At 41.7% G+C, this 62,755-nt stretch overlaps 2 protein-coding genes across 2 annotated transcripts; both read left to right on the top strand.

Annotated features, from left to right (window-relative positions):
• Positions 1–4,626: 4,626 nt before the first annotated feature.
• On the top strand, positions 4,627–5,534 carry LOC117536947. The gene has a single exon (XM_034202056.1). It carries the CDS (start codon positions 4,627–4,629, stop codon positions 5,269–5,271), a length of 645 nt encoding a protein of 214 aa, XP_034057947.1. The 3' UTR covers positions 5,272–5,534.
• A 4,870-nt stretch (positions 5,535–10,404) lies between these two features.
• Positions 10,405–53,089, top strand: ephb4a (eph receptor B4a). The gene is made up of 17 exons (XM_034200569.1): positions 10,405–11,338; positions 27,500–27,570; positions 29,352–29,633; positions 31,195–31,585; positions 38,004–38,156; positions 40,029–40,364; positions 40,442–40,566; positions 41,456–41,621; positions 41,857–41,956; positions 43,674–43,738; positions 43,887–44,000; positions 44,387–44,634; positions 45,522–45,737; positions 47,695–47,844; positions 49,585–49,778; positions 50,230–50,388; positions 50,930–53,089. The coding sequence occupies exons 1-17, from the start codon at positions 11,260–11,262 to the stop codon at positions 51,036–51,038; spliced, it is 2,958 nt and encodes a 985-aa protein (XP_034056460.1). The 5' UTR covers positions 10,405–11,259; the 3' UTR covers positions 51,039–53,089.
• The last annotated feature ends 9,666 nt before the right edge of the window (positions 53,090–62,755 follow it).

Here is a 62,755-nt window from a genome sequence, read left to right on the forward strand (position 1 = left end):
GATAGTCGGACATGACAACCTGTGCAGCCCATGTATTGATTCTATCTGATAGCTGCTATAATACAAAACAAAACGTCTGCCTGCTCTCCACAATGATCAATAACAGCGAACGGATGGTCAAAGTAAGGTACAAATAAACAGAATCACACTAAGCCTGGTTAGTGTTGCCTGACTTTATAAAGTGTGTTTTTTTTGGGTGCTTGAAACTAACCGGATTCCGGAGCTTAGGTCGGCTCCGCTGCGGTGTAAACAGGATAAACCTTTTCAGGCTCTAGCTCTGAACCGGCCCTGGAACCGCGTTGGTGTGAAAGCCCCATAAGTGGTTGACATGTCATATCAGAGCCGGCCAGCTAACCAATCAGAGGAGACTGGGCTCTGGTTTCAGACAGAGGGTGAAAATAGGCGCTGCAGCACAGGCAATATGAGAAAAATAAAGAGCTTTGTTGACATGAAAGCATGTACACATTTCACAGTAGAGACACATAATACAAATATGAACCTGTAAATGAACATGATAGGGCCCTTTTTTTTTTTTTAAAGATCCAGGAGCCATGTCTGTACAAGCTTTTAGATATTTCACTGGATAAGTGAACATTTCGACATGCTGGTGGAAATAAAAAAAGACAGTCAATCACCAGAGTAAAATGCATAAAACTGAGATGACAGTCAGGCATTTGATAACACAGCCTAAAAAGAAGCATTGTCTGCACAACCAGCTGACAAATAAGCTTGTTTCTTCACATTGGAACGTCACTCTGATCCCAAGAAGAGTTTAACCCCAGGAGACATCTCTCAGTCCCTTGTGTTTCCGAATATTTCCTGGTAAAGCTCCCACTTCAGCATGTCCGAGCTGGAAGTGAGAGCCTGATTAAATATTATAAAGAAGAATTTCATGCACTGCATACAGTTAATGTGACAGCTTTAGTGAGTAAAATACCCCTTAGCGTCCCCCTTATGCTTGCTGTTTTGAGTTTGTATCCACTTGTATAACACACTTATGTATTAACAACGATGAAAGATAGAAAAGGCAGTACAGTTGTTGCAGAAGTGAGCAACAAGAGTCAAGGACAAGTTCTAGCTGTACTATTTATATTATTTGATTTTCTATTAATCTAAATTCTTAGAAATGTACAGATACTGATGACAAGCAAAGCAGCAACATAGGAAAAATATGTGTCTTTTGCCATATAGTTCTCATCATAGCCTGCTGTTTGTATGTCAACAGATTCCTTCTTCCTGCCTGGGGCTATGTCAATAAGATGGATACATTTAATGCAATTCAGACAATTATTCTGCTCTACAGACATTAGAAAAATGTTGACAACACAAGTTGAACCAAGAGAACAAGAAACACACGCCCTGCCTTGCAAAAATCAAACACTGGTATGGCCTTGTTAGTGAGCTTGAATTGCTAATGGATTATTTACATTTAGTCATTTAGACTCTAGAATCTGCATTTTCTCTTATTTATGCAGAGCTGTCTCTCCCAGACCGTCTTCAAAAAGTGCTTCCATTCTGTTCCCCATGAGGAAAACCCTCATTAATTAAATAGGAAAATAGGCTGTGCTGCGACACTGATGTAATGAATCGGTAATGTTATGGTTCTCGTTAAATAATGCAGTATTCAGATGGTTCATTGAGAAAGATGTCATTAAAACATACATGTTTTCAATGATCGGTGAGGTGGCACAAATGCTCGATAGCTCAGTTCTAATGCTAGCCAAGCTAATTATGCAACATCTATATTTTTTCAGGACACTGCAAGAAAACAAGTTTTATCTGCGGAAGGCACCTTATGAGTCATGAGCAATTTGTGAGCATCATGAGTCAGGTGACTGGGGTATATCTGCATTTCACAGACTTCATTTTATTTGACCTCAACTTGAGACAACATGTGTTCAACTCCAGAAGTTATCAGCCCTGCAGAGGTGTACTTGATTAAACCAAACACATTTCAGTAAAGACGTTCTTCATTTTGATCAGCATAACGAATGAGTACACCATCTGATTGTTCTTATCCCCGTCCTCAACTGGGCATGAATCGGGCCAACTTCGGGCTAGAATCATGCCAACATCGGGATATTGAACCAGACTGAGTGTCTGGGCTAACTGTTCCACCACCTACCTCAGTGGTTCTCAAAGTGGGGGGAGCAGAGGCATGCCAGGGGGGGCGCGAGGGACCAGGAGGAAAAAATGGTTATAACATTTTAAAAAAAGATTAAAAAATAAATAAAATCATAATTTGAAAAATTGATTCGAAAATAATATGATGCAGTACAGTACTATTACGTCTGTGTTTCATTAAAGCTCGGCTCTGTGTGTGTGGAACGAGCCATTTTGTGTGCGCGAGGAGAGAGAGAGAGAGAGAGAGAGAGAGGAGAGAGAGAGAGAGAGGGAGAGAGAGAGAGAGAGAGAGAGAGGAGAGAGAGAGGAAGAGAGAGGAGAGAGAGAGAGAGGAGAGAGAGAGAGAGAGAGGAGAGAGAGAGGAGAGAGAGATGAGAGAGGAGAGAGAGAGAGAGAGCGCGCCGGCCCTTCCCACTGGCGAACTAGGCGGTCGCCTAGGGCGCCAGATCTGGAGGGGCGCTGCGCCTTAATAATAAAAAAGTTTTTTTGTTTAAAAAAAAAAAAAAGTTTTATTCTGCCTAATTTTATGCCCTTGATGTAATACGTTTACATTAATAATTGAATAAAGTAAACACCCTTTGCACCCCGGGCCGGCGGCAACATTTACAATTTGCCCTGTACGATGGGCGCTGTAACTGTAAGTGATGAAAGGGGGGGATGGTCGCTTATCTGGCACCCACGAGCCGCGACTCACAGCCAAAGTGACGCGGCAGCTCCAGCTGAAAGTGTCAGAGATTGCAACGATGCAACAGCAAGAGGCAAACAATTAGCATTATGAAAAGGTCCAAGCCTTCAGGGGCAACGGGAAGGAAACGGAAAAAAGAACAGGAGGAATCGAAAGTCAAAGACAGAGGTACGTCGGCTTGTGTGAAAAAGAAAAAAGTCAGTATGTACTGTACCGTTAGACATTTGATTTTAAGCTAGCTAGCTAGCTAAGGAGGTAGCCTGCCCATGATACAGCTTTGATGCCATGCTAGCCGCGAGCCTCTGATACAGAATGATAAATACAAATGATTTAAAGTTTTTATTTATGTGTTATTATTCTTATATAATCTTTTTGTAAATAATATACTACTTTTCTATTGTGATAGCTGTAAATTGATCCTCCAATAGTGTTTAATTTGTCAGATAGTTTATTTTCACGGTCAACTTGTGTGTAGGCCTATATATATATATATATATATATATATATATATATATTTATTTTTCTGTTTATTTTCTATTATATTTTAGAATTTGTTTATGTTCTGCTCTTTTTAATGTCTAATCATTGTGCAATGCTTTGTTTTATATGCTTCTGTAACGAAATAATGTGAATATTAGCCAGAAGAAAGCTATCTGGATAACTGCTCCTTTGTATAAAGTGAGGCTGACCAACCAATATGGGCATGTGTTATTATTTACATTACATGTCATTTGTTAGACGCTTTTATCCAAAGCGACTTACATACATTCAGTACTGTGGACAATCCCCACAGGAGCAATTTGGGGTGAAGTGTCTTGCCCAGGGACACAACGACATGCTGACTGCAGTGGGACTCGAACTTGCTACCCCCTGATTCAAAGTCCAGACCTAACTTTTATATAGGCCAGTTGTGAACTTGCATACAGCTGAGGCAGATTGCAGCAGTTATTTTGGCCTGACTGTATATACATGTTTTTGCTTGTAATGTGCTAATATCTACCCTATAATTTTCCAGCTGCACTTGAGAAATACTTCAAAAAGCCCCCAGTTGCTGGAGAAGGAACATCTGATCTCCCATGTACATCACACTCTGAAGAATGTAAGTGTTGCCAAACATTTATGGTCTCTGTGTAATCGTTAATACACTACTTTTTGTCATTATTATTATTGTTATTATTATGATAAATAATGAAAACTGAAGCATGAATAACTTCTTTGCATGTTTGGATTGCCTGCCTGCAGGTGAAGGAATAACGAGCACAGTATGTGAGTCCACCATTGCAGCCCCCTCAGATCCTGCTGACTGCCCAGGCCCATCTGAGTCCACCATTGCAGTCCCCTCAGATCCTGCTGACTGCCCAGGCCCATCTGAGTCCAACATTGCAGTCCCCTCAGATCCTGCTGACTGGCCAGCACTGAGTGATACAGTGAGAAAAGCCATGTGAACATCACATTGAAATCATGGTCTGATACCAGATGGGAGAGTCGGATCAACAGCATAGAGGCTGTAAGGTATCAGGCTGCAGAAGTCAGAGATGCACTTCTAGAGGTGAGGGATAAAGCTACAGATGGAGTTGTAAAAATTGAGGCACAATCTTTGGCTGAAGAGGTTGGATCATACCGCTTTGCAATATGCACTGTGGTATGGTATGACACCCTGACCAACATCAAAAATGTCAGCAAAATGTTGCAATCAGTGTCAATGCAGCTGGATATTGCTGTTGACCTCCTGAGAAAAACAGAAGTTTCTTTGGTCAGCTACAGAAGCAATGGATTTGCTTCTGCCCAAGCATCTGCCAAAATACATCTGTGGCCAAATGAATGTGGAAGCTGTTCTCAAGCAGAAGAGGCTGAGAACAACCAAGAGACAGTTCTCCTATGAGTCCCCGGAGGAGCAAGTGAGTGATGCACTAAAGAAACTCGAAGTTTCTTTTTTCAATATGGTGGTGGATGTTTCCATTGCATCACTGCAGGAGAGATTCAAGGCCTTAGGTGAAGTAGAGGAAAGGTTTGGGGTGCTACTCAACTTCCCTGACCTGCCAAAGGAAGATCTGACAAAGCAGTGTGAAACACTCAGCAACACCCTGAGCTGGGGTGGACAGTCAGACCTGGATAAGAGGGAACTTGCACTGGAGATGCAGAATTTCCCAGCTTTGCCAAAAGCCAACATGACCACCCTGGAACTTCTGACTTTCCTACAGGAGAAGAAAATGAACGAAGTGTATCCAAATATGTGGGTAGCCCTCAGGATCGCTGTCACTATTCCAGTGACAGTTGCTGCTGGGGAGAGGAGCTTCTCAAAATTGAAGCTCATTAAAACATACCTGAGGTCGTCAATGGCTCAAGAACGCCTCAATGGATTAGCTTTAATAAGCATCAATCGCAAGGTTTCGGGGCAAATATCATTTGACGATACAATAAATGAATTTGCAGCAAGGAAGTCCAGACGTGTCCGACTTTAAGGATGTGGACTAATTAAAGGACACAATAACATAGCAGAGACGTGTTGTTCTGATTGCCTGTTTCATTTGATTCATAGTGTGTGTAATGTTGTTCATTATCTTAATTTATTTGCAATAACCTCAGTTGTAAGAGCTCCGTTGGCTATATTTGTGTCCACGTTTGCACTTTCTTTTCTTAAAGTTTTAAGAGAAGCTACTTTTGTTTGAGTGATTTTCATTTAATAACTACAATATTAATAATAAGGATAAAATAAATAAATATTTTACATTTAACATGTCTAGGGCCGGCCCTGGGCATGGCCGTATCCACCGGACCTCGGTAATTTTTTTCGAGCTGTGTATATAACTAAACTTGTGAAATAATTGCACTAAACGGGGTTCTTTGTAGTACTTCCATTTACTGACGATGGGGGCGCTGCATAAGTACATAGCCTCGGTTAAAGCAAACAGAAGAAGACGACATGTATCAACACACCACCGCAGACCGGACTTGTACCGGAGCAGCGAAGGAGTGATGAGGTATCTAGAGATCTGAGTCTAGCGGGCTGCTTGTGTTTCTGCTCATCAGGACATCATATGAGCAGCAGATCCTGTGTGAACGCTCTACGTTAGTCAGTGGACGTCCGACAACATGCACACTAACTTATATTGCAGCTTTAGGCTATACTTTGGTTTAAATTGCGTGAATAAACTAGTTAGAGAGCTGAAGTTAATTACATTCATCCAATGTCAGAAGGATGACCTTTTAACACACGTTGTAATGCTTTTCTTTCATTTCAATTTGAGTAAAACATTGGAGATATAACATTGTGTTGTTTTCTTTTTACACTGACTCAGATATAATGAAAATACTACGTCAGTCGAAGCTCAGCTTTGGTAAGGAAGAGACAGGACAGACAGAGAGAAAGAGAGAGAGAGAAAGTGATGGAAGTCAGGGAGGAACTGCAGGTTGCACACTGCACACAAAAATAATGTAGGCTTAATAACCCCATCTATCCATCTATAACAATAGTCTTCATTTACAATATAGACAATAGGCATAATTGTAAAACAACATACATCTATTGCAGTTATGATGTCAAAATAACATACAATTGTATAAAACACAATTTGCTTACATCTTTGTTCTCTTTTGAGAATCAAACAAAACAGATTTTAAAAAAAAGAATGCAAACAAACAAGTGAAATGAACTAAATGTCTGAATTGCTTTTAATTCACTGGCAGGAGCAACAAGTGAACAACGAGGGAGAGGTTGAACAAAGAGAAAGAGTAGAGGACAGAGAGAGTAATGAACAGGAAGAAGACAGAGAGACTAAAGAAGATGGAAGAGAGGGGGCAGGTTATGGAAAGGAGAGAGACATGGAAAATGAATGTTGACAATGTTTTGTGATCATTTTAGCCTCTTCTGCGTGTCCAGATCATTAATAGTAATCAACTGATTCTTATGCATTACACTTTCAAAAATAATTGATGCTGACATTGTCAGCCCACTGACATGGTTTGAAATCAATATATTATCCAATGTGTGACCCTCCACAGGACTTAAAAAGCACCTAAGTAGATCATGAAAATCCCAAAAATCTCGGGGGGGGGTATCCCCCGAACCCCCCTAACATATTTGGACCTCGGTATTTAGGAAATCCTGGATACGGCCCTGGGTACCGGAGATCGTTGTTGTTAGCTTCTGGTGCTAGCGAGCTACGCTAACGGATATAAGGAGTTTTTCTAACAACAAAGTGGAGGAGAGTCCTCTCCTGTCAGACTTAGAGGCTCAGTGAACTAACGGCCCGTCCACACAGCAGCGTGCGTTGACGCTTGGAGGTGGGCGTATCTGAAGCTTGGGGATTTTTTGCGAGCAACGCGACCAACAACCAATCACATGAATCTCCCGCCCCCGACATACAAAGCAATAGCAATGTTAAAACGAAGTAAACAGGATATACAATCCCCAAACAGGCGAAAACCTACCAGTTTCACCCACTGTCTCTGCCACCTCCCTTCATGCCTCGCTCCTCCGGTTTGTATCCCGGTAGATGAACAGAGACTGATCATACAGCACCGGGTGATTCACTACCGCTATAATGAATTTTCCCTCAATTTTTTGGAATATGAGGAAATGACCTGCGTAGTCTCTCCCAGCATACACGCGGTTTGATTGGCTAGCACTTGTACTGGCAGATTTGCATAAACAGGATTTCATTGGCTGACGCTTCTGCCGAGGCGCCAAAAGTTGAACATTGCTCAACTTTTGAAGCGAGCAACGCCAGCAACGCTCCACGTCGCTTCCCAAATTGCAGTTCGGCTAAAAGTGACGTCACCCCATTCAAAGTGAATGGGCAGAAGCGTTGGAAGCTTCAACCCACGCCGCTGTGTGGACGGGCCGTAAAGGACTCTCTGAGTGTTATCTCAGTGGGTCTCAAACGTTTTGGTCACCATTAATGTAAACAATTATTTCCGAGGCACACATTTATATGATCATTATAGTTTAAAAAAAATAAGAGAATAAATGAAAAACAGCTATGAAATACTATATGACAGTAAAACAAGAATAAAGTTTAAAAGGGGAGTGATTTGTAAAATATCTATAAAGAAATAGAACATCTGCTTCCAGTTGTGTTTCATATGGGTGTTGAGAGGTATCTAGATCTCTTCATTTTTCTCTCAAAGTGCACCAGATTAATGCTTCAAGATTGAAAAAAATATATCTTCCCGGGGGAGCTTACCCCCGGATCCCCCTATGTTATGTCCACACACCACCTAGGAAAATAGCACTTTAGCCGTGAGCTGATTATCGAGCCTTCATTGTAACAGTCGCGGGTACACTGTGTATTTGTGTGGGGAGTGTTGCAGTAGAAAATTAAACTGTAGCGACCGGTACATTAATGGGAAACCCTAAATGTTTGAGCACCCTCTATGAAACGTCAAGCTACCCCACAGCACCCCCAAAATAAATCTCTGGCGCCGCCATTGAGCCTGACTATTTGTGTTGGGGGGGCCCTTTTTTTCTCCAAAGGGGGGGCCTGACAGAAAAAGTTTGAGAACCACTGACCTACCTGAACGTTTCATCCACAGAGGACAGTTTACAGCATGCCAGTCACTTGTGGTAGGACGGACCTAATTGTTGTTTTGCAATCAAAACACTCCGGAAAACCGGAAGTCGTGAACATCTGTTGTCAAAATAAAGGCTTAGAGCCAACCTGAATGGTGCGTGTGGAAAGAAACATGAGACAGTTGAGTCGGTTGCCACCTGAATTTGAGACAGAGAGAAGGAATAGACAGGGCTGGCTTGGTTTAGTGAAATTGCACCAAAACTATTCCAGAGTGCCAGAGTACCAGTTTACCTAAATGTAAAAACACCTTGCTGGTGTAAACTGAAAACAGGTTACAAGAAAAATTGCTATACATAGGTCCTAGCATGAACAAAATCCGAAGCAGGAGCTCACATTTAAATACAACTAGAATTTGTGTGCAACAGTCAGCATCAGCATGAACAAGCACCTTATATATTTATACATATATACAGTCTACACAATATGGGCGGAAAAAGAAAGTGTCAACAGAGTTACAGTTCCAACCTAAGCTGTGTTCCAACGTAGGAGCTGTTTATATGATGTTTACATAAGGTGTTTGCTTGTGTAAAGCAGTGACGTGCGGTGAGGTTCATGGCTGGTGAGGCACTGACTCTTTCAGAGTCAGATTTACAAATATCATATTTTGACCATAATCGACATATTCGGTTATTTTCAAAAGCTTTTTTAGTCTGATGCTTCGATTCATTTTAAACAGACCGTTCAACAAAAGGATACCCAAAATCGAAATATTGGATTGTTCTTTCTTAGTATGATCCCATTTTCATTACAATTGGGGTCTTACCTTGACTTGAAGATGAAGTCCATGCTTTCCTTCTGGACAACAATCTCTATTACTTTTTTGTAAAAGTCCTCCTTATCTTCCTCTAGTTTCAAAAGTCTAGTTTGTTGTTCGCGTCGCGTCTACCGCCATGGTCTACCCCGTCCCTGCGTAGAATAACAGTAGCAACAAGAACCTGTGGGCTCACTTGCGCCCCCTTCAGTGCGGCAGAGGTTATGGCTGCCTCCCCTGGTGCTTTTTTCATTGCCGTTGTATGATGAGACCAGCGAGCCTAAATATCATATATACGTGAAATAAGTTATTTAGAGACTATGGATGGCGAGGATAAATGTAATAAAGGGATCTACAAACATTACATTGGTGACATACAGTGAGATGGTGCAGGCATGCGCTTAGGGCCCGCTTTCCAGCCAGTTTATGTGGGGTGACGCATTTTGAGGTGAGGCAGATCTCATCTGTGCCTCACCTCACCACACAGTAACTGGCTTGAGCGCGCTCACAAAATAAGTGCCCGCGTTAAATTAGTGCCCGCGCTCCAGCCAGTTACTGTGGGCTTACGTGAGGCAGAGCTCGTCCCTGCCTCACTTCTCATCGCTACCCGTAGTTGTAGCGGAGGAGCTCTGAAAATTTGCTGATTTTGACTATAAAAAGCGATTGGAATCATACATAAATCACATTTACAAGTTACAACACAGATCAGTGGAGACATTTTATTATTATTACTATTTAGTTTTTCTTTAGTTGTTTTTCCGTTACATTGGAGTATGACAGGTGAGGCTCTGCCTCCCCTGACTGCACGTCGCTCGCTGGTGTAAAGTATATAGTATTGAAAGTATCCGATGGTCTACACATATTATTGGTGTTCTCCTGAGCAATACGGCAAACTCCCAAGCACTCAGGATGAGATTTATTAACAGGAACATTTTCACGTACAAGGGGATTTGCCTTAGTGTTTTGATATAGAAAGAAACAAAGACAAATGAATGAAAAGTTAAGAACATAAATAGCAAATAAAAAAACAATACAATTATGAAAAAGATAATGTAAAAGAATAGCAAACCTATCGGACCTGTAGACATATTGTTAGTATGTATAGCCAACAGTCATAATCTTGGATTAGGAAAACAACATCTTTAAATTATTTAATATTTTATTCAAATAATTTTTTTCAATGGATTTTATTTTGAAGCAGCCCTCCGGAAACCCTGTATCTTATCGCGTTCGCATGACTGCTGCTATGGAAACGGTAGTGGGCGGAGCTTGCTGGTGCCACTGGACTCCGGGTTTGATGCGGAGATGAAGTCCTCAGTGACCAGAAGACAGTAGTCAACCCGACACGCTACTTTAGCGCACAACTTTTAGTGTCCGCTGCTCTTCCAGCCTGCTGTCATACCCGGCGAAAACACTAGACATTTTGCTCTACTTTCAGTCATTTTTTGCCTTTTTATCTGGGCCAGGCTAGACGTGTCGTGCGGTATCCCCAATACCTTTCGTGGATTTCCCCACCCGCAGCCCAAATACGGTGGTGCTTTGACGGGAAAAAACCTACTTTGGTGGATTGTTTCCTTACCATGAAGAGGACATGTGGAAGAAGGTACGAACCGACTGAAGAGGAGTATTTCTGCGCCTAACACAGATGCAGTGAAGGTGCCCTGGTTGCGGTTCAGCCTGCTCGGTCATCGTGCATTTTTGGGAGAAGTCGTGTGGAGCACACAAAGCTTTTTAAAGCCGAGGACACAACAAGTTTGGACCATGCACCCGCTGTGCTGACAGAAGACTGAGCTGAAACACTGACGCTTGTTTCTAACTGTTGTTTTCACCACAACACAAAGTTGGACAATCCACAGAAGTTTTCAGGCTGTCCGCTTGCTATTTGCAGAGCTGTACACGGGGAAAACGTGCTTTATACTCACATTAGTCTGAAACCGCTCTTAGCCAAAGTGTATTTTTACTGCAGTGATTTGACCACCGTGTGAGAGGCTCCTGAACTGAGGTCCACTTTAAATGCGGACTGGTTTGCGGTCGGTGAGAGCACCGCCGAGCTGCCAGTGCCGCTTGATTTTTAATCCAAGGCTAAACAGAAGTCGCTTATTGTTTTACTACTTAGCACCAACACTATGGAGCTGACATACACGAGTATTGTCCTGCTGGGGTGCTTCTTCCTGGACTGGTTTCTCCTGGCTTCTGCAGAGGAAGGTGAGTCTCCAGTTTCTCTTTTTAAATGCTGCCTGGACTTGTTTTCTGTGGTTACATGGCTGAGAGACATGTCCAATTGGTATTACATCCTGAACCTCACTTTAATGGAGTGCAGGAAAACCACAAAAATGTACAGTAGTGTATTCCATGCAAGGGTACGCAGGAACATTACCTAAATCTCAGGGGGGTAATCATAGACATATCATGGCAGGATGTGGCTGCAACCTCACTGATTAAAAGTACCTAATTTTACAGGCATAGTTAATCCCAATAGTAATGTCATCATGCAAGTGTTTATGATTGTTTTCCATGTATTCTTCTTCTGGATGTTGGCTTGTTTTTTTGAGTTTCTTCCACCCTGTTGCCAACAAATTGCTGCTATCTTCGGGAATTGGATTGTTAGACGTATAGTCACTATTAGATTTCCCTTTAGAGTCATCAAAGGATTACACACTCACCCTTAATGAATACAACATTCAGTGCATTTGGCTTGATGTGATTGTCTGTGGTTTGATGTAGAGATCTATGTGACACATTTAGCTTTTAGAAAAAAAACAAAAAACATCAGACACTTTGTATCAAATACACAATCTAGATCCTGATTTAATGTGTATTATTTTCTGGCAGCAGGCTTGACATTCACAGGTAATTTGTCCCGGATCAGCTTTGTGATCCCTGAAGGGGGAAAATAAAACAGTCTGAAATTAGCTGTCATAATGTTAAAGAAAATGCTGCTTTTACAGGCAAATAGCTCGACATCATCAGCATAACAACAAGGCCGGTGTCTGGATGATTGGCTTAATGCAGCGGGGGAAGAATGAGTCCCAGTGACAAGTATCAACTAGAAGGCCTGGGTGTTTATTTTATTTGAATCTACTGTCACATCTTTTGCTTTTCGCAACATTAATGGGAACATGTCAGTACTGGAGTGAACTAATTTTGCGTAGTTAAGAATACTGCTGACAGAGACAACTTTCTGTAAATCCAGTGACAGAAAATGGCCTTTGGAAATAATAGGCCATTGTTTTACTGTGGATCAAAGGACCACAATTGGGTTTCTTGAAGAGCTGTTGAACAGTAGGCTTTGCAAAAGCACCTTACTGCTGTGTAGGCCTGATGCTATTGTGTTCCTGTTAAGTCTACTCTATTCTCCATCATGCTATTCTTGGTCCCCACTGTTTGAGGCTTACCCACAGTTGCTAAAGGTGATATTGTAGGACTTTTTTTTGTTGTGATCATTATCCCTCAGTTGTTAGCACCTCATTGTAAAAAAAAAAGAAGGGAATTAACACATACACTTATTTTGACTCACATTGATAGAAAAGCCATTTCTCTGGCTACTGTCCAACTTGTAGGTATTCTGTGACTAGAAAAATTAATTCCCCAAGAAAACATTGGGCTCTTTAACAATGAGACTATTCCCCCAGTATGTTCATACCAATCAATAGTTGCTGTAAACAGGAACACCATGAACATGCATGGTTTCACATACTCTGTGGCAGGAACGTGAATCTGTCAACTGCTCCTGGCTTGAGTCTGAACGTCATGTATCCGCTGGTACTAAATGCCTCTTCTTTGAGGGTGTTGGGGATGTTAAGTTACCGCAGCTACTGAGAGTCTGAATTCTTGCGGGAAGAACCTTGTTGACTCTGTATTTCAAGAGAGAAGTTTGGGATTTTCCCAGACTTTAAACATTTAGTCTAACTTCTCAGGGAGCCAGGGATCAGACCATTAAAGGAACTGAAGCTTCTTCTTCATCTGGGGCTGCAGGATCCACAGCAGGGGCCCTACATCTGACCCAGCTCTGAGTTTATCTCCTTGGGACAAAAGAGATGCTTAGCCTTAGATTTAAGTGTGTGAAGCAAACAAATTAGCCGGTTTTTGGTGGCCGAATCATCAAACATGTCCCCTTTCTTTAGAATCAAGAGAAACCTCAGTTAAGATGGCTCCCATTCCGTTTTTTCTGAAGATGCTTGCTCCAAACCTGTGCAGCACACGCTCCATGTCGAGGACAGACATGTAGACGGGGGCTGAGGGGGTCGTATACGGTTTCGGAGACAGACTCCAGAACATCAGTGTGAACAAGATGTCTGGTTTCCATGTCTTGAGTAATGGCCCGCTCCACTGCCAGCACGCTCCGGATCATCCTCTCCCTTATTCTCCACCTAGTAGGGAATTCAGTAATGAGCTGATGGGAGGGTAGATGAAGCTTACAGCTACCAAATCTCTCCTCCTTTCCCAACTAAAGGATAACTGACTCACTTACACACACCACTTGCTCGTTCAGCCCTTGGATCTCTTATCCTTCTGTCTCCGTGAAGATTAAAACACAGACCTCCTTGATCAGATAATTACTTTGGCTGGAAATTAATAACAGGCTTTGGGTGGAAATTAGAAATGAGGATGCACACACGTCTTCGCCGCACACACAGGAAAAACAAACACTTTTTCGCCCCGGAATTAGAAAATGTAGACCTATCATGAACCAATGCTTTAATCTGGAAAAAGGCATACGCTTTTATCCAGTATTAAATCCCACTCATATAGTCCAATTGCGATTTTGAAAACACATTTTCTGACATTACAGATGTAAGCTATAAATGTTTCTTATCCTCCCACACGCAGGCTCAACCTGTAAAATACCCATTTTGTTTTCCTTCCGGCCCCTCGTTATTCCTAGCACATCCAGTTTTGCTCTCTTACCGATGGCACAATGCAGTCAGTGACAAAAGCACTGCAGTCTTTACCTGCTCAGTCCAGAGCCTAAATGATATTAACATAATTTTCTGTAGTGATGCTAAACTTGTTGGCTCTCATCTAAACTTAGAGGACAATTTTCCACCCTGGTGGGCGACGTACTCTCTCCTCTCCTGTCTAATGTCCACCACCCAAAGACATTTTATAAAAGCTAGTGCTACTGAATAACCTGTGTGATCATCTGAAGTCAAACAGCTTTGTAGACAGACACTCCTAACATATATGTTTAGATTTTTATCCGAATGTAGCCCAAATGTCCACCTTGAATACATATACCCTGAAAGTGATAATTATAATTAATGTACATTTTCATCCACTTCTGTATATCAAATAATAGATGACTGCATCAAAATAAACACTTATCATTGCGAGAAAATTATTTTTGAAACAAGACGCAGCAAAACACAGAATGTTGCATCATCAGTCTAAGCTTAGACAACAGAAACAGGTTTTAGGAAGCTTACAGTCTCCTAATGGCTCCAAAACCGATCTGATGTTTTCGTCTGCCGCCATTTCCGTATAACTTCGATTCAGCTGAAGCTTCTGTGACGAATAAGTCAAACATTTTCTATATGTCATGATTCAATATGTAAGTCTGTTTCCATTGCAGTTGGTTGCATTCTGTTTTTATTGAAACACCAATTCCAACATCTCAAACAAGCATACAAACTTTTCTGGCAATATTTCGATTTTCTTTATATCCCGTATTCCACTCTGTATTTTTCTTAGTGGAAATTGCTAAAAAGCACGTAAATTGAAATGCACCTTGTCTACATGTGTTTGATTCAACATGACTCATCAGTTGTATTGGATAAGTATCTTGATGTATGAGTGTCTGCTGAACATCGCTGTCATGTAAAGGCGCTGTCTCTTTAGCTAAATTGATTGTTTTTGGCCTGGAGGCTTGTACTGAGTGCTGTTTTTACAGCGTTGTAAATTCATCTTTCTATATATTGGAAATCTCCTGCTACTGCAATATGTTACTGCAGCTGTTACCTCCCTCCATTTACAAATCATCTTTTCAAATAGCATGCAACAAGAGAGTGCAGCTGCCAGTGTGATTTGTTTAGCAGAACCCTGACTCGTTGATAGGGTGAAAAACACAGAGCACTTTTTAGCCTCTGATGACGGATAGAGGGGTGTCGTACTGTCTGAGGCAAAGTTTTACACACAGTAGGGGTTTGTCCCATTTCACCTTCTCCCAATCCGAAGCAAACCTAAAAAAAAAGAATTGACATTTACATATTTTGTTCTGCTGCCTTCGTCCTGAGCTCTAAGCTCACTCAGTAGATCTGCCAGCGGCCAAGTGGGAGTAATGAGATAACGGAGTAATACATTCACACTTCCATTAGAGTTGCATGCTTTAAAACATATTATAAATTAAAAACAATATCTCCATACATATTTGATGCGGAGAAAGAATCATAAAGAATCATAAAAGCAGATGAATTTCCCTTCTGCAATGTCAGTGGGTTGACAATGCACATTTCCCCACTAGCACAGGCTCACCGACATTTTCGTCAAGTGCTGGTGATTGGTCGGGTGGAAGCAGTGAGGAAAGCCAATCTGCAAAAAAGACTGCAACACTCACAGTATAGCATGCTTGTTTACGTGGAATTTAAACATTGAAGGCTCATATTTACGTAACCGCTCTTATGTGGAAGGAAAGATCGACATCAACCCACTAAAAACAAAAATAATCTTGCACTTCCTTCACAATCTGTTTATTCTTTCGCCTCCTAAGCCCTCCGTGACATAACTAGCATGATGAATAGCATAATGCTTCTCAATCTAACTTAAAACTCAAATGCAGAAAGGATGTTTTTATCTGAGAGGCCTTCCGTGAGCCTCAATCCCTTCTTTCAGAGACATGTAGCCTTTTCTTTTGCTACTCTTTCCACGTCCTCTGTCTCCTTGATGTTTGACTGGTGCTATGCTGTTTTCTCTTGCTGACTGTCTCCCCTGCCGTGGAAATGTGGACCGTTTCCCAGAAATCCTTTTAAACGGAACCGATTTTTATAAGAAAGGGATTTGCATTTAAAGCAACCTCCCCCCTCTCTGAAAGCCTGTAGCCCATCATCCTCAGTACCTCAATCCCATGATTAGCTTCCTCAAGAGTTAAACAGGCATCCAAGTGCCACAAGTACCCTCAGTCCGTGTCTTTTTTCCCCTCACCCCCCCTCTATCGCTGTGAAGGATGCATATGGCACCCGGGAATTGCAGGTGGATGATATTTTAGCTCGGTGAGAGGATTCAACCCGAGCCCATACATCCATGTCAGGCTTTCACTTTGGAGAGCCAGTCTGTCCTCCACCCACACGCTCCTCTCTGAGAGTGGGACACAATGGGGACAGGCTACAGCAGAGAGGGAATGAGGCCACAGCCTATCAGCCATAAGCACCAAGGAGAATGGCACTTTCAGAGGGATGGGGGCTCTCTTTGAAGTGAGTCAAGGAGAGATGGGGAGACCGGCGTGAGTCGACGAAATAGAATGAGCAAGTGCCGAGAGAGCAAGGAGGGTGCAAGTATGTGCACGCCTGCACACTGCATAATGAGAACAGTATGTATAGTGCCTATTTGCATTCAGTAATCAGACACACCTGGGGCCAGATATGCAAGATTTATGCGATGGGATGAATATGGGATTATAAAAAAGGGATTAAAAAGGCGTTTAATTAGGAGACAACAAATGAGAAGGAGCTATTTATCGCCGGTCCATCTTTCTCATTTATCTCGCACGCCAATCACAGAGGAACACTGGGCATTGTGCGGCAAAACATCTTTAGTGAAGCGCCATTGTTGTCTTGTGCCGGTTTTTGCCGTTACATTCAAAAATAGAATGAAATCTTCAAGGGGAGTAAAAGCAACACGGGGCCCAGTGACGAACCGTCAGAGGCTGGATGTGCAAGAATTGATTAGAAAAAAAGCAACCTTAATGTAAAATAAATCTCCGTTTGAAGCATGCGACATCAGTGGGCTTGATTCGATTTTTTGCGTCTGGGACATTTTCATCCCTGCATCACAGGTTGACCTACATCTGGTGTTTGATATGCCCGTTTTAAGTTCAAATTCAATTCACTTGGTTTCGACATCAACCGCAAGACCCTCGTGACTATTTTGCTTCCACCTTTATTCTGAATGTCTCCCAGGGCCTGCTTTCATATACCAGAGGCAGAGACATTCCTGTGCGCTAGCTGCCCTCCTACTGCCTGCACACAGCTCAGAGCTTTAAGGGGAGTCATGCTCCAAATAGGAGTGGGTCAGTTCACATAAAGAAGCATTAAACACCTTTTATTTGGCAGCTTGGTATCTTTATATATAAGTGGTGTTGCTCACACAATCTTCTTTCTGTCATGTTTTACCATTTCTTCAATGATTACTGATTGCTTTCTCTGCTCGACTCCATCCAATCATTTGAAGTACAGTCTTTGTATAGTTGACTTCGGTCAATCTCTCAGAGACTGGACTAAAGTGTGGTTTTGAAATTCAGTGTCAGTGTGACCTACTGAATTCCCCTCCTTGCTTAAAACATAATGTAGCTTGCGGATGGAGGAAAATGATGCTCTATCACTGCTGTAGAGATGAATTCCTCTTTATTTGATATATATATTGGTCACACAAACACCCAGTCGCAGGATATGGAGGAGCTATGCACAGACTGATGAAGAGAATTAGCTCTCAGTGCGCCTGTTCATGTTTGAATATGTAAAAGCGCGTCAGAACACAAGTGCAAATTCTCGATGAGATTCTGTTTTCTTGTATCTCTACTTAGATGTGTCAATCTTTAGATGGTTTATTTAGCTGGAGTCTGCACTGTTAGCTTCAAGCTGTCCACCACCCACTGCAGATTAGTCACTGAACGCTGTGTGTGTGCGTTTTCTGCTGAAAGATTTCCTTTCCCCCCCCCATTTGTATTATAGATTCTGCTTCAGTAAAGGCTTTGATAACACTGTTATAAGTACAGCAGTAGATATTTTTGGGGCTCATTGAGAGTTGTTAAATGTGTCGCAGTGATAGAGCTGTGTGGGTATTTCATCAAGCCGGTATTGAAATAAGATAGTTCACCTATCATATATAAGTTAATAAAATGTCTAGCTTTTCTGCTCTAATGGGAGTCAATTTTACTGCTGCAACTCTATACCATATAATTCCAGCCCTGTATGTAAACACACTACTACGTATTGGAACTGATCCCAGTCCTTTCTGTTCATGATGAAGTGACACAAGACGTGCTAATAATTTATCTTTACGTGTCGTTTTCTAACTGGCAAACTATTTGGTGTGATGATTGGAAGACACAGTAAACACGGGGGTGGCAGAGTTCCCCGCTGCTAGGAAGATCATCCCAGATTTCACCGCTGCGTGTTTCAGAAGTGTCCGCCCTGCAGGGGTGCCAGTCTTTGACTCCCCCTGACCTCAGGCCCCCTCAGTGGACCGGAGAAAATAGGACGATGAATATATTCCTGAAGGATTGAGAAAGTGTTAGAAAACAAGCACATAACCTGCACTTTGTCATGGTGCTTGTGCTGCGGTGACACGGTTCTGCTCTCCGGCTTCACACACCATCAGCTTCCTTCAAGACTTCTTTAGAAGGGATGCAACTTGAGGCTAGTTGGTTTGTAGAGTGAGGGCAGGGCAGAGTGCAGCGAGATGATGTATGATAGCTCCCAGGCATGGAGCAGCGAAGAGTCTGAAGAAAGCTCTCAGACCTGCGTTTTGTTCAAGAGGGCAAACAAAACATATCGACAGCTTTCTATGTACGTTTTCTATCTTAGTTCGATGGTATTTCCCTTCCACTTAATATGTATTTCACTGAATGAGTTGCCTGATTTAGAGATATTTTTTAATTAGATGTATTTTAGTTTTGAGTTGCCTTATTTTCTCCTCAACTCTGTCAGCCTTTGACGGCATCTAAGAAAGTAAAGCATTTTACCAAAAGCATCAGCACAGAAATCCTCTTTTGAAATACTGAAAGTAGGGCTGCTCAATTAATCGTATTTGAATCGCAATTACGATTTTGGCTTGCAACGATTACGAAAACAACGTAATCGAAATAAAAATTATACTTAAAGTTCAGGGTAATCAACTGTTAAAAATATACTGTTAATTTTTTTTTCAATAAATGGATGTTTTCAAAGTATTTCATAATCGTGATATCAATTATTGACCCAAATAATCGAGATTATGATTTTTGCCATAATCGAGCAGTCCTAACTGAAAGGCTACAATGTGTCTGTCCAATAAAGCACTTGCCTATCCATCTTGTAAAATCAATGTTTCTCTAAAGAAATAATCCGTTTTTCAAGCTCATATGTTTTTATAATGATATATTCCCTTAGACTCAGACTCCAGCAGATGCATTTCTTTGTAGCTACATAATGATGAATATAGTGTCTGGTACTCCAATGTGACCCACTTTTCTCCTCCTACGGAGCTACGGCGGCAGGTAAGAGAACTAGATGCATTAACACAAAAACATGTTGAATAAGGATTAAGGATAAGCAAAAGGATTGTTATAATTATCTAAAGAAAAATATATATATGGAGGGCAGAGGAAAATAATTGTTTTAAAAGACAGAAGAATGTACGGAGCCCCCCTGGTGACATTGGTGAGAAAAATATTAATACGTGGCCACGTATTAATAATGCGTGGCCACGAATTAGTTATTACGTTCTCACACATTAGTAATTCGTGGGAACACAATCATTATTACGCAATAACTAAATCCAGATAGTCTATAGAAACTGATGACTGAGTGACAACAAGTCGAGTAAAGTTGGAACGATATTGGCAGATTCAGATTTCACGGATCAATAACTCATGAACAAAACGTTGTTCAGACACAAATGACGTCTCCTAAGTACCGTGGTAAGGTTGACAACGAACTACAATCACATTTTGATCAAAAAAAGCCAATACGTGCTGTCCTCCAAACTGGAGACATTACATTGGTCTCTATCTGCAGCCGGAGAAGAAATGAGTGCTCAGGGACCGTCTGCAAAGTGCAACTCCGAAAAAAGAGAATACAATAATATTCAATCACTTCACTATTATACAGTATATTTGCAGACGGTCCCTGAGCACTCGTTTCTTCTCCGGCTGCAGATAGAGACCAATGTAATGTCTCCAGTTTGGAGGACAGCACGTATTGGCTTGATGATCCATGCTTCGCGATAATAGCCGTAGCCTACGGTACAGAGTTTAGCTAGTGTTGTCTATGGTTGTCACTCAGTCATCAGTTTCTATAGACTATCTGGATTTAGTTATTGCGTAATAATTATTGTGTTCCCACGAATTACTAATGCGTGGGAACGTAATAACTAATTCGTGGCCACGCATTATTAATACGTGGCCACGTAGGCCTATTAATATTTTTCTCACCAATGTCACCAGGGGGGCTCCGCAAGAATGAGACATGTAGGAGAGAGAATTTTAAAAGATACAACAAGTCGTGGATAGATATGCTACAATTAGTCGACGAATAAATCAGTAAATAACAGAAAACACCTCGTGGTTTCGGCCTCCCAAATTTGAGGATATAATCGCACACAATAGTAAATAAGATTGTGTTTAGGCTTCTTGGTCTGCATTATTTCCTGTGTAGGCTACTATATTTTGATATCCTTTATTTAAAGACGGCATATCTTGGGGAAAAGCAGAGGTCTTAAAAAGTGCGGTATACCCTGCTTAAAAATACACTGAGTTGATCAAAAGTCTTTTAAACTTTCCCTTTGTAATTCATTCCTCCTCCCCCTCCTTATAGGATTCTGTATCAGGAAGCCACCAGGGAGTTGGTGTAGCCTGCAACAATGTTCTCAAGAAGCCTTTCACTTTTTCACAGAGTCGGGTTATTTTTTAAGGGAGATTGAGAAAGTGGTGCCCGTAATTGGAAGTAGCGGGAGGTGAATTCACTCAGTGGCAGATCGATATTCCAAAGTAGCTGAAATGTGCTGTCAAGCAAGGCAAATGAATCAATCGCGCTGTATGAGATATCCACCGAATGATGTGTTTAAGGCTCGGAGTTCTTAGAGGCGTCTACTTAGAACTGAATGATTAACAATTTAACAGGAATACGTTTTTGTCCTTCTTCCTGTTGTTAAATAAATAGTCAAATATATTGCTTTCACTTCTTCTTGCCAATATTCGTTAGTTCCTGCTGAGCAGATGTCCAACAGAAAACACTTTCTATAATTACACGCTCATCTATTTTCAACCAGTCATAGATGTCACCTCCCTGAATATAATGTTCATTTTTCATCCGCTGCAGTCTCTTTGGGAGTATCTGTGGCCTCTGAGATATGTTGTGGATTTTGTTTGTCCGAGGGAGGGAAGCAGTCCAAGATGCACACAATGTTCAGCAGCTGACACTGTGGGTCAAACCTCATTACTCCTAGGCAGTGATATAAAAAGCCACAGCACCAAGTCTTTGTCTCATATGCTCTTAACCTTCGTACCTCATTTTGTGCAAGGGTAAAAACTTTTAATACCAGGGTGTTTAAAGTAAATATTCGATTTGAACTTGTGCCACTTCAATAATGCGACCGTTTTCCCCTCCACTTTACCGCATTTAATCAAAAGGGAATGGCAATGAATCGTGGATGTACCTTTGGGTACTTGCCTGCTTTAATCAACATTTGTTTTGTGTTCCAACACCGGAGAGAAGCTTGTTTTGAAATCCTTACCTCTGTTGTGATTCACAGATGTATTCATATTTAACACTGAGCTACAATTATAAAAGGTGATTAGCCGAGGGATCAGAACATATGTTCGGCTTGAAAACGACTAACTCAAAAGAGTCTCAGTGCTGTAGTGAATTAATTATGAAGAGCTCTGCGACGGATTGGGGAAATCTGTGTCCAGTGAGTCTGTGATGAGTTGTGCTTAATCCTGAGTGCTTTGGGTCAGTCGGTTTCAGTCTCAGCAGCGTCACATCTTTGATTATTTCTGTCCAAATTGAAACTCCCTCCCTAACTGGGTCACATCCTGTCCTGGGACAGAGACCAACCACAAAACGTATTGATATACGTCCCTTCAGACAAGAAAGAAAACAGTGTCAAACATTAACACCTTTTCTTCGTCTCACTCTCACTCCTTTCATCTCACGTACTTCATGACAAGCAGTTAAAGTCGCTGAGCTCATCAGCAGGTCAGCAGGAGGCTTTTGTTATGCAGGAAACAAGGGGTTAAACAGTGTGCATGGGAGTGATGTGCTTATTGGCGGCCGTCCCCCAACCAGAACAGGAGACGGGAAGGGGACAGGAACTACAGGAAGCCGAGGTCTAATCTCAGTAGACACAACTCTGTCAAAGACACACAAACGGAGCATAAGTTGTTATGTTCACGTGCAAACACCAAACCAACGCTGAAAAGATCGTGCTATTTAGTAGATAACCTGAGTGCCAAGGACGTCCGAAATTAGCCTTTTTATAGATTAACCGGCGTTATTCTTTGTTACGTGTGCTCAATAATACCTGGAGGACGATCACTCCTATCATATAATTAATGTGATAATCTTCAGGGAGGAGTGTTTGAATACTCCAACAAACCAAAGAAACACCACTGACTTTTCTAGCAGCTGTAATCGATCAAACTAATGTCAATACAGACAACCTCATTAATGATACCTAAAGTTAGCCATGTGTGAATATTAACATATGTTAATATGAAGAGAAAGGGACCAAAATGAAAGATTTTTATAAGAAATAGTTATTTATTTGTCCCCAAGATGGAGAATCCTGTTTGTGTGATGAATATCAAGTTACCACAAACAGGCAGTTAGCTTAGCATGTAAGAAAGACACTAACAAACCTAAGCTAACGGTCTTTCGATGCTATAATTAGCTAACAGTACAGAAAAGGGAGAAGTATTGATATTCTCATCACTCTTGGCATGAGGCAAATGAGCACAATTCCCAACTTGTTGAACTACTCCTTTAATAAAATGGCGTATAACATGTGAGTATTAAATTGCCCGAGGCATCAGAACATCCAATAAGCATGTCAAATGTGAGGGTATTGACTTTGGAAATGTTCAAGCAGAACATATGAGGTTCTGAGCTTTACCTGGAGGACATTACGTTTCCTCACGTTGTGACATATGAAGCGGCTTCAAGTCCCAAACCTCCAAACAAACGCACGCAGATGCTTTGCTAATCAATTCAGTAATACATTAAAATACTTTACATCCAAATATACCAGGCTAATTTACTGATAAGAAAACAATGTCAGTGTTGTTTAGGTTGAAATAAATAAGCCGAACATGTGGTTCATATAAATGGTTTCTTTGTATAGAAGCGTACAGAAATGCACACCATGTTTTTATCATGGCTTCATGTTAGCTGAGATTGAGTAGATAGCTGTAATATTGGCAAACACACTCGTTTTTTTATACATTTGTAAATCCTTTTAACATATTTTCCCTTTTCACATCCCCCTTTTTCATTATCCCAGTTCTTCCCCTCTGTCTCCATTTCTCTCTGTGTATGAGGGTAATTGGCACTCTGTTTCTTTAATTAAAATGAGGTCTAATTGTAGCCGAAGCAGGGCAAACGTTCATAGGCCTGTAATTTCCCTATCTCACTCCAAAGCCACAGTGAAAGTGTAACAAGGGGCATATAGGGATGGAAATTAACACAGAAGTGTAAAATGGGTTTCAGTGAAAATGGGTCCTGATCTCAAATTGGATGTCGGTTTTCTAGACCCTGAAGACAGCTCTAAAGAAAATAAAGGTGTCATATTTGTCATATAGTCACTCTTTGTAAAAAACACAGGGTCAGGTTTTACATTTCAAAGAAAAACCCTCCATTGTTGTCTGCCTTTCATACAGAAAACGCAATACCTTCCCATGGCGGTGTGTTTCTGACACGGTTAAATGATTTAAATAAAAACTAAACCAGGCTCATTTAAATCTTCGTTAGACATGTCTTTTTTGTGCTTCTACCGTGGTAAAACAAGTCTTACAGTGTCTATAACAAAATTATGTTTCAAATATTCCATAATTGTAAATCCACGGATCAGTCCTAGTCTTCCTGCCAGCGCCAGTATCAGTTCAGACGTGTCCACTGTCTCCTAATGTGGATGACTGTACTGTAATTACTGTACAATTGTTTGTTTTGGGTGTTAAATAAGGTTCATGACGAATTCTCATTGTTCCTTTGGGCAATTTTCCGGCGGTGGGTGGCCGCCGCCGCTGCTGTAAGAATGTAGGGGAAAAGCCAGCTTCCTCCAGCAGGGCTTAAAGTCTGCACCTTCAGCAGGGGAAGGCAAGGCCGTGCACGCACATAATGCACACACATAATGCACACACTCGCCATCTCATCGAAACACTCACACATCCTGCCTCATAAACCCTAATGATAGAGCTGTGATTATCAAGCCTGGGGCGGTGGCGTTCCTCTTCCACTGCTTCAAAACGAAAAAGAAAAAAAATCAGCATATGAAACAGAGGCAGGTGTGCATGTGATAGGTGGAGACAGGGCGGCCTGCGTATTATGAAGGTGTTTCTTTTAATTATGCTGGAGTGAACTCGAGGTAGACTAAATTGTGGGGAAAGCACCGGCCTGAACTTTGTCATCCAATTATCCTCCTCAGCCACCTCTCTCCTTTCTTCCACTTTATCGCCTCCGATTGTTGTTGGAAAGCTGCTGGGCTCCTGTGGATTTTTGAAGTAGTAGAGGGAGAAATGGTATATATGCGTGTGTGTGTGTTTCTTTACGAGGAGTTTGCACACAGAGAGCGTGAAATGAGTAGATTGTAAAATAGAAACGGGTAATAGGTAATTGAGTGAAGAGACATGTATCTCTCGGTGTAATTTCATGACAACCCTGCTGCATATGCAACCCCTAATAGTAAGAGGTGTCAAGGCACACTGGAGGAGACCAATAGAAAGATTTAAATAATGGGGCCGTTCGGCAGTGAGAGTGGGAAGGGAAGGAAGGGAGGAATTGTGCGTGTGTGTGTGTGTGTGTGGGTTGTTCACTGTGGAAATATATTAAATTAACAGGGGCTATGTGAGCAGCAGTGGGCGTGATCGAGTGATCATTGAAATCATTATGAGAAAACGAGGATATGAAGAGGCAGATATTTATAGATGACACCGGACACTCGTTCTTTTTCTGCCAATTAGTCTGTATTCATATTTGTAATCTAAAGAAGGAGGAGAAGTAGCAGTATCTTTTTAATCGCAAAATTAGGACTTTAGACCTGCACCTGTAGACGTAGATGTAGGATGTTTTATAAAAAATGTAAGGAACATTTATAATCGACTTTATCAATCATGGTTGAACAACAAACAGATTTAATGTGAGGCTGTATGCTTATAATATCCAAATGTGTATCTATTTTCAGTTTAAAGTGCTTAAACATTGGCCAAAGTTGTTTAGTTTGACTTTGAAATCAAGAGTCGGACTCAGAGTTTTTGTGAATTTCAATGGGACGTGGGTTGCTAAGTGCTGAATGTGATTGCCTCTCACTTTACTCAGGTTCACAGAGATTAGTAACTGTAGGCGTTGCTGTTATTTTTGTAAAATACTACTTCATAATGTTCTCAACGAAATATATTCCAGACATCCTGTTCTCCTGTATTATTAGTCACAGTTATTGAACAGACAATTAAAGTAACTTCAACAATTATATAATGTTCATGATTCTGGTGTTAAATGTCTAGAAATTGACATTTGAACTATGGGAGATGTGGTTACATGTTTTTAGATAATGGTTTGTCCTTGCTGCAACTAACGGTTATTTAATATTGAATAATGAATTTCATTGATACATGTCCATCACTATATCCCAGAACACACTATGTCTTCAGGGTTGTTACATAGCCTAAATATGTTCACAATGGTATGAAGACATCAGGAGCGTTTGTTGAATTTGAATGAAACAATTCATTAAGTTTAATTTCACTACTTCTCAAACTTTTAATTAAAATGAAGTGCCAGACAATGGGGAAACAAACATTTTCAGTCGAGGTTGTTTCATTCTGTTTAAAGCTCAGTTCAAAGAAGAAGAATAATGAACAACTTTGTCTCTGAAAAGGAAGACCTGTAGCCATTATTAAAAGATAAGAGAAGTCTGATTTGAGATCAACAGGCGTATCTGATCCCACATATTGATAACTACAGACTGAACCACTGAATCTGTGTTTAAAAGGACTCTGATACTTTATTTTGTCGGGTATGAATTTAGAGCAGATGTTTTGGACAACAAAGCTACATGTGAAGCGAGTAGGGAGTGGAAACAATAATGAACAGCTGAGAAAAGCAACACTTTGGCCTCATCCAGGCTTCATGCCAAAATAAATATGTGAATAAACAAACGTTTAAATGAATGACTGTTTTAATGCAGTTCAGGCACCATAGCATTACTACTGAAATCATTATTGGAAAACGTGTAGAAACCAAAATTGTGGCTGGGCCATATATTGTGTTTGAGAGTGTGTATTAGTGAGGTTATGGGCGGCCAGACTTTACTGTGGAGCCTTTATATGAGGAGCCTAATTCAACACAACATCTTAATAACCCCAATGATGAATTCACCCTGAAACCCCCCGTTTCCTTAGACTTCCATTTTCATGCAAGTGCTCGCCTTGATCATGGCACACAGGAGAGCCGCATTAAATCCTGTTTATTGGTAAAACCAAACGGCCTCACCCTTGAGATGAGCCTCTGTGGAGAAAACGCATGGCTCTAAAAACCCGGTCTGTGGCAGAAACCTCACCCCATCAGCATGAACACTAGTCACAATTCAGCAGAGACAATCTGCCAACACAGCTGGGGGAGAGAGATGTCCTCGCATGAAAATAAATGTCTTCACCTTAACCAAACCCTGCGCTAAGTTGCATGCAGTTCAAGTCAGGGGTTCTATTGCGATACTGAATCATAGCTCCGATTGTTTGTGAGCTGGCAGCGTGCCCCTCAAAAGATTACAAGAAAACCAATTCTATTGTAATCACAGATCGTGACTGGAAGGGCTTAAATCTTTTTATTTCTGTGAGTGTGTACCGAGTCTGGTCTGCTGCCTTGTTCACACTTCTTGTCTTTACTTCCTCTGGACAAAGACGGACTCTTTTGAGCAGGTTTAGTGTGACCACAGGCATGGTGTGTCTCCGAGAAACACAAGGGACGTGGCGTGGGTGGAATGAAAACAAACATGAGAGGAAAGACAATTTTAGGGTAGTGGGAATGTTTTTGTAGATGTAATTGACTGGTGAAACTCCTTCTTCTAGCGTAATCCCAATGTAAGCCATAGCTGATACTTAGCGGAGAGCTCGGGACTCGAAAATGTTCACTCTTTGATTTTAAATTCACTTGTGTGTGTTTCCCTGAATGTAAATTAGTCTTATACGTGTCCTTTTTACTTTTCCTGCTGTGTGATATAATGTGTTTTATTTATTTTTCACAGAGGTCCTGATGAACACTAAGACGGAGACTTCTGATCTCAAATGGACCGTCTTCTCACATGCCAAACCCGAGGTATGTAACCCGAGCTCCACTATGTTATCTGTATTACTAACACAGACCGTGTGGTGACTGTGGATGTTGGGCTTCCAGCAGTTCCTTTGTTACTTTGCTTATAAAAGAGCTCCTTATATGGCAGGTAACTGACAGAATAAAGGAAACGCCACAGAGAATGTGGTTCTCTGGATTCAGAGTACATTGAAAGCAGATGCCTTCAAGATATCCCATCAACCTTGGAGTTGAAGTTAATGGCTGCCCACAATTTTGAATACTGCTGCCAGAAAAAGACATATTTGTAATTTGATCAGTTGAGGAGTAGTTGCTAGGGTATTTTTGCCAACAGCGTCAGTGACCAAAACTGCTCAACTTGCTGATTTCTCAGAAGGAAAATGGTTCCAGTGATGCTGGCAAGGACATTTCTGAAACCAGACCAAAATACTCAACAAATGTGTATGCGCCCTTTGATTAAGATGCAACACTAAACAGGCGAACAGTCTCCATATAGCTTGCACGGAGACATGTCAAAAGCTTTGCATTGTCAAAGTATGGCAAAACTAACTTAACTCTATACAACAAAAAACTGACATTTAATCTGTAATGACAGGCAGCAGCAGCAGCGAGGAGCTGCCATGAGCTGTCTGCATCAAAATGACAGATTTAAAACAATAAATATACAGCTATTTATTTTTAGCATTAAAGGATTATGATACCCTTATAGGTGATATTTAAATTCTCATCCTGTCAGGTATTAATGCTGGCTCCTCTATTCCAAAAACACTTGAACACTGTTGTAAACTGTGAGTCGTTGCATTTACTTTAAAAAGAACAAGAAATAAAGCGTATATGTTATACACAGGATTAACCCTGCAATGTGTACTAAGTTAAATGTGTCTGCATAAAACACCATTTGTATGTGAATATTCATTTCAACCTCGCATTATGAATACTTCTGTATTTGGACAGTTCTCTGATTCGCTCTCATAACACATCTTTAGCAGATTATTTCAATATTTTTACTGACTATTTGCTGCCAGAGTCCATAGTATTTATTTATTTTTGATGAAAAGAGAAATGTTCCCCTGCCTGAGATTCAAACCAGGCTCGCATTGCTTTGCTGCACTGTAATTCATTCAGACTGGTATCCAGCCTCACTCAACACATAATCTGCAAATGGATTTTTGAAGATTTACATATTTACATAACTGAATTTCTGAGCCGCAAATCTGCTAAATTCTGCCCTGAGTATGTTAATGTCTTGCTTGTTTCCCGCTCTTGGATGCACAGTGATGGTGAACATGTTTGCTGTTGACTCAGAAGTCAAACATTAAAGCCTTTTCGGCTCCCCAACAAATGTCATTTTCTTTGGAGGGTTTTTCGCTTCATACATATTTGTGATATCCCCTCTGTTGTATTTTAGTCTAAAATAGTGTTTGAAGGGTGGAATCTGTGTTTGTCTCGGCTGCTGTGTTCGGCAGTGTGCTCAGTTTGACAATTGAGACTTGTATTCCCACTAGCCGGGCTGCAGCTCGGCAGGAGGAATGATTTAACAAACCACATTCAAATTTGGGCTGAATCTTAAATCCACAGCAGGCCGGATGTGTCCCCAGGGCCTCTGACAGGTGCAGTGCAGCAGAGGGCCAACAACAAATCTCAACATTATTATGATGAATAGGACTTTTAAAGGGATCCCTTTTTTAAAGACCTTAGTGGAAGCCTTTACAGTGGAATTTTAAAAAGTTTTCTGGGTCAGATGTCATTTTCACAACCTTTGACAATGCTTTGTTCTCTGCCCTCAGTGGGAGGAAGTAAGTGGTTTGGATGAGGAGAACAACAGCGTGAGGACCTATCAGATCTGTCAGACTGACAGCGCCTCCAGCCATTGGCTGCGCAGCGGCTTCATCCAGCGGAGAGGAGCTTCTCAGGTCTACGTGGAGCTGCGCTTCACCGTGATGGAGTGTTCCTCCAGGAGCATCCACCACCGCAGCTGTAAGGAGACCTTCAACTTGTACTACTACCAGGCCGACTCCGACGAGGCGACGTCCTCCTACCCGCCCTGGATGGAGAACCCATACACCAAGGTACGCCCCCCCCCACTCCTTATGGGACACTTCAATCCCATAACAAAGAGTACATAAATACTCTTTGTTACGGGATATCCTGTCAGTATTAAAGCACTTATTTTCTCTCTGTGGTTGTTATTTACTGAAAACTACTCCACCTTTAGAGTTTTTAAAGTCGCAGAACATAATAAACTAAAGGGTCGTAACTAACAATTAATTTCAAAGATGAATGCTGTTTATTTTCTCAATTAAGAGAACTCGAGTTTGGTTTAGAAGAAAAAGCATTGACTATTAAGTTGCGCCTTCAGTAATGCTTTTAATTAGCTTTTTACAACCTTACAGTCAAGAACATAAAATATTCTTCTGGCTGCATTCTGATGTTCATTGTATTAACACAAAATTAAAAAAGCAAATCCTCTCAATTGAAAAAGCTGGAACCATAACCTGTTTTTCAGCTTGGAAACGTATCGGCTTTAATGAATAATTAATTGTAAGAACCTGGATGACATAATACGTCTTGGATTAAGCTTTTAATTGTAAAATTCTCAACAAAAAGCGTATCTTAAAAACTAGTGATATAGGTGTTAACCTTGCAAGAAGGGCGCAATGGAAACAGGTTATTTAATGGTAATAGTCAATTGCACTTTACAATTTCCCCTGATATACCCTTACAAAACATTCATACACCAATGGTCCCTTGCAAGGCTAGGGAATAAAACTGGTTGATTTTTATATTTATTTAACTTTTTTAAATGGGTTTGTACTCCATTTTTTGACTGAAGTATGTGTACTTTACTTTTACTGACTTCTGACAAAAGCCTACCTCCACACTATCCAGTAAACCACTGCAAAACATGTATAGGAGTGAGCTAGAGTTGAAGTTTTCAGACTGACCTCTATTTTGCAGTCTGCACTCAATTATATATTTACAGTCATCCGCTTGCAGAGACATAAAGGTTGCTTTATGTAGTTATTACAGTCGACTGTTAATCACTTTTATATTCTGTCCAAGTTTTGTTATCGTCTCATGCGATCAAGTACTCTCCTCGTAGCTACATTCAATCTGTTTCTCAACCTGCATGTTTGCTCGGAGTTCATCTCCTGGCTTTCATTTTCCAAACGCACAGCTTATGATTGAAGTGCATTTCAGCAGCTCATTGTCAAACCTCAGATGTTGCAGCGTCCTTGAACACACCACCAAAGAGAGGGTTTCAGAATAGTGCCTTCTGCTCGACTTCATTACTAAATAATGTAACTTTGACAGAGAAATAAAAGTGATGAACTGTTCATTGTGATAAATTACCTTTCTCCCAAGCGAGTTTAAAATCCCTGCAAGTCGAGGTTCAAAGTGTACTGTAACAAATGGGAAACAATGGCTGCCAGGAAGGTAGGAAATCAATCTGAAATCACAGTGGTATGCTTTGGAAAAGGTTGAATAATGTAAAGCATATGTGATGCTTGGTTAATGGGCTAAAATGTATAAAACATGCAAAACCGCCAGTCTGGTCCCTCTTAAGACTGAATCCAGAGCTGGAATCGGGCCATCACATAAAATCTTTTCTCTCTCTTCCCGTCCTAGGTGGACACAGTGGCTGCAGACTTTCTACGGAGGAAGGGCGGGGAGAGGAAATTCAATGTGAAGACCTTAAGGCTCGGCCCTCTGTCCAAGAGAGGTTTCTACTTGGCCTTCCAGGCTCAGGGCGCCTGCATGGCCCTGCTGTCCGTCAGGGTCTTCTTCAAGAAGTGTCCCCCCCTGGTCAGTGCTCTTTCCTCCTTCCCAGAGACCGTCCCCCGCACCCTGGTGCAGGAGGCCCAGGGTGTGTGTGTGGAGCACTCCGCCCAGCAGGGGCCTCGACCTCGGCCCCCGAAGCTCTTCTGCGGGGAAGACGGTCAGTGGGTGGGCCAGCCGACAACTTCCTGTGCCTGCATGCCAGGATATGAACCCTTCGAAGGACAAACCAGATGCACAGGTAAGAAGGAGGCAAGGCTAAGACGCTTGTACTAGTTTGTTTATAGACTACACCCGCGCAGGCAGCAGAGCAGGCCGACTAAACAAGAACAAACAATGGTAAGATGAGGGTGGGGTTCATCGAGGAGAGAAACGTTGAGAGGAAACTAATGAGGCAGCGGAGCGGCAGTAACCCGGAGTGGACAGAGAGAGGTCAGGCGGAGCAGCACTTATCTCTGAGAGGAGGAGCAGGGTCAAAGGCTTACTGCTGCCACAGCTTCAGAACTTAGAAGGAGCACAGGGGGAGAGGTGAGGAGAACGAGAGCGGGGGGGGGGACACTCGGGGGTGAAGATCATATCACTTTGAGAACATCAAAGCAAAGCAGACAAAAAAGAAGAAGAAGCAGGGTGTTTCTCTCGGGAGCCGTGCAGCAGCTCTGTCTAATGAGTCCAATTAACAAGCCTCGTGTATGAACCCCTTCCTTTGCACACACACACAATTACTCTGCCTCACACCAACACAGATACATGTTGAGCTCTAAGGACACAGAAACACAAGGAGAAATGGTTATTTTTCAACAGTAAGTGTGTCGTTGCATCTGTGTGTGTTTTTGAAGGTAGGATTCAGTTTGATCTCTGTGGGAGGTATAATGATTTTTCATCACAAAAAAAAAATCATTTCCGACATTTTGCTTCTAGTGAAGTGGGTTTGGCGTTTCCAGCGTTCTGTTACTGCAGAGAGCTGTGAGGAAAGAAACACTCATCATAACGAGAAATTGCCTTTATAGCAAGATTGAAAAGGTAATTTGCTTCATAGGCCAGCCAGTTAAAAGGTGAAATTGACATCTAAATTTAAAATCAAAATACTTATACTGTACTATAAATGTTGTATATATATTTTTGAATCATACACAACCTTTTATCATAAAACGTATGAATGCTGTCAAGTTGATATAGTGTTATACTTAAGCTTGATAAGAATATTAAAACAATTTGTTGAAGTGAATCTCAATCAGGCTATACATATTGTTACATTGAGAGAGATATATATCAAAGTGCCAGTAAACTTGAGCTTTACTAATGTTATATTATACAAATGGTGACAAGAATAATCATCATATCCATAACATCCAAAGTGAAAAGAATAGTATTTCGATAAAGTGGTTTTTACTCAGACAAAATAATCACTCATATTGGCGTGAACTGCAAGTGCTAAACAGTTTTACAGCTGAAGTCATTGAAAAGCACTGTTTAGTGAACAATAGAAACAGGCTGTAAGTGTCCTTTTGTTGGGAAATAAGTGCTCCAGAAGTTGTGTTTCATAATACTGTTCGGTGACAGTCACTTGCATTTCATCTATAAATAATATATTTCAACAACCTTCAACAGGTGAGACATGCATCAGCATTCAGAACATTTTTCACATCATGGAAATTCCCGCAGGCAAAGTGTGACTTGGCAAGAATCAGAAAGAGTGTGTTGATCCTTTAAAAATGCTCCACTTTGTGTGAAAAACGATTGTTTTATTCATCTGACTCAGCTGGAGCTGCATTCAAACAGCCGCACTGAACACTCATCGTAAACACTGCATGGCTGAATGTGGCGTTACGAGGTGACGGATCAATATAAAATGGGTTCAGATCAGGGCAAATATATACATTCACAGTGATACAAAACAGAAAAGCAGTAAATCCTTGAGGAGCCAAAACCAGAGAAAGTGTTAAACATTTTCAAATCAATTGGGAAAATTGTTGTAAATAGATTTTCTGTCAGTCAACTCATCGATGAATCAATATATCCTTTCAGCACTTGTTCAAAGTCATTTAAAGCCATGAATTCCACAGTGCAGTTATTGGTTTTACAAGAGCACAGAGAGAGAGAGTATAATAAGAGACAGTTCTTTGTAAGGACACCAGCGTTATGCCTTCTTACTCAGATATGGTCAGGTAAAGTCAAGGATCAGCATCAGGTCAGGTCAGATCTGTCAGGTTTAGAAACTAAATTGACCATTACTCTCTGCTTCATTACTGTGATTGTCTTCAGTTTATAGCAGGGGTGCCCAACCTTTTTTGAACTGAGAGCTACTTTTAAAGTTGCCAGTCTGCCGAGATCTACCAGTCCAAATAGAGAGGCGTAGCCATTACTGACAGCCTACTACCAGGTAAATACACACTTCTACTTGTATAAAACTGACCTTCGTACGATGAATACTTCATAAAATACTGCAGATCCTTTATCTTACCTCTTTCTAATCTACACACATACAAATATTTAACTGAAGTTACACAACAGTGTTGTTGATACAGAGTTGGAGTTTATTCACACGTCACTACAGTGGGTAATGTTTTCAAGAAACATTGAACAGTGCTGCCACATATGACACAGGAAAAAAAGAAAATACCCTTTATTTGCCATTATATAAAAATAGTGTTGCTACAAAAGTATAAATTAGGCTTACTAATTGTGGGTGACTCTGCTGTAAGAGATGTAAAAGGTCTGTGTAATAAGAACAACACCAAAGTACTCTGTTTTCCCAAGGATGTGGTCTCTGACTTGGCTGAGAAGATCCTGCATATTGGGGCTGAACATCTGACTGTGAAGAATGTGGTACTACACATTGGAACAAATTATGTTGTGAAACAACAGTCAGAAGTGCTGAAAGAAGACTTTAAATGTTTGTTGGAAACTGCCAGCTCTCTAAATGCAGATGTGTTCATCAGTGGCCCTCTACCGCCAGTCAGAAGAGGAGTGGAGAGATTCAGCAGATTGTTTGCACTGAACATCTGGCTTTCAACTGTCTGTACTGACCATTCTGTTCATTTTATTGACAATTTTAACTTTTTATGGGATCGCAGACATCTTTTCAAGGCAAATGGAGTTTGCCTGAACAAGTCAGGAGTGAAATTGTTTATCTCTAACATATTCAACTGCCTGCGTCATCAATCTGTTCCCTCTGCCAAGGACAAGCGAGAAGAGGAATCAAAACAAGAGAAAGACACAACACATCGCGCAGAAAACCCTGAAGTATTATCACTGACCCGCCTGAGGAATGTTCTGATTATGGGAGACCTTTGAGACACATGGAGGAGTCTCCAGTCTCAACTCTTTCCAGGACATGTCGGGGCCCTGCCTGCCAGTAGCTTTGCCGATATCTGTGTTGATAGGTAATAGATTAAGAGCGGTGAATCATAGAAACAGGAAGCGCTCAAACGTTTGTGTGAGTTTATCTAATTTAGCAGTGATTCCATGTCAGCCACAGCTTGTTACAAAAAACATGACTGATAGTGTGTTTAACAAACTTAAACTAGCTTTATTAAATGTCAGGTCTTTGGCAGGAAAAACATTTTTAATCAATGATTATATCACTGAGCACAATCTCGATTTTATGTTTTTAACAGAAACTTGGATTGAACAGAATAACAGTGCAGCTGTTCTTATCGAATCAACCCCTCCCAACTTTAGTTTTATGAGTCAGGAAAGAATGCATAAGAAAGGGGGTGGAGTTGCTATTCTGTTCAATGATTCCCTTCAATGCAGGAAGACATCTTATGGGAACTTTGATTCTTTTGAATATGTGGCCCTTCGGCTGAAATGCTCCTCTCGAGCTCTGTTCCTAAATATCTATAGACCACCCAAATACTGTGCAAGCTTTTTTGATGACTTTACTGAACTGCTGTCTATAGTGTGTATTGACTTTGACCGACTAGTCATTGTTGGTGATTTTAACATCCATGTTGACAACCCCCAGGACAGAGGGGCTAAAGAACTGTTTTCTGTTCTTGATAGCTATGGACTGACTCAGCATGTGACGGAGCCCACGCACAATAAGGGGCACACTCTGGACTTAATTATCTCAAAGGGTCTGAATATCTCTAAGGTTGTGGTGACTGATGTTGCACTCTCTGACCATTCCTGTGTTTTCTTTGAGAGCTCTATTTCTGTTCACAAAAATGTTCAAAAAGAGGTAACCACAAAGCGATATTTAACTGAAAATACTAGGGAAATGTTTACTCAGAATTTTTCTTCCACACTTGCCCCTGCTAACATCTCAGTAAATGAGCTAGTAGATCATTTTAATTCAAAAAATAAAAATCTTATAGATGCCATTGCTCCAACTAAGGTAAAGGAAGTGTCTGGCAAGAAAAGATCTCCATGGAGAAAGGCCATGACCGTGAGAGCAGAAAAAAGAGAATGTTGAAAAGCTGAACGCAGGTGGCGAAAAACAAATCTCCAGGTTCACTTTGAAATCTATAAAGAGAGACTTGGCCTTTATAATTTGGAATTGAAAAACGCACGACAATCGTTCTTCTCTGACATCATTACCAAAAACAAAAACAACGCACGTGCCTTGTTTGCTACCGTCGACAGACTAACTAACCCCCCAGTGTCGGTAGCCTCTGAATTTCTATCCACCAGGGCGTGCAATGATTTTGCCTCCTTCTTCACTGACAAAATTCAGAACATCAGACAAGCAGTCAGTGCCTCTGCATCAGGAACAGCAAATGTGTTGTCCCTCTGTCCACCTAATATCAATTCAAACACCATGACACAATTCCATCAGATTAATGATAAAAACCTAGAGGACATTATTCAACTTCTGAAATCCTCCTCCTGCTGCCTTGATATTATTCCAACAGGATTTTTCAAAGATGTTTTTCGTTGCATGGCCTCAGATCTACTTCATATAGTAAACAAATCTCTTCACTCAGGTATTTTTCCACAGGCCCTGAAAACTGCAGTCATTAAACCGCTCTTAAAAAAGAATAATCTAGATGCTTCAGTAATGAACAATTACAGGCCCATATCAAACCTCCCATTTCTAGGTAAAATCATTGAAAAAGTAGTCTTTCAACAGTTGAGTAAGTTCTTGCATTTAAATAACTGTTTCGATGTGTTCCAGTCAGGCTTTCGTCCAAACCACAGCACTGAGACTGCTCTTGTAAAGGTCTTTAATGACCTTAGTTTGGTCTTTGAACTCCAGGAAGGAATCAGAACATTCCTCAGGCAGGTCAGTGATAATTCTTCAGGGTTTTCTGCGCGATGTGTTGTGTCTTTCTCCTGTTTTGATTCCTCTTCTCGCTTGTCCTTGGCAGAGGGAACAGATTGATGACACAGGCAGTTGAATATGTTAGAGATAAACAATTTAACTCCTGACTTGTTCAGGCAAACTCCATTTGCCTTGAAAAGATGTCTGCGGTCCCAGAAAAAGTTAAAATTGTCAATAAAATGAACAGAATGGTCAGTACAGGCCGTTGAAAGCCACGTGTTCAGTGCAAACAATCTGCTGAATCTCTCCACTCCTCTTCTGACTGGCGGTAGAGGGCCACTGATGAACACATCTGCATTTAGAGAGCTGACAGTTTCCAACAGACATTTAAAGTCTTTTTTCAGCACTTCTGACTGTTGTTTCACAACATCATTTGTTCCAATGTGTAGTACCACATTCTTCACAGTCAGATGTTCAGCCCCAATATGCAGGATCTTCTCAGCCAAGTCAGAGACCTTATCCTTGGGAAAACAGAGTACTTTGGTGTTGTTCTTATTACACAGACCTTTTACATCTCTTACAGCAGAGTCACCCACAATCAGAGTTGCAGGCCCAGTCGTTAGCTTTCCCTCTAGCCTTTTACTTTTGGAGTAGCTATTGGTCCTTACCCTGTTGTGTGAAGAGGACAGGTTATCCAGGTTATCAGATCTCCGGTTCTCGGTCAGCGGAGCATATCTGTTCTGGATTAGCACACTTGGTGGTTTAGGAGGATTGTTTGTAATTCTCCCTTTAGCAGCTGTCCACTGCTGTTTCCTAGTATGAATATGGGTTGAAGAGGCGCTCCTCCTGGGTGATAACAATGCAGGCCAGCCGGTCGCATCACAGATTTCTGAGCGCTGGGCTCTGCCTGTTATCCGTCCTCCCAAATCCCATGGAAATGATTTACTCTTAGGCTTTGCAGTCCAGGGAGGACTACCACTTGTAGATTTATTACCCGGTACACAGCCCTCCTGTTCCTTGGAATCCTTGTAGCTGCTAACTAGCTGTGAGTTAGCATACCCTTCTCCATTAGGATGTCAGCTACAATCCTGTGGAAGCCATCAGGGAAGCAGCATGGCGAGACCCAAGGCAGGACCGCAGAGACAGGTTCAGCCATGACCCGAAACGTCCACGACTTAATCCAGAACTCGGGATAGAGGATCCAAGACACAGGACTACAGCAAGAGGATCAGCCTCGACTCCGGATCCCGGCGTAGATATAGATACAAAACAAGAAAAAACATTTGGCTGGGTTAATCGGAACAAGAGAATACACAGACACAGACAGAGAGTACATACGTGACGCCAAAAGAAAAGGCAATCTGACCCCAAGGGACACAGCAGGTTTTAAAGATTGGGGCCAGTGTTGTTATCTCCTGAATCATATTGATTTGTCTTCTCCTGTCCTCCCCAGCCTGTCCTCCAGCTCAGTTCAAGTCCTCCGCAGAGGGACAGTGCAAAGGCTGTCCAGGTTTCAGCCAAGCCACCATTGCAGGGGCCTCAGTCTGTGCGTGTCTATCTGGATACTTGCGTGCAGAGTCTGACACTCCTGACACACTGTGCACAAGTAAGTATTATACAGAAAAGTTACAAAAACTGTGATTCACTTTGCCTTTCCCATCTTTGGAGCTAATTCTCTTTTGCCTTGGTGTCATTTAGCCAAACTCCCCTAATCTGCTTTGTGTCCTTTGTCCCACTGCTGGCCATTGAGATGCATGACTTTGGTGACAGGTGGTTGGGGGGAGGGCGTCCAGTCCAAAGTGGAGTAGGCCTTGATGGGCTCAAGTGACACCTCCATGCAGATTCAGGAATTTCAATTCATCCACATGTTGGATGTGTGAATGGGAGGGACCGCTTAATGAGGTGCACTGGCCACAAAGTGGATGTGAAACAATGTGAAACTTGGGCGGGATGATGGCATTTCCTGTCCTCTGCAGGTGTGACAGCCTGGAACTACAATTTACATCCAATTGTATGATTACTGATAACTTTAATTACAAGGGCTTTATCTTAATTATTAATCACTTAATTAGGCCTTTCCTATTATATATGATGTTATTGTACTGGATTGCCTGCACAGTTCTGAATATCACTTTTATTTTCAATTTGTCTGCAAAATTGGAAAACCATCTGTAAATCATGGGGACCTTTTTCCATTAAATTAAGCGTTTTACAACACTGTGGCATCCATGGTGGCTTGAATAAAGTGGATTCTGATTGTTCAATCATAAAATGTACCATCACTATAGAAAAAAATCTCCAATCCAAAATCTTGAATTCAGAATGTATTCATCCAGATTGTCTATGAAGCTGCCCCATTTGGGTTTCCAATGAGAGCACTATTAGCTCTTAAGTTAGCTGCAGGCTCAGTGACAAAGCTCTGTCTCCTTGGCAGGAACAAAAACTCATTCGCAGTGGCTGAGTGGTATTGCTGTTTAGTTATGCTTGGCTTGAGGCAACAGCTATCTTCTTACAATTTCAGACGTGATCATTATCATCCGGTTTTAGACAAACGTAATTGCACCAGTTAAATCCCGCAACACATATGCTCGTGCTGTGATGCAAAGCCACTGCAGGACCCTCGTTCTGCTTCGTGACTACATGGGCTGACTGAATAAAATGTCTTCAGCGCATATGAAAAAACATTAAACAAATGGTCTGTGTGGGTCATGGAAAGTAAAGCAGCAGTAAAATGATACAGAAGAGATTATAGTTTGATTTGAAAGAGACATTTCTCACACTATGATTGCATCAGAGCTAGGCAATGCCTGTATTCTGAAATGAAATTACTTATTTGACAGAATAATGTGACAATACTCTGTGGATGATTACTAGTGCTATCCGTCAAATGAAAAGACCTTTCAAGATCAATAAAACTGTCTAATGTCTGATAATGGAAGCTACAGCCAGCAGACACTTCTCATAAGTAGCTTAGCTTAGCATAAAGAGGGAACATGGCTAAGTCTAAAACTAAAAGATATTCATTCACCTTCATCTATAAGGAACACTTCAACATTTGATGTCCCCTTTGTTCAATCTACTGCAAGCTTTTTGTAAAAAAAATGTCTTTGGTACTATTACTTGGCTTGGAGTACAGCTTTCCTGGAGAGAAGAGTCTGAGCCAGTCACTGCACCTGGTGAAGAACCAGTCCCGCACATAAACCCCTTAAAACCACAATTGGTTACCTGGATTGTTTTGGTCTTAATGCTGAGCTAACAGGTCTTAACTTTAGAGCCTATTAGCATATAGACTTTTGGGTGGTTTCAATCTTTTCATATATCTCTGGACAGCAAGTGGGATAGATGTATTTATGGCTTAGTATTCCTTTATGACTTGCTAGATTAAAAGCTTGAGGGATTCTTATTTGAATGATTTGCAGTATTTACAAAATCTGAAATTCCAAAGCAGTTAATCTTATCCATTTCTTTGTCACTGCAGGACCTCCCTCAGCTCCGCGCACCGTCCTCTCCCAGATCAACGACACCACGCTCAGCCTGAAGTGGAATGAGCCTCTGGACAACGGCGGCAGAACAGACCTGAGCTACGCCATCAGATGCTCCTTCTGCAGGTCCCCTAAGGGCCCCTGCCTGTCCTGCGGGGACAGCGTCAGCTACCGGCCCGAGCAGCAGGGCCTGCTGGGTCGCAGGGTGGAGGTGTGGGGCCTGCTGCCTCAAACCACGTACTCCTTCACAGTGCAGTCTCTCAACGGGGTGTCTCATGTCAGCGGCAAGGACCCTGCCAGTGGAAGTGTCAATATCACCACCAGCCACAACGGTAAGGGAGGTGAAGCTGAAAGGTATAAATAGTCGGAATTTCACCTGGTATTTATATTTCTTCTTCCATCTGTGCAGTGCCGTCGCTGGTGTCTGTGATTCGGAAGAGTGACTCCACAGAGAGCAGCCTGACTCTGCACTGGTCAGTCTCCGCTCAGCTACACTACACCATCCTGCAGTATCAGGTCCGCTACTGTGAGAAGGTGAGCCCTGACAATACCCCTCCACGGTCTGCATTTTAATGATTTTATCCTCAGGTGTACTACGGCTCAGAATATAAAAAATCACACAATGTTTTGCAAAGAAATGTAGATAGGATAGCGTGCTAATATGGATGTCCTCAGAAATCCTAAGACATGCAGGTCAAGTCTAATGAAACCCAAATTGTTTGTGTGTTGTCTAGACAAACAATGACCCAGATAATTGACAGTTTTATTGATATCAATTGCAGTAAATCAGCTTAAGACAATTCCACCTTACCCTTTAGTGTTGCATGTAACAACTGTGGAGGCAGTATACAGTACACACGTGTGTTTACATGACATACGTGTGTGTTTGTGTTTTTGCTCTGACCAAAACACAGGGGAACCTGATTCAGAAGCTCGTACAGCCAAGACAAGAGACACTTTAGATAGAATTTACATTGTATAAAGATGTTTAAACTGCAATTGGATTGAACAAGTTTGAGTCAATTTGACTTAACTTATATATTATATATATATGTATTTATAAGTGTTTAATTAAGTATTAGGGCAAGGCATGAAGGATAAAAAGATTTGGATGAAGATGGTTTTGCATTTCAAGAATTAAGTCAATGAATGTCATATATTTAAAAATAATTAAAAATGAATCAACCTACTAACCTTTCCCATTTACTGAAAGTTCAGCTTTATTCTAAATATTTATACTTAATACTTGAATCATTCTCCCTATCTTTTCTTCATACTTGGCCCTTATATGCTTTAGTAAATGAAAGATTGGATATCTAAATTCCTCTAGATGACCGAGTCTCTCTGTGTTTTGTTTCTGGGCTGTCAATTCCTCCCTAATTCACTTTCAGTCCTGTTAACTCTCCCTGTTTTCCTATGATAGGAGCGACGTAGTGAGGACCAGTGCCACTACACAGAGAGCAACAAGAACCAGGCGGTGCTGACGGACCTGCGCAGGGCGACCCAGTACGAGATTCAGGTTCGGGTGCGCACCATGGGCGGTTACGGCAGCTTCAGTCCTGCAGCCTTCTTCCGCACACTGCCTGATAGTAAGTTTGCATATTCACACATTTTTCAATTCCTTCTCGAGGGTTCTTCAGAGCTCCCTGTAAAAAAAATTGTTAAATGCATGTGTTGCTGTGCCCTTGAGTTGAGTAAGTGTCCTTGCATCTTTAATATTATAAATTCCTGTCATGTTCTGTCCTTTTCTCTACTCCCAATGTAAAACCTCCTGTCGAGATTTCTGTCTTACACTCCTCTAAGTCTCTCTCTTCACTCCCTCAGGTCACGACTCTGCCGCCCAGTTCCTAGTACCTGGCATCCTTATCGCTGTCGGGATGTTGCTGCTTGTCACTTTCGTCTTAGTGGCCGCCTACTGCATACGGTGAGAACGAGGGAAAGAGGCAGAGAAAGAGATATGTATGTGATGGGAAAACGCTGACAGAATAACAGGAAACGGGCAAAAAAAGGGGAAATTGTAAAGTAATAACAACAGTGACCCCAATTTTACAGTCTAGCACCACTTTGTTCTTTTGTTTATAAAGTCATATCTTATCAACAGTGGATTTGCACTCTGTTACCCACACCATCTTTGTGTGTGTGTGTGAGGCAGTTCACACACAAAGCAACGATCTTGATGCCTTTCGCTTACACAGCTAAAAGTTATCCTGCTCATTAGAACACTTTCCTTAGGCTTCATTGTTTGGGTAAATAGTGCTTGATGCTGTGTGTGTGTGTGTGTGTGTGTGTGTGTGTGTGTGTGTGTGTGTGTGTGTGTGTGTGTGTGTGTGTGTGTGTGTGTGATGTGTGTGTGTGTGTGTGTGTGTGTGTGTGTGTGTGTGTGTGTGTGTGTGTGTGTGTGTGTGTGTGTGTGTGTAGTGTGTGTGTGTGTGTGTGTGTGTGTGTGTGTGTGTGTGTGTGTGTTGTGTGTGTGTGTGTGTGTGTGTTGTGTTGTGGTGTGTGTGTGTTGTGGTGTGTGTGTGTGTGTGTGTGTGTGTGTGTGTGTGTGTGTGTGTGTGTGTGTGTGTGTGTGTGGTAGAGGGCAGGGAGACAGGATGCAGGCGTCCCAACCCTGTTTCCACAGGACAGGAGAACAATAGCTGTGACCTTGTGACACACACACACATACAGACACACACACACACACATACACACACACACACACAAACCAGTGGCAGAGGCCCAGATCTGCCACTAACGAGGGTGGTGCATTTACTGCTATTTTAGGCTTATGAGGTGGGAAGCAGGAGAGAAATGGAGGAAGGCGAGCCCCAGTAGCTACAGGCTTGTTACAGTCTTAACAGGGATGAGTTTCGCCAGCTGAATTATAATGGAGCGGCTCGAGTCAGAGAGTGGAACCATAGAGGTCGGCTCAGGTATTCACCAGCACCACGAGCCGCCCTGTGATGTTCGTTTGGGACCGCTGAGGCCAACAGGCAGAGTTTTTATATAAACCCCCCCACAAAATGAAGGAGGTGTTTTTGGAACAGAGACACACTATCTCTGTTGGCTGCAGGGTGTTACTCTATAGCTGAGCTGACCTCTGACCTGTCAGTGCATGGGGCTGAGGTATCAGAATATTCTCTGAGGAGATACAAACATGTTCACATTTTGCTTTGCTTGCGTGCATTACAGAATGATGTAGTGTAAGCAGTGTTTTATTCCATTGTACAGTATTTTATTTTAAATTCTGTTTCGATGTTATCTTATTGTATCTTAAAGAGGCCCTTTTTTGCTTTTTAGGGGATTACCTTTCCTGTAGTGTGTTATAGAGGGTTGTTTGCATGTAAATGGTCTCCAAAGGCAAAATTCCCTCCAATGGGAGTTTCTCTCCCACACACTAAATATATAATGTTATATAATAATATCAAACAAAAGTATTCAACCATTGTGTTGTTATCGGGCTAATTTGAGTTTTTAAAAAGTTTATATTTCATTCACAGAAGCATCCTATTACTGTTATTGCACGTTGTTAATATGCATAACATTGGGCTGATAAATCACTAGCAAAACATGAAGTTTCAAAACTTTTCATCAGATAAATTGTGTTGCCAATTCTCTCAATAATTATTCTGTTAATCTCGATCTCTTCCCACCTGCAGCAGACACAGCCGAGTAAAGGATCCAGAGCTGAGCGACAAAAACAGCCAGTACCTCATCGGCCAAGGTAAGGACACACACACCAAAGCGCTCAGATGTAATTTACTCACGTCAGGAAAATCTTTTTATAATGTGACGCAGCTGATTGCTGCTCATAGCATTCTAACATTTCTTCTTTTCCTTTCCCACGACTCTGTTTGTCTTTTCTCTCGCAGGGGTCAAGGTTTATATCGACCCCTTCACCTACGAGGACCCTAATGAGGCCGTGCGAGAATTTGCCAAGGAGATTGATGTTTCCTTTGTTAAGATCGAAGAGGTTATCGGTGCTGGTAAGCCCCGGCATTATACTTCTCCCATTATTCACGAATATGTAAACTTTGTACATGTGAACTCTTTCTGCAGACTCAGAATTTTTAAGCCGGTCCTCTTTTGAAATGAGATCATTAAGAAGAATATATTGAATTTACTCAGTTAAATTAATTCTGTGACATTTAAAACCATTTGTCGCTACTTTCTTTATTTGCCAAAATTCAATATGGACTCCTAAATGAATCAATTACCCGAGAAATATGTGACCATACTACCAGCCCTTATTCAAACAAAGAGCACCACTAGCTGCGGGCGAGTTTAGCTTTGCTTATTGTTGTCCTCCTAATGTGGTAAACACCTCTCAGAGAGAACAGCCCTAATGTGTGTTTATGTGTCTGCGCTGCAGGAGAGTTTGGAGAGGTGTGTCGAGGGCGGCTGAAGGTCCCGGGGAAAAAAGAAAACTATGTAGCCATTAAAACACTAAAAGGGGGCTTCACTGACAAGCAGAGGCGGGACTTCCTGTCTGAAGCGTCCATCATGGGTCAGTTCCAGCACCCCAACATCATCCACCTGGAGGGCATCATCACGGCAAGCTGCCCCGTCATGATCCTCACAGAGTTCATGGAGAACGGAGCACTGGACTCTTTCCTGCGGGTGAGTGTTGTAAAGAAAACTGTTGTGAAAATACTGAATGCACTCTTTCAATATCAGAGTAGCACATGATATCAAAGGCCCAACCATAGCTGTGTACGTAATAGGATGTATGATTACCTGGAAGAGCTTCAGGACACACCTTTTTAGACATACGATAGCTATGTGACAACGATTAACATGATGATTCAGCCTCTATGGAGATAGACATATTCTTATTCTTTAGTAGGATCCCCATTAGCACTAGCATGAGCATTGGCTATTCCTCCTGGGGTCCTCACACACACAAATCATACATAAACATACATAAAACAAAACAGCTCATAATTTCATGCAATTTACAGTGCTGCTGTATATGAAGTGAAAACTATAATGGTGATCCAATTTTAGCCATCATAAGGCCAAACAAAAAAATATAAATAATTGTACATAATTGACATACATACCCACAGGCACAGTTCAATTTTACTTTATAATACTGAGATAATTTCTTTGCAACCTTTTGAAATGTACTTGAGATTTTTCCTGAATGATATAGACCGGTAAAGAATTCCAGCTGAACATGGCTCTTTTGACAATCATGATAATTTCTTACTTGGGTTTTAGCTAATCTAAACTAAACATTGTACATGGCTTTGAACCGGTATTCCTCCATCTTGTGACTATGTAACACCTCTCGTGTAAATAAGCATGTGAAGGACACTGTTCAACTAGTTGTACCACATGCTCTGTATGTGATGACTACTTCCATTCTTGCAAGGATAATAAATACATGTATCCTGATTATTGAAGCTCAAGCCGGTGACGAGTGATATTTTTCTAACAAAAACCCAAGCTGTGACCCGGCCATTTCAGTGCTTCTCCAACTGAACTGTTCCTCTTCTCTGCAGCTGAATGACAGCCAGTTCACTCCCATCCAGCTGGTGGGAATGCTGCGTGGCATCGCCTCCGGCATGAAGTACCTGGCAGAGATGAGCTACGTCCACCGGGACCTGGCTGCCCGCAACATCCTGATCAACAGTAACCTGGTGTGCAAGGTGTCTGACTTCGGCTTGTCGCGCTTCCTGCAGGAGAATTCCTCCGACCCCACCTACACCAGCTCTCTGGTGAGATCACGCCTCAGAAACGATTCAATTTCACAGTATATACACCTGTCATTTAAAGATTTCTGTATCAAATCATACTCGCAATATTTCATCTAGAAAAAGACATTCTGTAATCTTCCAACAACATTCAATTCAACATTCAATTCCTGGCTCCTTTGTCTTCAGAGTTTGCCTGGTGTCCCACAAATAAGTTGTGCATATACCTTGTGAATTCTCCGGCCGTAATATACTTTCAATAAATGTCAATGTTTGACTAAGGCGAATCCAGTTTCCATTCCTTTCACGAGCATTGGCTCAGCATTGATAACAGAAGTTTTCCTTAGAATTGGTAACTAGGAAACTGATTAGACAAGCAGATTTCAGGCTTTTAAAAAATAAATTCAATAAGAGTTTTAACTTTAAAGGGGACATATGATGCTAATCTTCAGGTTCATATTTGCATTTTGGGTATACACTAGAAGATGTTTACCTGCTTTAATGTTAAAATAACACACTTTATCCTCATTTGTAACCCGCTCTATCGAAATCAGTCGGAAGTCGCAACGGTTCATTTCAAAAATAAACGTGGATTTGCGTAAAAAAATAGTTTTTCGGGGTTCGGGTGTTTTGTTTGATTTTAAATAAACAAAGTCTTGGCTTTCAGAATATGAAACCTTTTATTTCCAAAATCACACGATAAATAAATGTTTGAAGCTTGTAAAGGGAAGATGACAGCTCTCACTCGCCACTCTGCTGTTCCGCAGCGCCGCTCCCCCTCCCTCCGGCTGACATTATGAATGTAAGGCGTATAGTAATCATAGATAACACGGCAGGGTCTGTTACAGTTTGTTTTCATCTGATTTAAATTAAACAAAGTCTTGGCTTTCAAAATATTAAACTTGTTTCGGCAAATTCAGATGATAAATACAACTTTGAAGCTTGTAACGGCATAATTACAAGCGGAGAACGGAGTACAGCAGGCATAACAACAGCCGGTGTTTCTCGTGAGTGTTTTCCCCGGGAAACAAACACAATACACACAAATGCAAAAATACACAAACATACACACACACACACACACACTCGCGAGCTTCCCCCAGACCAGTAATCCAAACGAAAATATTTTCCCTCCGTACTACTTTCATCATTTGCTAATAATCAATCAGATCGATGGATTCCAGAGAGGAGGAAACTTTGAAGGCCTTTTTCTCAAAATGATGACTCGGTGATAGTCATTATATAATGTGACATGTTTTGCTTAATATTTGGAGAACAAAAACAATCCTGATATCATTAGAACGCTAGGAATCTCCTCTTTCCAACAGTGTATACAACTCTAAATGTGTCTTCGTGTCAATGCGACTGATTTCAATAGAGCAGGTCACATATTATCCTCTGTCTGAAATGCTCTGTTTAAGCGCCTGTTTCTTTAAGCCCAGCACCTTAAAAATCTCAAGACTTACGGCCCGTCCACACGGCTGCGTGCGTTGAAGCTTCAACGCAGCTTCCCATTCACTTTGAATGGGGTGACGTCACGCTTTGCCGAACTGCATTGTGGTTCTGTCGCTTCACTTTGCCTCCGTTGCTCGCTTCAAAAGTTGAGAAAAGTTCAACTCTTCAAGCTTCGACGGAAGCGTCAGCCAATCAAATCATATGCCAGTACAAGCTCTAGCCAATCAAACCGCGTACTTGTGTGTCCGGGGCTGGAGATTCATGTGATTGGTTGTTGGTCGAGCTTCAGACACGCCCGACGGCAAGCTTCAACGGACGCTGCCGTGTGAATGCTGCGTTAGAGTTTAATGTAATTTGCTCACACACTGTATATTTGTTGAAATATTATATCACAGCTGTCAAAGTTCATTATTTTGCCTCATTAACTAGAAGTTATTATTTCACTCTTGCCTTCGCTTGGGAGAGCCCTGTCTGCTCGTGTTTATTGGAACTTCTGCAGTGCTGACTGTTTTTATTTTCTGTGCAGGGAGGTAAGATCCCGATTCGCTGGACAGCACCCGAGGCCATCGCCTTCAGAAAGTTTACCTCGGCCTCAGATGTGTGGAGCTATGGCATCGTCATGTGGGAGGTCATGTCTTTTGGAGAGAGGCCGTACTGGGACATGAGCAACCAGGATGTGAGTAAACAGCCATTCACTAGGAATTTCTAGGTTTTGAAGCTGAGAATTTGCAACATGAAAATAAATAATTTGAAGTGCTTCGAATAATGTACAGAAGGAGCTGAAACTGTCAGATTTGATCACTATGGGGGAATTCAAGTCCATCTTAGGCTGCAGCCACACGAGGACAAAAACGGCCGTTTGCGTTACTGTTTAGTGTCATATAGACCATTCGGCCACACGAGGACGACCGCATACGGCACTAAACAACTGAGGAAACGATAACGGGTCCCAAGGTGGATAGAACGGCATACGCAACGCTCTGGGGGGTCCAACGGCTCCGTGTGTACGCCCTATACGAACATTTTCTGATAATGATTGCGCAATAGCCCCGCCTCTCCCCACCTCTGCTGCTCACCTCCGCGTACTCCGCGCCATTGCTGATGTGTTTCGCCACCAACAACAACAACAATGGCGGATCGCAGAGTTGCTAGCGTGCTCCGGACGCTACTGACCATGCTACAGTTCTTTGTGCAACATCTACAGCAGACTTACACATCCGGGGGGGATCTTACTCGCTGCTTTTGTGGATATGTACTGCAGCTTCAGCGATCATTTTCTGATAATGATTGCGCAATAGCCCCGCCTCTCCCCACCTCTGCTGCTCACCCCCGCGTCAAAGTAAACTGCACACTGAATTCAGATTATTTATCTTTTTCTCGATATGGACATAAACGCGAGTGAAGTCTAATCTGACAGGACGGAGACACCTCTCAAACTACCTAAACTAGTTATAAATATGTTTATTTTTACTGTCGGCCGGGTCACTCATTACTGGATCAGCTGCTGCATGAGACAGACACTGACGCTGTCCGAAGAGAGGGAGGAAAAAGAGAGGCTCCGTGTATTTTTATTATTATATTATATAGAGTCGTTATTCATTTGTTTTAAAGCTCAATAAATAACAAAGAAGACCTTTGACCGGCACTTTTATAATTGTGTCGGAAGGTTTCAACTTTAATACACGTTGACTGGCGAAAAACTCTGCCCGGTTCCCTCGGCCCCCACCGCGGAGAATAAACAGAAGGGCAACCATGACAACCATGCTTCTTCGCTGCTTTTGTGGAGGAAGTTACAGCGCCACGTACAGGCTCCTGCATATGTACTGCAGCTTCTCCAGCAGTTGGAGCTAAACGGAGCTGTCTCGTGTGGACAGACACTATCCGGTGAATATTGCGTGTGGACGGAAGCTTGTTTGCGATTGCGTTTGCGTTAATCCTATGCGTTTAGCCGTTTTCGTCCTCGTGTGGCCGGGGTCTTAAAGGACAGAAAACAAGAAACCATTGGTCGATGTGATTGCTCTTATATCCCATAATTGAAGTCGTTTTAAAATGGTGCCAGTTTTTAAATGTTTATAATAGTTTCTTTTATTTGCATATTGACTGGTTAATGTGCCATTTCATTTGTATTCGTCTGCCTGTATTGTTTTGTGTCCATTTGTTGTAACCTCTTGGCCAGGTCGCTCTTGAAAAAGAGATTTGAATCTCAATGAGACTTTTACCTGGTTAAATAAAGGATAAGTGTTTGAATCATAGCGTAACTATAAGATTACCAAGAAAAACTCGTACAATGGATTTCCTATCTTTTTCCTTCTTATTGTTTATTATTTCTTCCTGTCTGTACCCTCAATGCATATCAAGCCTTATTGAAATACCCTTTTTGCATTGGTTTAATAGTGTTACCTTTTCCACCAATCAGGTTATCAATGCCATAGAGCAGGACTACCGACTGCCCCCCCCACCTGACTGCCCGACCCACCTGCACCAGCTGATGCTGGACTGCTGGCAGAAGGACCGCTCGGCGCGCCCTCGCTTCGCAGACCTCGTCAGCGCTCTGGACAAACTGATCCGAAACCCGGCCTCGCTGAAAATAGTGGCTCAAGAGGGAGCAGGGTGAGTGACGCTGTGTTTGGGTGATTGACAGAAAACCTGCCTGATGGGGTTAGAATGACAGCAAATCAACAGCTTAAGAAAAGGAAGCATGTCAGTCATTTCATGATGTCCCTTTCTGTAGTTAAGGCATTTAACATTCCCAGGACAGACATTACCCCCCTGCTGCCCGGTCTTATGTACCACCTTCATGTCCTGCTGGGACCTGTCAGCCTCTTGCTGTGTCCATTTCCCTTCCTCCACTTTCTGCCTGTCAGCTGGTTGCATACAGACGAGGACACTCCACCCCTGACAAATCCCATTGTTTGTCCCCGTCAGTCACTCAGCCTAAGATTATACCTTTGCCTGTCGCCTGGAATGTTGCTGCAGGGTATATATATATATAAGCTCCTCGCGGCTGTTTTGGTGACGGTGTGTGTAAATGATTTCATTGTTATTCCCCTCTGTCCCGCAGGCTGTCTTACCCCCTGCTGGACCAGCGAGCACCTTTATCCCTCTCAGCCTGCGCCTCTGTGGGGGAATGGCTGAGGGCCATCAAGATGGAGCGCTACGAAGACAGCTTCCTGCAGGCCGGCTTCAACTCGGTGGACCAGTTGGCCCAGATCAGCACAGAGTCAGTACTGTCTCCTGTCTCCTTTTCCGAACTGATGCTTATCTCTAGAGGAACATTTTCACATTTCATTGCAAACTCTCATGGTACTAGGTTGGGATGTTAGCCCCTTAGCCTTTAGTGTTGGTAGTTCCTAAACAGACTTAATTACCTCTCGAAAACTTTTTTTTAAAATGGCAAATAGCTATTACTTTCATTGTCCCAGCAGTCAAAGATGATGTCTTTAAATGTCATATTTTTTCTGTCCAAAACCCAAAGATATTTGGTTTAATGTTATATTAAAACAGTGAAATAAGGAAACGACCAATTTGGGAGATATTTTTGAATGAAAAATGACTTAAACGATAAACCGTTTACTAAAATCGTTGGAAATAATTTTTCTGTCTAACAACTAATTGATTGGTCGCCTAATTGTCTCGACATCGACAGCTACAATTATGTTATATCTCTGTATTTCTTAGTAAATCATATTTAAAAAAGAATCAAAAATTCCATTGAATAGCTTTTGAATTTTATTTCTGACCGTCTAATTTGTGTTTTTCAGGGATCTGCTGCACATGGGAGTGACTTTGGCCGGACACCAGAGGAAAATACTCTCCAGCATCCAGACACTGACCTTTCGGAACAAGAGCACTGCAACCGTGACCTTTTAGCTCACCTGTTGTCTAGCCTGGACTCCAACCCACCGGTGCAGCCATGTACCGAGAGCACTCTGCTCCCTCTCTGAACACGGACTCCAAGGGAAACTGGCAGAATTTTATAATGACCAGGGGAAAAAAACACTAAAAATGACTTTGTGATCACGTTGTCGGACACAGTGACGTTTGGACAGTCAACGTCGTGCAGACCTGACTGACATTTTTAAACGTGCTACACCAAGAGGAGAATATGATCAGAATTCACAGTTTCTGTAGTATTATGTCAGTTGACTGGTTTGTTGTTCTGAGAAAAAAATCACTTCACGAAAGGAGACACAAAAAAAAGCCCATATCGTTGTGTAATCATGAATGAGAACTGCTTTCACCCTGGGTGTCTTGCCATTTAATCCATCTGGATTACGTTACAACATAGACGTTTTTCACATCAAGAACATTTTAACTGTGGATTGTACTTCTCTGTTGCTCTTTGACTTCAACATTACCTCCTCTTTACTCAGGTGTGATGTGTAATGCAAACTTTGGAGAGCGCTGTACTCGTCCTAATCAGACGTCTTCTTCTTCACGGGGCAGAGAGACACATCAGCACTTTTGTCGTTTCAGAGTGAATCTGTAACTCCATGTAATTCTCTTGGAGTGCGGTTGGTTATATCTATTGCCTGTGTTTCGGGCAGCTCTGTTTTATTGTAATCAGACTGAACAAGTGTGCACTCAGAGACCAGAGAACACTGAAGAGCTGGTTTTCTTTGTAGACATTTACCATGGAAGCTGTCTGGCTTAAACAAGTTTTTGTTGATATAAATGGTGCATCTTTAATTCTCTTCCTCTGTATTCTCCATCTACCGGTGCCATTCAGTCGTCTTTGTGGACTTAAATGCCAATTTTTATAAAGCAGAAGTCTCTCATGGGTGATTCTTGTCTCATTAAAATGCACCTCAAAGGGTTACTTTGACATTTTGAAGTTAAGTATTTTGCAAATGTTCCTGCCTTTTGCCTCAAAGCTACACAAAATATGTTTCCTAAAATTTAGCACAAAAGAAAAGCACATCTACCAGCTAAGCTAACGTGCTAGCTTGCGGTATCCATTGGTTTCAGAGGGGAATGCTAACACCACTGCTGTTTGGTTAGCACACCCCCACATGTTAAGTGTATTATTTTCTTTCATTAGATGCTGGTTGTGTGGTCAGCAAACATTGTTAAGCATTTAGCATAAAGCACATTACAAAGCTAACATGCCATCTTGCAGCCAGTCGTTTCCATTGGTTTCAAGGTGGAATGCTAATAATATTGTTGCGCTGCTTTTTGATTATCCGACACAATATTACAAGTGTTTGATGAAGAGGAATAACAGACAGGAGTTCAAAATGTCAATGTATTGCTCAGACTTTGCATCTCTCCGAGGATAATACCAGTCTTTTGACATTAAGGTCTGGCATCCTTTTCTGCACTAAATCTGGAAAATTAGGTTTTAACAGTGTGATACAAAATACCATGATTGCTTTTCTAAGTGATTTAACCTTGGTGCCATAGAGCACTTTTATAAAATATAATTTCTTCTTCATGATTTGGTCATTTTAAGTGAGGGCGATTTGGGTTTCCTTCTTCATTGGACTTTCTATTTCTATAATTATCTAGGGTTTCAAGAGGTTTAATGTGCAATATACACACATTTTAAAATCCATTCAAATCTGATGTTTAACATAAATTGAAGTCTGCTAAATACACACCAAACGATGTGTAAAAGCCACATGCTGAGTAGTACTGTTTGTGTTATCACTTCAAAATGTCCAATGTGGGTGATAGGATAAAATCATCGACTCTTAACCAATGTGTATATTGAGCCTTAATCAAAAAACTGGTATTGTCACGCAAGAGTTTGAGAGAATCCTTTTAGGATTATGGGAAATGTGATCTTCATATTGAAGATCTCAATAAAACCAACTTTGTAATAATGAATAGATAAAAGTATGTTTTGATTACTGTCCTGTGTGTAGGCTAATCTGTATTCAGTATTCATAATAAAGATACACACCAGTGTTTACCATCCAGCCTCATTCCTCTGATTATTAACTCGGCCTCTGCAGATATACATCAGTAATTCTCCCGTCAACTGGAGCGTGACATCTGTATTAATACATGTGGACGTCATCTGCTGGACGTCAAAGGAAGTTGCTATCTGATAGGAAAGTGAAAAGCCTTATCATTCGCCTGATGACTTGTGTCTCATATCAAAGCAAAGCCGCTCCACCTTTGCCGACATTAGTCGATTAGTTTGAACCTTTTATTCTCTTATTGACTATGCTTTCTTTGCTCACAGATGTTAAGCAAACAAATTGTTATTTTGTTTTTCATCTTTGCTTAGATAATGCCTCTTCTGATCTGTGTAAGATCACAGCAGAAATATGCGAGTGTAATGGGGGAATGTTTTCCAAAAATGCCTCTCATCTATCCCATCGCCCCGTTTTTTTATAATGAGAGGGAAACGGGAGACTGCGTGAGCCAGCGTTGAGTCTACATTTCGCTGCTTTGCTCTTGCCTTCTGTTCCTCTGGAGAGACTTCACCCCTCCAGGGCTGGGAGCTTGTCCTCTCCTATGTTTCCCTTCCTGGTCCTCAGCCCTTTTTTCTTCTCCTTCGCCTCGGGCTGGGAGCAGCTTAGAGCGCCGCATAAGCTTAAACTCTTACGCTCACACTTTCTTTCTCCTCCCATCTCCAAAGCTAACCAGGCGAAGCTGCCAGGGCTTCAAGAACTCTTTAGGTCCATTGATTAATGTACTTTGATTATCTCTGTGTTACTGACTCATGCCTCTAGTTCTACGGCTCTCGTGTGGCCCTCAAAGTACCGACCTGTGCATGAGCTTCCATGTAGCGGAGATAAATAACAATGAGTAACTTTCCTTGTAAGTATGCACTAAAAACTGTGTTTCGGGTTGTTTGTATCTCTGTGTCGGTGTGATTCAGTGTTAGAAAGCGAGAGACAGGCATTCATCTCTGGTTTCTACTTCTGTCAGTGCTTTGCGTGACCTTTGACCTCACTGTATAGTAGAAATCTACCCTAAGCTTTGTCTGTGTATCTGAATGGCCATTCATTAGGTCTGCTGTTGAGCAGAGAGTGGACCAGGCTGGCCAGGTTTTAGCGGATTGTGTCATTCCTCTCGCATTCCTGTGTGCATTCAAGTGTGGAGTGTGTGGTGTGTGTGTGGTGTGTGTGTGGTGGGTGGGGGATAACTAGTAGGACAGGTACATCTGTTTTTTCCAAGCAAGGGGGGCAGGGAGGGAGAGAAGGGGTAAGAGATAATCTGAAATTGTTTCTGCGGGTCTAGCAGTAAACACACAGAAAGTAATATGTATTGTTGAAGATGTACTATTGGTGCATTTTCATTAAATTGCAGAAACAAGAGACATATTTGTAAAAAACATAGAAGAAAAACAGCCACATTTGAAACAGCTGGGGTCAGAATTTCCTAAATTCTAGCTGCTACCAAGGGTCAAGCTTTAAAAACACCGTGTCCTTCTTTTCCCATAATGCAACTCTATAACCTCGTCTGTTAGACTCGGCCTGCCCCCTGTATGCCCTCTTCTCATAAACCCAAAACCTCCAGTTTGTAGTGCAGGCTCTCTGTTCAAAGCCCCAAAAGTCTCAAGCCTAATCCTGAGATAACAGATGATAAATAACTCTGATAACATCATCACGCAAGAAACCTCAACCCCCCCAACAACGTAATTTAAAGCGGAAATGTGTCCGACAATTGATGTAACTTTAAGCGAATGGCCAGGTGTGCAGAGATAAGAAAGTATGCAGGGTTTGAACCAAAGAATGTATAAAATGAGCAAAAAAAAGCTTAATAAAGCACGTCAAAAAGTAATTTAAAATGTAATTGTACATTATGTCAAAAAATAGCCTTCCATAAATCAACCATTATCCAGCTGCCACTCAAAGTGTCTATGCCCATAGTAAGGCATAACCTACGCTTTTATATCATTTAAATGTTTGAGTTATATAAAATTCATTACAGTTGTCATGAAGGGTTCATTTCTGCTCTAAATGTTGACATTTTGACATGAGGGTCTGTGAGGATTGACTCGCTTATGAGCCAGCCTGAAGTGTTTTTGACTCCTTTAAAGAGGACATATTATGCCCAATTTTAGCGTTACATTTGTATTTTGTTCCTCTACTGTTACATGTTCATATGGTTTAATGTTCTAAAAGCTCTTCATTTTCCTCATACTGCCTGTGCTGCAGCACCTCTTCTCACCCTCTGTCTGAAACCAGAGCCCAGTCTGCTCGCATTGGTTAGCTGGCCGGCTCTGTTGTGATTGGTCAAACACTTAGCAATGTCCTCTTAGCCTATCAGGTACAATGTGTTCAAGCACTAGCCAATAGAAGCGAGTGTGTTACTTTGTGATGTCACTCTCTCCTAATGATCAAAGGCAGCTTTTCACCATGCATTTGAGTGACCTTTTGGCCAAGCTAGGAAAAGTTTTGTAACCTCTTCAAAGAAAATGTGACCCAAAAAAAGTTCAAATGTGCAGATTGGTGTGGGCTGCCTCTTTTAAACTACATACATTTCTGGAAAGTACAGAAAAACTTTCCATCACTTTTCTTTTTGGATCGGCTTTTTTTTTTTTTAAATCAACAGCAGGAAATGGAAAGTCAGATGTGAGATTGTCATCTTCAGGTTCCAGATATCCTCTCCAGGATGGCTCGCAGACTATTTGATTGAAATGGCCCAATATTTCTGAGCAAATCCAGCGAGCAGCCAGCTAAGATTATTGTTCACCTGTGTACGCAGTGTGATTGCGGTGGAAGATGGGAGGCACAGTTTGCGGCTGAGCGCCTCCACTCTGTTTTGTATTAAGTCTGATCGCAGGGAGAGTCGCCCCCCCCGCTGCTCTGCAACAGTTGTGTTGACTCTGCTGGAGCTTCTGCCAGGCCATCGCTGTAAATAAGTTTGTTCTTCGCTGATCCACCTGGTCAAATAAAGGTTGTAGGAATGTAATTATACGTCCATGCTGTAGTACAGTTTGGTGTGGGATTAGTATTGTACTTTTCATTATACACTTAATCCAGTAAATCAATATAAACCTTCAGATTACAGGCCCCTGCTGTCCCCTTATTATTATTATGTGTTGTAGTAGAGTGTTATACTTCCAGGCTGTCAACTCCAGAAGGAATATCATTTGGTTTTATCTTAATTTAGGCCCAAATAGTTTTCAGATACATTTTCCAAAAACAGCCATAACATACATAAATATACATCTGGCATCCACGCCTCGTTCACCAGACTTCAAAGAGCAGATGGAGGTGTTAGTGGTTTGAAGAATGCAAATGTGAACACCTTCAGAGTGGCCTCTCCAAAGGTGTTTGCAGGTTCCTGCTCTGTCTCGGCTTTCAATACACACTCAGCAGCCGTCCATCTCTCCCGTGGCGCCCCTTTGTTTCCCTCTCCGCTAAGATGTGCTCGTTGCCTTCTGTGAGGAAATGAAAGGAGTAGGACCTTCCCCGCTTCTTATCCTCTCTCTGTGTGAATCACCCAATGCTCTGAAACTCAATCCACAAGGACCACTATGCTTGGGGGGAATTAAAAGTAGGGGAAAACTATCACATTGCTGTGGAAGTCAGAAGAAGCAGTGAGGTGTTGTGTGACAAAAAGGTTTGTAAGTGAGATTCAGAAATGGCAACCATCTCCTGTTAAAGATGTTTCTGATCAGCGTCTCTTTTGAACTCGGCTTATGGAACTCAGATTGATGAGTTTAGTCTTCTGCGTTGTGCTTAACCTCTCACACGTGCTTCACCTTCGTGTCCTAACTCAGGCTAACTCCTCCACACCTCTGAACCCAGTAACAATAAATCTCTCAGCTCAGAAAGGTGCATCCCCTGAAAGGAAACTCCTCACAAACTGAGACACCCCAGACTTTTCCTACCACCGGGACATTTTTGAGGTTTCAGGAGACAGATGTTTAGGATTCGGAGAAACTACCAAACAACATCAGTTTAAAATGTTTGTTTTTCGTGCTGCAGTGAAAAATGTCCTGTTTTTCATGATTACAGCGTACCCTAGTCTTTCTGTTTGCATTGTGGTGGCACATGTTTACCTTAACTGGATGTTTCCCCGTTTTTCTACATTTAAATTACACAGTTTGCAACCAATCACCTAACTGAGCTATTTTAATTGATGTTTATAAAGCGAACGAGCGGTAAACACTGAGTAGTTAGATAAACATGTGAGTTACTGCATTGCAGAACTGATGTTGCTCCTATATGAAAAGTCTCAACCTACTTTTCTTTTGGGCTTGCGTGAATGCAGCTCCTCACACAGCAGGCCTTCAGATTAATGCACCCCCCCGCCCCGTTCCCCTGGGGCCCCCAAACCTACACCCGCTGCTCCAGCCTGCCGCGGATAAATGACAGCTCATCACAACTGTTGATCATTATACTGTAGAAACATGACCACTCACGTTCATCACTGACCCCATGAACAAACTGTGTTTTCTGGCCTCGCATTGTGACGGTCTGCAGGGCGTGTGTGTGTGTGTGTGAGAGAGAGAGAGAGAGAGAGAGAGAGAGAGAGAGAGAGAGAGAGAGAGAGAGAGAGAGAGAGAGAGAGAGAGAGAGAGAGAGAGAGAGAGAGAGAGAGAGAGAGTCACCTTTGTTCACCATGTGCAGAGCCCACTTACTTAGAAATCTGAGAAAAGGAGCATATGGTTATGATTTAATCAGCATCTGGATGCAATACACTGCAGGTTTACAGAGTATGAAGTGTGTATGTGATGTGAATGAATGTGTTTTGAATGTAATCTGACTACAAACATCAAGTAACTGTAATCATGGCCTGGATGAAACTAATATAGCCACCAAAAGAGAAGACATAATTTCGTGTGCTGTGAGCTCCCTCTAGTGTGCCGGAAACCTAATGTATTTTTTATAATAGAAAAATAGAGAAGATAACAAATAATTTTGCTACCTCATACATGCACTGGTCGGTTTTACGAGGAAAATTGGGTTGAAATAGGAAAAATATGCAGACTTTGTTAATATCGGACATGGATGAGCTATCTGTGCAGAGAGAGTTGCTCTGCAGTAGCCTACTATTGTTATATTTTGATCCGACAAACGTGTCCAACTTCACAATTAGAAATACCAGCTGTCTGAATCGATACGCTCTTGTCACCATACAGCACCGCGTGTTAATGCCCGGTTATCCCTCCTGTCTGCCACGGTGTGTCCGCGGGCTGAACCACGGTGTGCAGCTGCGCCATCGTCTCCACATGTCTGGGTTTGACTGAAATCAGGACACAGAGCAGAGACAGCAGTAAAAATATCAGATATGACACATTCCCCGTTTTCTTACATTAGAGGGGTGGGTCGTGTACTGTCTCAAAATGTATTGAAATTGAGCATTTTTTTTTCCTTAGGGCAACTTTGTGTCGATGACCAGACTTCAGTGTGTCCATTTGATTTAGCCGCGATGCTCTGTCGCCTCCTAGCGGGGAGAGGAAGGTGTGGCACCCTGCAAGAAAAATAGGAGTCATGTTCCGCTTGAAATACCACAGTTAAACACACACACACACACACACACACACACACACACACACACACACACACACACACACACACACACACACACACACCACACACACACACACACACACACACACACACACACACACACACACACACACACACACACAACACAAACACACAGTTGTCAGCAGCTCCCACCTTCCCTTTATTCAGATCCTAACTGAAAGCGCAGTTAAGAAAATGTGTAGGCTACATTTGTTGGGTTTGTCGAAGCCAATCAATTGTTTAATGTTGACTATGAAGGTAAAAATGTTTAAGTGTATGTACACAAATATATGTATTTACAAAAGATACATTATTACCTTTAAGTTGACAAATAGCCTACCTTAAAGGTGGGGTAGGTAATTTTGGAGAAACCAGCGCTAGAATTTGAAAATACACAGCCGGAGAAAATCTGCCACTTCCTTACAGAGCCCCTCCTGATGGAAGGCTGACAGGCAGGTAGGCCATCCAGTTATTTTAGCCGGGCTTGCTCAAATGATTGGTCGTGCTTTTTACAGCACTACGGCTTCCACAGATGACATTTTTTAATGGATTTTTTAAAGATATTCATTGCTATCGGGATGTTAAGAACATTCCATGGAATATAACAAAAAGTGTATCTCGAGCCGGTTTCTCAAACGTACCTACCCCACCTTTAAGCAAGTGTAGTATGGGTCAACAAAGTATTTCCGGGCATGTGGTTTGTGATTGTTTTTGTTTCCTAAAGACAATCAACCATGTTTTTCTTTTTGAAATAATCATAGTTGAACCCTAACATCAACAAAAAAGGAATAATTCTGACATCACTATGTAACACTTGCACTTCTATTGGCTAGCTCTCGAACACATTGCACGTGAGAGGCTAAGGGGCGGGACATCTCTGAGCTGTTGACAATCACAACAGAGCCGGCCAGCTAACCAATCAGAGCAGACTGGGCTCTGGTTTCAGACAGAGGGTGAAAAGAGGTGCTGCAGCACAGGCAGTATGAGAAAAATAAAGAGCTTTTTGAACATTAAAGCATGGAAACATGTGACAGTAGAGGCACAAAATGTGAAAAATATGAAACTGGAAATTAGCATAATACGCCGTCTATAAATAAGCCTAACCAAGTAAATCTAACCAAACCTTAACCATGGTTTGTCACATAATTAAACTGATTTATTTTTAAATAGTGATTTATTAAAGGTTTAGAAGGATCAGGCTGATTATTTTGTCTTGCTGAAAAGGGCTTCAAATCTTCAAATTCTTATTGGTTCTGTTAAGCGCATATGTTTTATTTGGAGAAGTTGTTGTATCATTTTCATACAGTCCCTTAATTTGGTTCTGTGATTTGCCGCAGACCTTTATAGAGTGTTTCTGCTCCACCTCTATGTTGTTAAAGTCAAATGAATCTGATAACCATGGTGCATCAGTGTAATAAGGAGCTACTGGGTGAGAAACATTGGAGCAAGGCAATGATCCTGAACAGTGCTGGCAAGATTTCTGATTGAAAGTAGTTTATTTCTGCCTCCATCGGCAGAAAACAAACACAAACAATTGAGCTCGCCACCCTCACACTGTATGTAAAAGGTGGTATATAAATATCCCCACACAGTGTTGTGCATGCAGTATATTCCTATGTTACTATATCCTCAGACTGACTAAGTCTCTCTTTGCACAGTTATGCAACAGTTTACTAAAAACAAACTGTTCCAACCCAGATATCTGACAGCTATACAATGTTGACACACACAAATGCGAACATATATCTTTCCCTCTGCTCCTACGATAATCCCAATACATGGAAATGGTGGAAGTATATTTTTTCCCTCTGCTACTTTTCCCACAATAATCCCACCTCAGAGAGCTGGTGGAGGTCATCAAGCAACGTGTGAGGCTCGGAAACATTTAGGGTTGTGTTTAACACCGAAGATCAAGACTGACCCTTGGGAGCCGCCAGTGTGACTGCGGTCAATGGAAAGAGCGATTATAGCAGCTTAATCCCAGATGATCTGTGCTATTAAAAGCTACTGCTGCAGAGGAAGGGCAGAAACACAGTTTAGGAATAGCGCCTGCATGGCGGCTGGAAGATGTATGAAAATAAAGAGAAAAGAGTGACAGATGTGTGAATGGATTCTCAATCAGTCAATGAGCTTGATGCACTTCCAGTGATCCATTAAGTCATTGATAGTGTTTTCAAGCCAGACTTTGACCTACTGTCTACGTGTGTCGATGTGAGCAATTATTTACACTAATTAAAAAAAAAACATGGCTCTTTTGATTGTTTTCTTTTAAAACGAAAAAACATCTGTTTGTTAATGGTGGAGTGAATGACTTTTATTTTAATTTTTTTAATACTATGCGGGCAGGAGATTAGAAGGTGGATTTGTTTGCATACACCCTTGAATATCAGTAATGCTCTCTATAAGCATCAGTGTGTGGCAGATGGCAACCTTCTGTGTGTCCATGTGGTCTCATGGCTGAGTTTATTTCCTATAATTTAATTACATTTTAATACCCAGATGATATCCGATCCATTTTTATGAACAGGACATCAGTTGAAGGACATTTTATGTCCCTCTCCAGTGGAAAGAGGTTCACACATTCTGTGCTATTTTATGCTTTGTGTGAACATCAGGCACTGGGGGGTTTGCACATTAACCCATGACCCCACAGTAAAGCCGGCCTGAAGCTGCTGCCAGGCTTTGGGAGGAAGCCACTGCGTTTCTGTTTGAGCCAACAGGATCTGAATAGCAGTGACTGGTAGTTTTGATAGTCTGCAGATACACTTTGCAACTCTAGATGTAAGTAGAAAATAATATTCATTAATACTCAATAGAGAAGAAAAGGTCTGGGAGCTGAACTCTCACCGCCTCTGCTGCATCAGATTATATGGCAGCCACAGAAGTACAGATAAATCATCCGGGCTCTTAATCTGAACAAATGTAAGCTGGTGGGGCTTCAACCACAAATCCCTCTTTTAAAAGATAAAGGGAGGAAGATGCTGATTGCTTTTCACATTCATTTTTGCTCCAAGAAGCACCTCACATCAGCAGGAGTCATTGTCTGTGACTGGGTGTTGCCGCTGAAATGTTGGGCGTTGATTTATTTTAGATTTAGACTCCACAAAGGAGCAATCAACACTTTTTGATGCTAAAGTTCTTGTTTCCAGGTGTTTGATGTCTGACATCCTCGGGCTGGATGTTTGAAATCTTCATGAATCTCTATCAAAATAGCTCTGCCTTGTTGTTTTGTATCTAACTCGGAAGCAGCTTTCTCCTAAAGTGGACGTAGCAGACAGAACTGAACAAAAGAGAGGGATTTTCATCAATTTGCTGCGCTTGGTACCAGAAAAACAATGTTTGCCAGCCGTGGTGGAGGAGGTAAAGGAGGCAAATACTCAGTGGAAGACCTCTATGGCATCAGTAAGAAGCCCAAGGCGTCGTCCTCCTCTGGGAGTATTGTGGCCAAATCTGGAGCCCGGAGCAGCAAGACCCCGGACCAGAGGAACGAGTCCGAGGCTCTGGCTTCTCAGATCCTGGAGGCGGCGCACAGGCTGGTGGAGCGCCGGCGCCTGGAGCTCTACCTGAGGGAGTGTGGCCTCTCGCTGGCCGAGTGCGAGGCCTCTCGCTCTGCCATGACATACAGGTGAGAGGGGAAGAGGCTCAAAGAAGCACAGGAAGTTATAACGTAAACCAACAATGCAATTTCATTTTTTGAGCATAAAAAAGAGGACAAAAGGATGTGAAAAACGTTAGAACCCCAGACCCCCAGATGTGTGGAATTCTTTGCCGAATTATTTAAAGAACATTTTTATGTTGTAAGTGTAAATGTATAAAGAAAGCGTAATTAGACAGTATGAAGTTGACTTTTGATTGTGTTCTGGTTTTATGTTTCAATATTTGTAAGCAACTGTGACTGAAAGAATATTGCTTTTATTTTACTTTTTTATGGTTATTTCAATTTTAATTTATTTTTTTAAGAAGGGGCAGGTAAAATAAGATGTTCTTCTCCCTGCTCCTTTCCACCATGCACTATAACAATACAAATAAACAATCAGTATAAGTGTACATGTTTTGTAAAGTGCACATGTTTTGTGTTAAAATAACTGCCATGTGTGGAATAAACAAATAAATAAAAATAATGAAACGTCTATGTTGCATTCATAC

Source organism: Gymnodraco acuticeps, unplaced genomic scaffold, assembly GCF_902827175.1.
Source record: "Gymnodraco acuticeps unplaced genomic scaffold, fGymAcu1.1, whole genome shotgun sequence".
In the NCBI taxonomy this organism is placed as follows: Eukaryota; Metazoa; Chordata; class Actinopteri; order Perciformes; family Bathydraconidae; genus Gymnodraco; species Gymnodraco acuticeps.

What these genes read in the sequence shown, in the direction of transcription:
- LOC117536947 (XM_034202056.1), top strand. Translation starts at nt 4,627, where the DNA reads ATGAATGTGGAAGCTGTTCTCAAGCAGAAGAGGCTGAGAACAACCAAG.
- ephb4a (XM_034200569.1), top strand. Translation starts at nt 11,260, where the DNA reads ATGGAGCTGACATACACGAGTATTGTCCTGCTGGGGTGCTTCTTCCTG. An exon ending in TGGAGAACCCATACACCAAG is followed by an intron (nt 29,634 to 31,194) that starts GTACGCCCCCCC and finishes TTCCCGTCCTAG; the next exon opens with GTGGACACAGTGGCTGCAGA. An exon ending in CTTCCGCACACTGCCTGATA is followed by an intron (nt 41,622 to 41,856) that starts GTAAGTTTGCAT and finishes TCACTCCCTCAG; the next exon opens with GTCACGACTCTGCCGCCCAG.